The sequence below is a fragment of the Melozone crissalis genome, unplaced genomic scaffold, assembly GCF_028551555.1.
Source record: "Melozone crissalis strain CALT ecotype California unplaced genomic scaffold, PUWL_Pcris_2 ptg000006l_1, whole genome shotgun sequence".
In the NCBI taxonomy this organism is placed as follows: Eukaryota; Metazoa; Chordata; class Aves; order Passeriformes; family Passerellidae; genus Melozone; species Melozone crissalis.
The window spans coordinates 16,925,145-16,995,431 of NW_026535784.1; the positions used below are offsets into that span (position 1 = coordinate 16,925,145).

A 70,287-nucleotide genomic window follows, 5' to 3' on the forward strand; every position below is an offset into this window, starting at 1 on the left:
AACAGTAAATTTTTTCTCAAGCCCCTGAGAAGATCACTTCCATAAATAGAGACACATGTGGAATATTACTGTTTCAGTTTTGCTATTCTTGATAGAGGAGGAAACCACAAATCCTTGCTTGCTCTGTACTCAGACAGACAGAAGGTAAAACACTAAGTGACCACTTGCTGTGCAAGCACAGCCTGAGATGTATGTAAAAGCTACTAAGAAATAAAACCCTGTTTCATTCTCAGTGAGACCAAAGCTCTAAAGCTCCTCACACACAGTGTCCCCGGTCAGCAAGATCCACACAGGCTGGTGAACGTGGCAGAAACTGTTCTGTGTTAGTGCTCACTCACTCTCTTGTGTGCTCACCATTGAAAGTAACTCCCCTAGGTGCTGCACAGAGCCAAAAAGGTCATTATTCAGACAAGAAAGGAACACTCAAAAGTATCTTGCAACTGCCTTTAGAAGGGCAGTGACATTGCAGAAACCCAGCAAAATTATCATGTGACACTCAACATGATATTGTGGGTTTTGTCCTTATCATTGTCCACATTTCTGTTTGCCAAATTATCCTGTGCATGTGTGAAATTGTGCATCCAGCCTGGTTGCAGTTGTTCTGTACTGTTTTGCATACTCTGTGCAAAGCTTTGGCACACATGGACCAAGTGCAGGTTCCATAAGATCCACACAGGGCAGTGATGGTTGTGCTGCAGAAACACTCAGGGGTAAGAGCAGGGCCATGCATGGAAAGGGAGCCCAGACTATGTGCCAGAGAAGCCTAATAGGATAAAGTTTGAAATTGTAGGATGGTTGTAAAACCCAGCTAAGACTTGCATGGGACTGCTGTGAACAGCAGACTCTCATAAAAAAAAGAAGAAATCCTAGCAGTGTTAAAAAACTTTGTGAAAAGGAGAAAGTAAAAGCAGTAGCTACAGAAGAAATTGAGATCAAAGATGGAGATTTTTTTTAGGGGGAAAAGTTAAAGACTTGTTTGCATTATGCAGTAAAAAATCCCAGAACAAAGAGAAATGAATGTGGTAAGCAGAAGAGAGCAGAGATGGAGGGGTGCAGCCAGAGATCAGCCTCCAGCAGGGGTACATTCCCTGCTTCTCAAGGCACAGACTGCTACTACCAGCCATAGGGTGCCTGTACTTGAACAGCATCACCATTTTCTCTAGAGAGCTGCTTAACTGATCATATTCTTCTTTGACCATTCTGGAATGTATTTTTAGGGCCTTTTGGTTGATCATTGCAGTGGACCAAGGAGCAATAATGACAAATCTGACCTGAGATCTTGCACCTGGGAGTGTGGGCACATGCAGACTCTGGGCACAGCCTGTGCTCAAAGTACAATCAGCTTTTTAAAGTCTCTTTTCCCCAGATTGATGGCATAGTCTGGGAAATGAAATCTTGTCTCTGGAGCATTACACTGGGACCCACAGTGCATTTTTAATTCCATGCCTCATACAAAGCAATTTGTTGATGACTACTCACATAGTGAACTGAACAGTTACCCACGCAGCAATTGCTGGGAAGTATCTTCCAAGTTAAAACATTAATAATTTTTGACACATATGGAAAAAGTTAAATTAAGATGAAGCTTTCTTGGTTTCCTTTTCCTTTTTGTGAGACATTCAACATTTGTCTCAGCCCCAACAGTATTTAAGTGTACTTGGTGCTCACACAAGAGTTTGGGGCTGTTGAGCATCCCAGAGGGCTGGGGACACAAGTCCAAGGCTAAACTTTCCTTAAGAAAACATTTCAGGTCACCTTTAAAATGATAGGCCAAATGGCAACAATAAACCAGGTAATAAATTACTATCACAACCAGAGCCCTGTATCTCCTTTGCAAGCAAACATCTGAACAAGACCAAACTACCGGTAGTGCAATAAAACACAAAGGGTGTGGAGTTTGTGTAACATGGAGACATAATTTCTGCTTCATGAACCTACTTATAGAAAGAGGAATGAATTTCTGGGAAGTAAGCAAGTTCATTTAAACAGAAAATAAACTTCAAAGAGAATCATAAAAAGGGGAGGGCAAACACAGAGATCACTTTGTTTTGGACTCTGTACAATTGCTCAATAAAAATGTCTGCTATTCAAATTTAATTTTTGGTTTAAACATTGCAGTTTCTTTTGCTGCTCTTGGCAAAATTATGTTCTTATCCTGGAGGCACTTCTGTCATTACTCTCTTTCTTAGCCTCTGAGCTTAGGGCTTCACAGAGACACTAGAGTTCATTCCCACAGACTGGCCTCCAGGATTGTGGGCTGGTTATAGCTTATCCAAAAGTGTGGAGTGATATTTTCAGATATGGGCACCATATCTGCAAAAACAATACAAGTTAGCTCAAAGTTTGAGAAACTGGATGTGTCACTACTGCAGAAAAAAAAAAGTCTTCATTCTTTCTTTTCAAGCTACAATATAGATTTCAACTATAAGGAATCTATTTCTGATTTTTAACTTAAAAAGGTGTATCTTTAGAGCAGCAGAGGGTTAGCTGGCAAGTCACCTTCTGCTTTTCCCCTGTCTCTGATTGTAATTCCTCTTTTAAAAGACTATTTGTGATCCTCTTCAGCAAGGCATATCAAACATTCACTGACAAAAGAAAGATTTTCATTCTTATCAAATGTTATAGCTATATTTTACCCACAATTTCCCTATTCTCCAGAGTGCCGAACCAGCTGACATTTATGGATTTAACTATCAGCATACTATACATGATGTATCTTAACTTACATATGCAGTCTTTGTACGGTGGCAAGGATTGCTGGTTTTAATAGTTAAATTTCCCATGGCATTTAGTGGACCTAGCTACCTATGGGGACCTACCTCATTTTCCTGCCTTTGAAATTCCAAACTAATATTAATATAAGACAGTTTTTATAGCAACTCTTTTAATATCCAAAAGAAGACAATTGGTATTTGCATACAACAGAACCCAGAGGTCCAAGAAGATAAAGAAAACCAAAATCACAACACAAAGTCCACTGCAGGCAGAGCAAAGACATGGTATGATCCTAGGGACATCAGGATAATTTTGGTTATCTGCTACACTGAAAGCTGGGGGGAAAAAATAAAATGAAGTTCCTTATTTACCCATAGGCAAGTCCTTCTCTTGTGAACATCAGACTCACCTGGAGCATGAAATGTTTCTGGAGATTATGGCATTGTTTTGGTCTGGTTAATACTTCTTTTTGTAAAGCTTTTTATCTTGTTTTTCAAACAGCGCTAGCACCAAAATGACCTGCCAGCTTTTCTTTTTAAAGAGCTATGACTGGTCAGATTCCTAGGAATAACTATTTAAGCCAGGGGGCATGTGGTAGCCAAAGATCCTCCTCACATATAAACAAGTAGTTCTATAAAACTTTGCTGCAGGCAGAGAAATGTGGCAGATAAGGCACTGCTGGATGACAGCTACATTTTCCTCAAAGCAGGAAAAACAATGTCACAGGTCCCAAAGGCCCCATCTCTGTAGGCTTGAAATAGAGCAAAAAAATAAAAAGAATGAAAAAGAAAGCAAGCACTGTTTTCCATTTCTCAAGAACTGCCAGTAATAAAAAGACAATGGATAAGCCTTTCTCGCACTGTATGTAATATTTTTGCATCTTCATTAATGTTATATATACACAGCATACACAGAGATGTCAAGAAAAATGCTACCATCAGTGGAACCAGAGAGTTGAGAAAACAAGCATTCAAAGGCAGCGAAACACAGTCTTAAAATAAAATGCTATCCCTGAACTTTACCCTTCTATATTTATTCTAAAATATTGGATTTGTTATAGAAATAAAGAGAAATATTGGTGATTCCAAGAGGACAAAAACCATAAAATCATTTTAAACTCAGCATACTATCCTTCACCAAAAGTAATGTTTGGACCTTGAACATCCGTAGGCTGTAGAACTTCACCTCAGCTAGTTTTGTGCAAGCCTGTAATATTTGAATTGCAAAAGTGTATTAATTAAGCTAACTTTGGTTAAACTGTCTTATTGCTCAGTTATCTTTGCACAATGAAGGGATGGTTTCATCAGGGGAAAAGTTATTTAATGTGTTTGTGATGCCTGAATAGGCTACCTGGAGCAGAGGCTAGACAGTGCTAAAGGAATAAAGTAGGCATTTATTAAAAGGCCTTCAAAGGATACACCTTGGGCAGTGCAAGAGCCTGGCCAGGGCTCTACCCAAGATGGACACAGGATGGACCCAAGATGGACAACCAGTCACAAGTTTCCACACTTTTATAAATTTTGGACATATTGGGGTTAATTGTCCAATTACAGCTTCAGGTTATGAAGTCCCATCCTCCCAGATTGCTCTCCTCAGTTCACTGTTGTTTATACTCTTTGGGCCTGAAGCTGCAAAGGTGTCCTTGGTTCTCAGGCTAGAAAAGGATTGTTCTGTCTAACTAAACTGTGAAGAGAACTTGCTAAATTCATAATGAACAATGCCGTAGATACATTCTCCTTGCTGCAAAGGGACAAACTATAGAACTCAAATTTAGTAAAACTGTACACCTTTGGTATAAGGATTTAGAAATTTAAACTAAAGATGTCCCTTTAGTACTCAATATTAATACTGCTATCCTTTTTTAACCCACCCTTATGTTAATGGTCTCATAAATTAGGCAAAACACACTCTGAGTACATCCTTTTTTTTTTTTTTGTTTGCTTGTTTGTTTTTGTTTGTGTGAAATAAAAACAATAATGAATTAATTAACTGTCTGCATTGATATCAGTCAGAGACAGTTAATTAAGTACTTTATAAATGCACCATTGAACAAAGTGTTCCTGTAGGTTAAAAATAAATGAAATGTAATATTAATTCCTGTGTTAAGGGATTAGAACCAAGGATTCCTGCAGCATGGTGGAGGTTATCAACTAAAACCACAGAAGAGAAAACAGAGGGTACCAAGACCACAGGAAATCCATTAGACCCAAATGTAATTATGAGCTAAGTAATGTGGTCCTGGGGCATTTCAGATAAAATGTTTCCTCTAGAAATGGAACAATATTCATGGAAATGTGCATTGCTTCACCTAAATCTGAAGTATTTTGTGTACAATTTTGGTGACTCATTGTTCAGAAGGGATGAATTCAGGATGCAAAAGCAGTGCAGATGACTGGCATGAGCCAAAGAATGGATAGGCTACCATACATGAAAATACAATAGACTCATTTGTTTAGCCTAGAGAAGTGAAGGTCGTTAGTGAAAATGGAATCAAGCATAACACCAAAAAGCTAAAATAACTTTTTCAGCTATTGCATGATGCTGACACTCGATGGAAATTGGGATTCTGACATTTTTACAATAATGTAGATAGTTAACCAGCAAAGAAATACATTTCTGAAACACACTATGTGAAAATAGAAACCTAATTGCTATACAGAGAGACACAACTTCTGAGGGATTGCATGCTACAACTGGAGAAACACAGACTTGATAATCCAAAATGTCTTTTTGAATTGCATCATCCTATCTAATAGGTATTAATCCTATAGGTATGGTATAGCTCATAGGTTTAATGGGGTTCAGCCATCCATAGGAGACTGGGCATGACCAAAGTTTCAAGGCCTGCACAGCTGGCAGGTGCTACCACCTCAAAATCACTTTTAAATTCAAATGGAGAGCTCTCAGGCAATTCTGTTAATTCACGTTTACCATTTTCCTGAAATCCCTCTTGTTTGCTATGGCTACAAAGGTGCTGCCAGTGGCTGTCCCTGCTAAAAGCAGCTTCCAGAGCCCAGGTTACCCAGACTGTGCTGCGTGGGGTCTGCTCCCTGCCCAGGCTCCTCTGCCCAGGGATACAGCCCTGCTGCAAACTGCCTTGCACTGAGCACAGGCACTCAGGGAGCTGGAAACCCTGCATGGAGCACACAGTAAACCTAGAGGACTGTGGGAGGGACTGGCAGTGTTGAAGCAGCCAGGATTTGGAAATTTTGGCTTTCAGGAAGAGGACAGTTTGTTAACATGAACTGTGGATCCTGGAGCGTTCCAAGCCTGGCTTTTTGACTTCAGCCTGTTTTTATCAAAGACCATTCTTCTGTTGAATGGGGTGGTCCCACCCAGGGGTCACTTTCTGGTGTATTTGCAACCTTGTCACCACAAGGTGAAACTGCAGCTATTGTTTAACTGAAAAGAAGTTTTGCCCACCTACAGCCATCGCCTGCCATTCCTCCTGCAATCTCATTAAGCTGTTTTGCTTTGCTGACACCAACACTGCCAAAAAGCTCAGCTGGCGAAGGAGTCTGTGTTAGTAATGTGGCTGGCATTCTGCCTGCTGCAGCTGAGGTCACTGCTGAGCACTTCTGAGTCTCTACTGGTCTACTTGGATGGATGGCCTAAAACTCTCTCCCTCTGTTCAGCTTCCCAATGGTGTAGCAGGCTTGCAATTGACTATTGCACTGGCCTTGCTCTCTAGCAGTGATAACGTCTATAACTGCTATTTTTCTTGCCTTGTATCTTCCCTAGACAGCCACCAGAGTTGTTGAAATACTTCATGATCCTGTGTTCCCATTCTACTCAAAAGCCCCAAGCAGCCCTGCAGACCATTCCCCCAAATTCATGGAAACAACTTAGCTTTGCCTGAAGATTTTACTTAAATTGTTTCAAATTTGCGCTAGAATGATTCTTTTCCATTTCCCTTGTGAAACACTCATCGCTCTCATTCATGCAGGTCTTTTGATTTCAGAGGCCAGAGATGTGAAGCACAAACTCTGCCTTCTTTGCACAGTTTATAAACAATATTAACTTCTAGGATGGAGTCCATTTCACTTCACCTCAGCCATTGAAAAGTCAGCCTAAGTCAATAATTTAGATTATCTCTATAATGGCTGGAAAGGAGAAATTTCTTTTAGAAGGAAAACGTCTCCTACACTGACACATGGGGAGGTCTTACACTTTGGAAAGGTCTCTCTCCATTAAATACATGTCTAGGACACCTAACACTCAGAAACAAAAGGTAGATAAGTCTGATGATTGATGGTTTATGTCTTGACAGTATTTTGTGACAGAAACTAATTATTTCTGGCTCTTAAAAGCTAAGTAAAACTTTGTAGCCCATTTCAAAGAAGGTAAATAGAAGCACATAAAGAACATCTGACCTGTCAAAAGACAGACTGGCAATTACTGTCAAAGTCACAAGAAGACAGGAGATCCTCAATCACAATCCTGTGCTAAGACCATTAAACCATGCCTCTTTCAACAAACACCTTTCTACTTGCTGCCTGCAAACATCAACAGCAGTTTTACATGGGTTATTAATCGTTTCTGGTGCCTTGCCTAGAATAGTGTGGTCACACCTAAAGGATTTTCTGTAACTGGCTGGCCAGTCCCCATGCCCCTTAACCCCTTCAAGCCAGCTTGTAGAGAGCAGTAATGTCCCACATCCAGAGCCATTCTAAGTGATACTTCTCTGCTTCAGATTCAGTAAAATTCCAGTGGAGACACAGTTGTACCAGAAAAATGTTTCCAAACATATTTCTAGAGTAGAGAAGACCTCAAGCCTTCACAAGTACAATGTCACCTTCTATACATAAAAGTGAGGCCAAGGAACCTTCAAGTTCTTAGGTTATCCAAGCCACTGTGTGTGCATCTGTAATAATATACACATTTATGTATATTTGAGTGCACCCACTCTAAAGTGGGTACACTCAAATATACTCACTGTCGAGAAGTGTTTGGATGAGCACACACATAATTTTATCATTTTTGGGAGTAACTCTTAATTCTGAAATACTTGTTCTCACTAATGAAGTATACAGCTCACCAGTAATTTGTATGCACCTGAAGGGGAACTCCAAAGAGATATCTTTCACTTTATCATGCTGGACTTAGCCTTCTGAAAAGACTGACCAGATCAGGAAGGGAGAGGTATGGCTATAAAGCCAGGGTGAATAATTTGTGGTGCAATGCAGTTGTAAAATCTCTGGGCAAATACCTACTGTATCTCTAACCCATTGAGCTGCTGGATGGGGAGTGCATGCTGTGGAGAAGCTCAGCTGTGTCATACATGGAGTCCTGAATTTTTATTGCCAGCTTATCAGAAAGAGTCATAAGAGAAAGGAATTGCTCTTTTTTCAAACAGTTCAGTAGCTGAGAGTAGAAAATAGTAGGTTTGTTTGTGATAAGGACAGCACTACACCCTGCACTCACTCTGCTACTGTACAGAAAGAGAAAATATAAGAATGCAAAGCAATAGCATTTTAATTTCAGGTTGTAAATGCTACACTCTGCTCTTCATGCCCATGCTTCATTCTGAGGAAAAGCTGCAGAATGCCAGACGGGAGCTCTTTTCAAACAAAACTGAGGAAAACAACACTGTTTCTCTGCATTTAAACTCCCTTCTCATGGTAAGCAACAGCCACACCAGCAAGCCACAAAGCAAGAGACACCTTAATGGTCCAGGAAGTTCAGAGATCTTTGAGTTAAATATTGAGCAATGCAGGTGCAGGCTGCAGATGGGAGGTTGGGGTGTGAAAGCATGCCAAGTGCATAACAAAACTCGATTGAAAGAAGCCAGTATTAAGATCTCAGTCTGAATTCATTGCACACAGATGGCAGGAATTCCACAGATAGCCTGTGTGAAACAAGAGTTTTCAAGGTTCCTCAGTGTGCAAGCCACTGCCATAAAAAGGGACCAGCATTGCTTTTCTCCCTCTCAATTGCAATTATCACTACACACACCCAAGGATTTCTTCTGCTGAATACGCAGGGGCAAATAACTTCTTGATGCAACACAGCTCAGGTGACTGTATTCACAGAATCACTGTTTTTCAAGATTTGTGTGTAATTATTTCAGAATTAAGAACTGAATATTTTGCTGGTCGTCATGCTATTTCATCTGTAAACTATAGGAGGTAATAACATTTAACACAGGCATATCTCTTACACATAAAGCTTAGTGAAGAGAAATCCTATCAAAGTAGCCCCTTGCATTTCCTTGGAACCATTGACGTACTGGCATTTAGAATCTAGGCCATTGTTCATACAATGGTTTTGATATATAGAGCCTTGAGCCTACACTAACTACTCCATTACTGTTGACACATACTTAAAAGACAGGCTTTATGATTTATTCTTCATGTCTTACGTTTCTTTGCTTAGGTTCCAATTCTTCCTAACCTTTACAGCCAGCATTTTAAGTTTACACATTATCAATTATTAGACCAGAAATATATGCAGTAAATTACGTTAGACTGTACAAGCCTTTGTAGAATGTTGACTTCACAAAGACTGAAGTTCTATTTCCTCAAGTGTCTTTGAAATCATGCCTAAACTTCTATTCCAGCTTAAGGATGTAAATAGGATTTATGCATGAATTGGGCTGTTGCTGGCTATTAGCACATGGGTGAATTTGGTCCAGTGGGTGTGTATGTTGATTTTCCACTCTAGAATTTCTGATCCTCCCAATTGTTCATTACTACCTGCCAAGATTGCTATTGTTAGGTTTGGTTTTTTTGTACACATGAAGAAAGATTTATAACCTTTATGGTCAAAGTATTCCACAACTGATCCTTTTTCCATTTGCCTTTAACTCTCTTCCCCAGCCCTGATCATAGCTGCTTTAAAAAGTTTAGATGGACTGATGATGTTTTTATTAATTATTTATGTAACTAAAAGCTAGTTTATTAACTGAGTAGGTCTTGGTTGTTGGAGTACTGGGGAAAAAGCATGTCACTGAGGAGTTCTCTGAGCTGATGGTGTCTATATAAGAGGTTCTAACTTTCTAAAGTGCATATTTCTGAGAACTTCTACCTCCAAAGGACTGGTGTTTGAAACAATTTTCTTTGGAAGATTTGAGAGTTTAAACATTTCAGACTTAGTGGCAAATTTTAAAACATTTTTTTCTTTTTGAGAGAGATGTTAATTTGTATTTTGAGTTATATAATTATTTCCCTAAGGTAATAAAACTCAGCTACTTTTGAAAATGAATGTTATTTTACCTCTCTTATTTTTTAAAATAGTATTTCCTTAAGCTTGATAGCTTGATTCTTAAATTAAAATACCTTTTCTATTTTCACATTGCATCTTAAATAACTGACGCATTTTATGATCCTCTCTGGAACCCAATAACTAAAGCTCTGATTTGAGACTTCTGCATTATGAATTTATAGTTCTTGCCTGGAACAAGCACATTTCAAAAAGAGATGAAACTTTGTGCCAGAATATAATGCTATTCAAGCACAGAAGAACAAAACCCCAAAAAGTTGAAAATTGCATTAGAAGAGCCATTAGTATTACCCAAGAAAAATACATATATTCTGTACAAAACCGGAGATTCCGCAGACCCTAAAATCTAAGTTTTCAGCTATTCATTGAATACCTGTAGCAGATTGTCCAGGCCTTTTATTAGAAGTATGCACAATATATTGCTCTCTCCAGATGTATTCTGCAACTGCTTCATAAAGAAATGGCACAATGGAAGAGGCTAAAGGAAGACCTTGGGCATTGTTTGCCCTGAAGAGATGACAGAACAGATTTGATGCCTGCAGAAATAAATACAGCATATTTATTGATAAAGTATTTTATTTGTAAATACAACTTTTATTTATTTTTAAAAATAAGCTTCAGGATTTCTACAGCAAATTTTTATGATGGTATTTCTAAGTAACTGTTCAACTGTTCAAAGGCTGAATTTCTTCACTGATGTGAATGTGCTTTTGCTATGCCTCACTGGTGAGGTTTTGCTGAAGCAGTTCCTTTGAGAAGAAAGGAACTCAATACAGGAATAACTGAGTTATTCCTCACTACAGGAATTACTTTGCTGTTCACAAGGGAAGAAGCCTGAGGAGAGCATGCCTTCAGTGTAGACAGAGGAGAGTAAACTGAAAAGCCATCTTCATGTTCTCCTAATCTTGTTCATGTTAGTCCCATGTCATTCAGACATCCCAGACAAACTCTTCAATATGCACATGAGCATCAGTGCTCTCCCAGCACCAACACACTTCAAAAGGCAGCCATTATTAACATTCCCATGACTCTTCCCACACCCATCCCTACTAAAACCCTCTTACCAAGTTTCTGAAAGCATTTTTGGAGCTTTGGAAAGTGCCACTTGGCTATGCCTGTTCCAGGGCAACTGTCTCCTCTCTAAAGAAAGACCTCTTCCATCTCTCTTGCATACGGTCAAAGGACACAGTAAGGAGAAGGTTTTAATCTACAGTTTGTATAGATCCAACAACCCATGTTTTGATGTGACCCAGGAGAGGTAAAATCTAATTTCTGGATAATTTTTAGTAATTTTTTCCTGGTTTGGGAACTGTTTTATTTCTGTTTAAATGTTACTATAGATACTGGAACTTAGCCTTACAATGTTACACAACCAGCCTCTGCAAGGGTGTCTGGTGGGACATAACACCCTCCTGTGCAAATCTGACACAGAGAGCGTTCGGCACAAAAGTGCTGGGAGGGGAAGGTACCCTTCACACCTCTCTCCAGGTCTGGGAGGCTGTGTGCCTGCCCTGAGGCCCAAAAGCATCTGAGAACAACTGGGTGAAATCAGTCACAGCACAATCATAAAAAATATTGAAAGGGTAACAGCAGATACTGTTCAGACAGAGAGAGACAGCAACACATTCCAGTAGACACTCTGCAGCTCGGAAATGGGAATGAAAGTACATTGCATTTGTCTGGACTATTCAGGACAGTGATGTATACAGAAACCAACCTAGGAAGAAGCCAAGTCCAGGCCCAGAGTGTCAGAGTGGCCAAGCACACCAGCTAATTGCCCAAAAAGCAGTGCTGGTCAGTTGTGTCACTGCTGTCTCTGTGCCCAAGATCTGCGGTGATGGCTGGATAAACACAGTTCAAAAATCAGCAGTTTCCTGAAAGCAAACTGAGCAATGTTGCCATGGCAGTATGCTCATGGCCTCAGGCATTTTCTCTATTACTCATTAATATTTCTTTGTCATATGGTAGGGGGAAAGAAGTCTCTAAACCAACTTATACATTAGTTTGGCTTTTTCATCCTGTTCATAATGTAGGAAATTGCTTAGGAAAAGTCTACTATCCTCAAAGCCCAGAAAATCTCTATTGCTCCACCAAATACAACTGAACTCCAAGTGGACACCTGCATGTTAGAGTGGAAGGTTGGTGCACTCCTTTCCCAATGTTTTCAACAAAGCCAGGCTCAGCTCTTGACCTCTTGAAACATTGAAGCCTAAATCCACAATTTTAAGCTGAGATAGAAATTTGAACATTTAACAGAATTTCTACTAATTCAGACACTGTAATTTTCACACTTCCCTGCTCACACTACCAGTTTCCTGAAAATGGGGATCATGCTTCCCTATTTCACAGAGCTACAGCAAAGAAATTCCCTTAGCAAGTAGGTGATGCTTGTCATCAAAGTCTAAAGAAAAGGACAGAAGAAGAGCTGAAATAGAAACTCCCTGTATCCCAGGCATATAAAATGCTCAAATGCTTTTTATTTAAATTAGTATCCACTGTAATCTTGCCTTTCTTGGCAATTGCTACAAATGCTCCCTTCACAACCAGTGAAGATGCTGCTGCTTCTTTAGTGAAACAAGGAGAGAGCTCAACCAGACAGAGATATCAGGCACAGCCATTTAGGACCAGAAGTAAGAATTAATCAACATCACATGGCAATAATATAGGCAAGCAGATTTTGTGAACAGAAGCCTTGTTTCACCTTCCCTGCACATACCTGCTACCCCCTTTTTACATCTCACAGCTCTATCTCACTGCCAATTAGATCCCAGAGCTTTTAACCCATATGTAGCTTTTAATTAAATAAAGGCCATTTAGATACTCTTCACAAGCTATGAGCATAGTGCTGTACTTGAAAGTCTCCAACACCATTTGAAATAAGTACACACTTAAGTTAGCAGATTTTTCCCAAAGCATGGAAAACAGGTCAGACACAGGTCCACTGCATCTGTACATTTGAAAAACAGGGTTTATGTAAACACAAAGAGGGAGAGGAAATGGTCCAGCACTGAGAAGGCAAGCAGGAGGTCCTGACTCCAGTGCTTGTAGTGCATAGATATATATAGATATAGACAGATATATATTTTAATATAAATATAAATATAAATACATACACTGATATTTCAATTCTATTTCCACCTTTTGTTACTAACAATGAAATGAAATGAAATGAAATGAAATTAAATTAAATTAAATTAAACCCCTCACAAAAAAAACCCTACAAAACAAACAAAAAAATTTTAAAAGCTCAATTTGCCTTTAGAAATGCCAATAAAGAACAATTTCTATGATGTACTCCCCTACTGCCCAGGATTTGGCTGAGATAGAGTTGTTTTTCCCTAGCAGCTGGTACAGGGCTGGAGTTTGGATTTAGAATGATAATAATGTTGATAGCACACTGATATTTTAGCTGTTGCTGAGCAGTGCATAATCCAAGTCGAGGACTTTTCAGCTGCTCATCCTCTGCCAGCAAGGTGTTCCACAAAAAGCATGGAGGAAGCATGGCCAGGACAGTTGGCCCAAGGAGGCCAAAGAGATGTTCCATACCATAGAGTGCCACACTCAGTATAGAAACTGGGTGGGGGAGAGGTCAGTCACTGCTCAGGGATAGGCCTGGCATTTGTCAGCAGGTGAACAATTACAGTGCTCATCACTTGTGTTTCTTGGGGTTTATTTTGCTATCTCTTCTTTTTGTTGCATCCCTTTTCATTTAAATTATTATAGTATTATTATTATATTTTATTTCTGTGATTAAGCCATTCTTATCTCAGCCCACAGGTTTTATCTCAGCCCTCTTTTTCCCCCAGTTCTTCTCCAATCACTCTGGGGGACAGATTGCAGCAAGCAGCTGTGTCATACTTAGTTACCAGCTGGGGTTAAACCATGACTCCCACTTTTTAACAACCTGGTTCCTTCAAAACTGTTTCAAGATGCACTCTGAAAACCTGAGGACTTAAAAAGGACCTGGTATTTTTTGAAAATGTACTACTGGTATGAAGTGAGGTAGATTAAGGAACAGAAATGGTGCGTTTTCTCTCAAAGCTTAGACTGGAGGATGTTTTTCTGGTGATGGCTCTATCTGATTCATGAAAAATTTTGAAGCTGTTTGGCAAAACATACTGTACAAATGCTTTCCTATTGCACGGGAGAAGCTATGAGCACAACTGAAAGACTTGCACATATTGTGAAACAGTTTCTTTACTTTCAGATCATTTAATGTCACTCACTTTCTGGGTGAAATCCTGAACCATAAACTGAGCTGTAAGCAGGATACCCATGTAGTAACCCCCCATGTTCTGAATGGATGTTCTGAATGCCACATCCCCTTCTATCTGAGTACTTTTGCTTTTACAATTCCATAGGGCTTTGCTTGAATTATAACTACTGCTGGAGTATTTCAAATAAATTCAGGCCACTTTAACCGATCAGTTCAGTGTCATTCTTTGCTCAGAAATGCCAGTGTGACCTTACTATTTGCTGACTCTGTAAATAAGTAATTATTTGGCTTACTTATTAAGGTAACACACCCTAGCTAGTTCGAAAAACCAGACCTACAAGATAATCCTCATCTCAAGTTTCTGCTGGCTGTACTGTCCCAAAGAATATGCCCATACTGAATAAGTGAAATTTCATCTAGCCTTCATGCTGCACTTGGACGTGTGAGGCACAGTGGTGAAAGCAATAGTCATCAAACAGGCGTTTTCTCCCATTAATTTATGAGTACAGAATATTGCTCTGCAGATAGAGAGATATATTTTCTTACTGCAGGAACTGTATTGCTAAGCATGCAATTAAAATTTTCAGTCAAGTCACTTTTCATTAAAATATGTGGATCAATAATGACATTATTAGATATCTGTGTAGAAGGCAAAGAAATGAAATTTCATAGAAGAGGTCTATATTTCACACTACAGCTGAAATCGCCCCATTAATAATTTTTTAATATACACTAAAATTCTAAATATCATTGCTTTACAAAAGTAGTTTGGAAGTATCATGAAAACAGCAAATATGTTTTTAAAAAGAGACATACTGATATAAGTTTTAAAAGTTTTCAAATTATGTATTTTACTAGATTTCTTTTTTCTTTTTTTGCTTTTAATACTTAGAATATGCAGCAAATTTTAAAAAAAAATTATTGCTGGTTAAAATAGGGAACAGCACTTGTTCTCTGTTTTTAACCAACAGATGCCATTCTTGCTGGAGCATGTAGTACTACATAGGTAGCCACTGGCTATTCCTTTACTTTGTTCTTAATGCCTGCATTATGATAATTTTAACCTGCAATTTGTTCTCATTCAGGTTTTGTTTTTAACAAGTACAGCATTTTATAGCTAGAAGTTGCCATGAACAGCCTGATTTTAAAGTATATAATGATCTTTATCTTCCCCAACAGTGGTACTTAATGCAGAAGCAAAGAAATCACAGGGTTGGTCAGGAAGGGACCTCAGGAGGTCAAACTCCTGCTCAGAACAGGTTCTGAGTTTAGAATGGATTTGTCTAGACTTTGTCCAGTCAGACCCCGAAAACCTTTTGAAAACATTTCAGAGCTTCTCTGGGCAACTTGTTCCAAAACTTCAAAACAAAACAACGTTTATCCTTGTTTTGGCTAGAATTCCTCTCCCCCATTTCCTCATTTTTAGGAAACCACTATCTCCCCTTTCCACTCTGTGCTCCTCAGTAACTTCCAGTGCTCAGGAGGCTGCTCTGAGATCTCCTGACACCATTTCTTCTCCAGGCTGTCACAGCCTTTACTGAAATACTTTTTTCATATAGTGATATTTTTAATTTATGAAAATCAGCTAAAGATGACAGCTAGTTCAAACTGTTCAGAGTCTGCAAAGCTTTTTCAAACAGCAAGAGAAGGAACCATTATCTTACCAATTTCAGTACATTCTTCAGTCAAAAGTATGAAATTCTACATTTTGTCTGATAAGTCTTTTCAGGGCCTCACAACTCAGCAAAGAAATGTGGTAACTTTTCAGTAAGTATGCAATAACATTAAAGAGATACAACATTCTTTAGTTCTATATTAACTTTTCAGTTTCTTGTAGTGTATCTTTTTCATACAATACCAGTTTGCAAGGGAAGAAAACCCAAAACAACAAACCAAACCAAACATTGTTTCCCAAAATTGCATGCTTTTGGAGTTTGTTTTTGAGTATTGAGCATTATGAGTCATTTGTGACTGTGGAAATTCCAGTAAGTCAATGGAGTTACGTCAGACCTGAATTGGACTCTTTAATTTCTGACAGTACATCCTAAACTACACAAGCAAACAATGTCCCCAAATGTGAAAGGAGTGTTAACATCCTCCATATTTTAAGACAGCTCTCAATCACCCAAATTAGACCCAAAACCTCCATTCTTGCAGGACACATAAAAACCTGTGATCTCTGGATATATGAAACCTCCAACGATCAATCTGTCTCCTGCTCAAGTTATATAAAGCCATACATAATAAAACACATCAAAATGGGGAAATAAATTCTTAAATTAAACAAAAAAAACCAAAAACAAAACCACAAAGCAACCCAGTGAAACCAAAACCCAAAAATCTCAACAAAATTCTTGAAATTTATCTATTTTCCCATAAGTCAAGCAAGTAAATAATAACTGAAGGTCTAGCAGCTTTAACTACAGGCTACTATAGTTAGATAGCCTTAACTATCTCCTGGAAGATCCAAGACCTGGTTTTCCCCTAGGAGTAACCTGGCATTACTCCACTGAGTTGCTTAACTGAGCAAAGTCAAATGAATTTTACATTATATGGACCCTAAATAGACATAAACTGACACATCTAAATTACTTTTTTGCGTAGCAAAGACAACTTCCATCTGTTAACAATTCCACTTTTCATCTAACTGGTGCACTACAAGATTTTCTGAGCATAGCAAAGAGCAGAATTACTTCTCTCGATTTCCCACCTACCACAGGTTGACCCTGGCTGGATGCCAGGCACCATCAAAGCTCTTCTATCACTCCCCTCCACAGCTGGACAGGGGAGAGAAAATACCATGAAGGGCTCATGAGTTAAGGACAGAGAGATTGCTCACCAAATACTGTCATGGACAAAACAGGCTTGAATTAGAGATGTTAACTGAATTTATTGTTAACAAAACCAGAGCAGGATAATGAGAAGTAAAGTAAGACCTTTAAAACACATCCCCTCACCCCTGCCTCCTTCCCAGCTCTACCTCCTCCCGCCGTAGCACAGACAGGGAATGGGGGATTAGGGTCAGTTCATCTCATGTTGTTTCACCACTGCTCAGAGAGAGCCATCCTTCCCCTGCTCCCTCCCTCCCACAGGAGACAGTTCTCCAATGTCCATACCACAGGCAACAGTTCTCCACAAACTGCTCCGACATCGGTCACTCTTCCACAGAGTGCAGTCCTTCAAGGACAGGTTGTTCCCCAAGGGCTCACAAGCCCTACCAGCAAACCTGATCTGGCATGGACTCCTCTCTCCATGGGTCTGCAGATCCCTGCCAGGACCCTGCTCCATGACAGGTCTCCCATGGGATCACAGCTTCATCTCAGGCATCCCCCTGCTCCAATGTGGGACTCTTCCACAGGCTGCAGGTGGATCTCAGCATTCCCGTGGTCCTCCAGGGGCTACAGGGGCACAGCTGCCTCACCTCACAGCTGCAGGAGAATCTCAGCTCCAGTGCCTGGAGCTCCTCCTGCCCCTCCTTCTCCACTGACCTGGGTGTTCACAGAGTTGTTCCTTTCACATATTCTTGTTCCACTCTTCTCTGGCCACACTTACATCTGCACAGTAACTTTCTTTCTTCCTCCTCAGATATGTTATCACAGAGTCATTGCCACCATTTCTAACTGGCCCAGGCTTGGCCAGCAGCACGGCTGTCCTGGAGCCATCTGGCATTGGCTCTGCCTGACACAGGGGAAGCTTCTGGCAGCTTCTCACAGAAGCCACAGCTTTAACCCCCTGCTACTAAAACCTGGCCATGCAAACCCAACACACCATCACTTCCAGGCTTTCAGAGCACAGAACAAATCCTTATACAGTAAAAGTCAACAGAATAACTCACTTTTTATCCATGTGTTTTCCATTGCTTTCTGTTGGAACAGTGAATATAGACTGAAAGCAATAGACCTTTTATAACAAAACCACTGACTGCATATATTTTTGCATGAGAGAACCATGTCATCTTTCTATTTTCTGTTGTACACTCTGGAGAGAAATTCCAGCCCCAGTACTGAAGAAAACATAATTATAGAAATAAAGCTCAAGAACAGTATTAAGGGACAGGGCACCTACACAAGGTCATTCTCAATTATAACATCATCCACACATTGTCTTGAGTTCACATCAGCATATATTTGATGAAGATTTGGTCTCAAACCCATCAATCTTCACACATACATATCTGCCCTTCCTTCCAAAATTGTTGTTATTCTACCAACTATGGAAACTTCAAGTGTCCCTTGACAACATCTTGGGCATCACTACTAAATTCAACCATCATTCTACAATTCAAATAATGAAATTTAAGCTTAGCAGCCTTCAGTAGTCATTACACCTGCAAAAAAAAAAAAAAATCCTGCCTGTTCTTAAAAACATCAACATATGACAAGAAATTCAACACACACACACACCTCCCCCTCCCCCCAAGTCCCCACACGTTGACTCTGTAATTCTGATTGCTGCAGTGGGCTTGAGGGCTGGCCCTCAGAGAGCTGATTTTTGCTAAAAGCAGTAATGTGTGATTTGTTGCTTTTAACTAGAAAGAGCAGCCATCCATCCTTTCCTTGTGTGAGGCCGTGAACAGAAGAACCTTGTGTTGTGATGTTTGAAATTTGTTTCTGCACAAAATGTAAATTCATTTCAGGGGTGAGGAACTACAGTAATTGTGTTGGTCCATGGGCCACAGGGAGGGACAGGCAGAAGGAGGAACCCGGGCCAGGTCAGGCAGCAGGACTCGTCATCCCTGTGTGGGCAGGAGAGAGGCAGGGAGGGGTGCACACAGCAGCCTCTGCCCTAGGCCCCGTGCACCTCAACAGCAGCTCTGCCCAAGCTCCTCCAGTGGTTTCCTCTTGTCCACACCTGTATGACAGAGGCAGGAAGCCTGGCTACTCACCTCGCCTTGCCCTTCCTCCAAGCAAACAAGAAGGACCCAATTATGCAAACACACAGACTGACTCAGAGCTGCCATGTGGCCACGAGAGCCCACCGTTACAACACAGGACGTTTCAATGCTGTAAAGGTGCATCTTAGGCTGTGTTGTCTGTGTTGTGAGCTTTTTAATACCTGCAAAGGCCTTTCCCATGGACCACTGAATTGATACTGGCTGCAGAACTCCCAGAAGAGCTTGGGAATCATTGCCAGAAGACAAGGCTGAGTCACAGAATTCACAGAAGGTAATGTCTGTGCTACAGCCACAAGTGATGTGACTGCAATGCTGTGGACACACTGCCAGGCAAGCTTTAAATTACTTGTCTAGGGCACTGGTAGTAGTCTGGCCATTGAGTTCGGGCCAGCCTAACCACTCAAGTATTTTCCCAGCTTTTTGGGCATGTTTTCCAGATAGCTACAGGGTCCACACTGCCACAGCCAGATTGCTACCAGTTCCCTAGCTGACTTTAAACCAGATCAGGTATGTGCATCACTGCAGCGTAAACATACCTAAGCTTTTAAGTAATGTAAGCTTCAATTCAAATTCTTACTGCCTCAACTACTGTATTTTTAACAACTTGGACTTATAGCATGTATCATCACTATACTGTGGAGATTAAACATTTGGGGTGCAATAAATTAATAGCATTTTAAGTGTAAAATTTATGGTTCTTCAAAAATGTTAACTGTGTTTAACAAAAGTAATGAGTATTGCTGGCTAGGTGATGATCTCTCCCTCATTCCTTCCAGCAGCTGTTCAGTGAGATGTATGAGGTGACTATCTGACCTGAAACTGCAGAACACAGTAAGTTTATACACAGATATCCAAATCCCTCAAACATGTATCTGTAGACTAAGGAAAAAACCCACTGGTTGCAGTGAACATTTTCCCTGCATAAGTATCACTCACTGACTATATATAAAGCACATTTTGTAACACAGAACAACTTGGAAGAAATGCCAGCTTAACAATTGTACTGCTTGGATCCAGCAAATTACTTCCAATTCACCTCATAACCCGAAGTTGAATTAAGGACTGAAAAAGTACACAGAACTCTTAAGTATTTCCTTTATTTTTTAACTGATTTTTGGGAAGTAGAATTTGTCATAAATATGACAGAACAGTCACATTTATCACAATGTCAGTTTGGCTGAATGTAGCAAAGGTTCATTTCAACAAATGGCTGGATATGGTCTTTCAGCAGACATCTGAACATATTATACCCATTCATTTAACATTTTAATACTGATTTGTTCACACCAGATTTCCATACCTTCCCCTCAACACGCTCTAGGTAACACCTCCTGTCTGCTTACATCAGAAACTTGTAACATGTTGCCAACACTCTTCCTAATGCTTGGGATTAAGGATCCTCAAGGCCCCATCATGTTAGATGCTCCATCTTGTTGCAAGGGCTCATGGCAGGTGATACAAACCAAAGGACATCCAAGCAGCACTCTTTCTCTTTTTCAATACCAAGGACTTGCACAGCACTTCTCTTCCTTCCGTTTTGAGACAGAAGTCATTCTGTGGGGATGATGGGTAGAGCAGAGATGGAAGAGGTGTTGGGCTGGAAGATGTTAAGGGCTGCCATCAACCCATCCTTTGATCTAGAAACACTTCCAGGCATGGTTGAAACTGCTGGGTCTGCTAACCAGATGGCAAGGACTCTCTCTGCTCCCAGCTTCTCCCTTCTGGATTTTCAATTCCCACTAAAATCAGTAAGATTCTGCTACCTTCAGAACTTGGACTTACCAAAAACAAACACAGGAAGGCAACAAAATGCTGAAAGGTATACAGTCTTGACAGTGCAAAAGCATCATTCTCAATCCTCCCTCTCCTCTACCACTTCACAAGAAGACAGTAAAATTACAGCAGATTAAACAGGTTCATCTGAGGCCAGAGCTAGATGATAGCAAGAAAAGCCAGTGACTTCACCAGGAGCAGCATGCTGGCTACTACTAAATATTTTGGCATTTCTCACAATTTGACATCAGAACAGCTCTGCCTCTGACCTAAGGGTTTCAGTTGCTGTTTAACCTCTGCTAGTTCCCAGAATAAAAGAATGCAAACTGGGACATACCTACTTTATCTTGAGCATGTTCCTGCAAGAAAACTACACCAGCACCTTTTCACAGCCCTAATGGAATATTTTGCACCCATGTGTGTAACACAGCATTCTGTTTATTTTATAGGCTTATAATAAAAAAATGACACTTTATGAGCTACATGATAGTATTTCAACAATACCTTGTTGTGACATGATATGGCGTAATTACTTAGCAGGAGATACTACAATTTATTGTTATGTCACTGAGTCATACCCTTCAGGGCTTCAGATTGGTGTCTTAATTTGCTTTTTTAAAGCCATACAGACTAGCAAGCTAAGTAAAGGGATTTATTAAAACATCCTAGGAATAAAGACATGCATGCACAGCCCTGTGTTAGAAAATACTTTCCCCATTCTTTCCCCTTCCTTCTTTGCTTTGTTTTTACAGCATTATCGACTGGGTCAATTAGACTCAAAATGAACAGAAATTTCAACCCAAACATACAAACAGGTATGTTACACTAGGGTCTTATTAAGACAGTTATATACATAGACTGGTTCTGCAGAGCCAGAAATACTCAGCCCCTTCCACTGACTTTACCCACAAAACAAAGCATAAATGAAGACCTGCCGGGTAACCTGTCTATCCACAGGATGTATAACTGGCTTTTCATCTGTCCATGCCATTAGCACTGGACAGGGCCTTGCCAAACACAGCATTTACCTCTTCCTTGGTCTCATGGTTAGGTACATCAGTAAGGAGAGAACATGATTTCATATGGCACACTACAATCGTTGTAAGCGCACTATATTTCAGTAAATAAGTGGAAGCACTTTTCCTTAACCAGTAGAATCGATACAGTCAGCCAAGATACATTTTTTAAAAAGTACTACTGCTAGTGAAGTCCCTCGGTCTTCTTCTGTGGCTGTGAGTGCCTCGCATTTTACAGAGAGTGCGTGCAGGGCGCTCCGCTGCAAGCTGTCTCTAGCAGCAAGCGCAGTCCCGGGGCAGAGCCGGCGCCCCGCCGTACCCCGCACCCCGCATCCCGCATCCCCGCGCCGGGAGCGGCCCCGCACCCCGCATCTCCGCGCCGGGAGCGGCCCCCGGGGCAGCGCGGCTCCTCCCGCGGCGAGCGGAGCCCGGAACAGGGGCGGGCCGGGTCACGCACACACACCTGCCCCGGGCCGGTGCCAGACGCAAGGCTGGGCAGGCAGGGGCGGCACGGGTGGGGGAGGGAGGGGATCGCCGCCTCTGGCGACGGGGGTCGTGTCGAGGCAAGCTAGCAGCGCCTCTCCCCGCCGGCCCCTTTTCGCTCCGGCGGGAGCGCACCCGAGGCACGACGGGCTCAGCGCAGCCATAAAATCCACCCCGGCACGGGCCTCAGCAGCCGGCGGTCCCGGCGGGCCGGCCGCCAAGACGGGGCGGAGTCGGGCCGACACCTCTGCCCCACGCCCGCCGCGCTCCAGCCCTCGCCCCGCCCGGCCCCGCCACCTCCCCCGGCGCGCCGGGGCGCGGCGCGGGCAGCCCGCGGCGGCAGGGCCGGGAGCCGCCGCCCGGCTCCGCGCCGCCCCGCGCCCTTTCCCAGCCCCCGCCGGCGAAGCCAGCTCGGCGGCAGCGGCCCAGCGTGAGCACCTCCCTTCCTTCCCCCCGGGCGCTGGGTGTTGCTGTTGTTTTGCTGCCGCCGCAGGTCGGCCGGGGTGGACGCGGAGGGAGGGGAGCAGGGAGGGGTGCGCCCTGCCGCAGGGCCGCTGCCAGGTGCACGCCTCTGCCTGACACACGGGCGGGGAGGAGGAGCTGGACCGGCAGGTTTGTCGGTGGGGCGGCCCCACTCCCCTCCCCTCTCCTTCCCGGGCTGCTGGGGATAATTAGTGTCTGTGCGAGGCTGTCTGCCCCCGGGAGGCAGGGCGGGCGCGCAGTCAGTGCGTGCCCGGCTGTTTGTGAGCGGTGACTCGCCCCGGCCCCTCGGCGGAGCCTCCACCCCGCGGGCGGGGACCCGCCCGGCCGCGCTCCCTGCCGTGACCCTCCCACCGCCACTCACCCCGCCGGCCCGGGGAGCCTGGCAGGGCGAGCGGCGCCGGCGTCATGTGACAGCGCGGCCCGGTGCCAGGAGCCCGTGGGGAAGGCGAGCGGGCGGAGGGCGGGAGCGGGCAGCTCCTCCTCGCACACAGACCCCGAGACACCGCCGAGGCTCCTTAGCCGCGGGGACGCGGGACACGCCGGCCTCGCGCCTCGGTCCCACCGGAGCGCCCCTGCTGCCCATCGCGACCCCCGGCGCTGCGGGAGCCGACGGAAAATCGCGGCGCGTTCCGCACCGCCTGCCGAGCGTAAGTGTGAGGGCGGGGGTAATGCGGGGGCCGGGCTGTGCTGCTGACTGCGGGATGGAGGTGCCGGAGGAGGAAAGTTTTCCCGGCGCTGCGAGCAGCGCGGAGCCCCAGGCGGCAAGGTGATGCCGCGGGAGCCGCAGCCAAGCCGGGGGTGGCGGGAACTGGGTCTCCGTGAGGCCGCGGTTGCGGGGAAGGGGGAGCAGAGCTCGCCGCGGGGGTTCCCCGAGACTCTCGCTGTGCGGCCGGCGGGAGCCGGAGGCCGAGGGCCGCCGCTGTCCACCCGGCGGGCAGCGCACCTGTGTGGCCGGCGGGGCCGCTCGGGGGGCGCCGTCCCCGGCCCTCCCCCCGCCTGTCCCCGGCGGGAGGGCCCGCGGGCCGCCCGCCCCTCGGGGCCGCTCTCCCGCCCTGCGCGGCCGCGGCCCCTGGCCTCTCGCCGGGGCGGGACGGGTGCGACTTCGGGCAGAGACTGAAGTGCCATCGGATCCCGGCGGGATACAGTGCCCGACCAAGCCGAGGTGGAAAGTATAGCGGGCTCGCTCGGTAGTTGGCAGGGCAGGAGCTGGCGGCCGGGCCGTGCTCCTCCCGGAGCGGATCGGCAAGCGCCACGGCCCCCGTTTAACTCCTGGTGAAGTCTAGGATGAAATCGGCTCCTGAAGCCTGCCCCTCGCATTGTCACGTCACCTTAGCACCGCTTGGCCGCCATGCAGGCGAAGGTAAAACGTGGGACAGCACGGCAGCGAAGTGTGGAGTTAGAAATAACCTTTCCTTTGCTAGATGTCTTTTGTTGGTGTTCTTTTTTTTTTGTTTAGGGTTTTTGTTTGGTTGGTTTTTAATTTTTTTGTTAATTTATTTTTTTAACCGAAATGGGAGTAGGAGTTACTTGCCTCGGACGGCTGTCAGGTGAGTGCCTGGCACAGCGAGGGGGGCCCTGGCAAAGGAAGGCTCAGCAAGGCGAGCCTGCGCTGGGAGAGCACAGCACCTGTCTGGAGCTCGGGAGAAAGACCTAGTGCAGAATAGCTTAAGTGGTCATTCAGGAGTTACATTAAAAAATACCTTAAAGATGTTCTGTGCACTTCCCTTTTGCTTCAGGTACTGTACATGCGTGGTCCACTGTTTTATTCACTTCCTCGCCTTTGAGAATTCAGGAAGTGTCGCTGTTTGTGGAACTGAACTCTGAAGGTTTAATTGTTGGGAAAAGCTGAATTTGAGTAGCCCATAGGAGAGCTCTGAAGACTTGACTTCCTTTAAACTAATATTCATAAATATGCATTACCTGCATTGAAAAGAAGGACTTGCATGTCTTCTGACTAGTGACTTTCCATCAAATACTTTTAAGATACCGGTGTGATAATCGTATGAGCAGCTGGTGCTTGTGGGAGATGACTTATATCTGGATTTGATAATCTCACCTGACCCAGAAGACACTTATTTCAGATTAGCTTTTTTCACCTTGTATTTTTAGGAATTTATTGTTACTACCTAGTATTGAAATATAAAAAACCCAAAGCTGACTTGAGTAGCCTTTTTTTCACAAGGGCAAATGTTTCTGTTTTTTTTTTTTTTTTTCTACACATGCTGTTATAGCTGTGGTACAGATCACAAGAGAGACTGGGGGTAAGGGTGAGGGGTGGAGGCAGGCAAGAATGCTAAATGGTCTTTCCCTGTCCTAAGAATCCAAGCAAAACTTCCTCCAAGTTGCAGAGCTGCGAGGGAGCCCTTAGGTACTGTGAACGTTTGACCCAGTCACCATCTGTGTAGCCAAAAGAGAAGCCTTCATATAAATAAAGATGTGTGAGTGAGATGAGTTGAAGACTCAGTGATAATAAAGATGTTATACAATCACCAAATTACCTGTATTTGCACTTATTCAGTATGAAGAAGTAAGGAACTGATAATATCGGCATAAAACTCGCACCTTGCTGTGTAGGTGCTGTACTAGCCAGTTTTTACCCCGTGTTCATTATTAAACTCCAGCCTTGGAACCCCACAGCATTCATTGGTGTTGCTGTGGTACTCATCCCCTAATTTGCTGTAACATTCTCACATTTGATAATATTAGATGTCCCACCCATGGTGTATAAATTACTGATGCAAGGTATCTAAGACAAGAAAGAGTATTTGAACCCACAGCTTTGAAGGAAAACAAGTGTTGAAGTTATTCTACTGCATGAAATCTAGACAAGTTGTGCTATTCCTCTGCTTCAGCATCACTTACTCAGCTTTTTATGTGGGCGCTTCAAAAATAAAAGTAGTAAATTCATGGGAAATCAGATTCTGAAGTGAAGTCTGAGTGCAATGAAAACAGGGATGTGTTAGGCTAAGCACGTAATGGCTTAGAAAAATATTCTTGGGTGCTGTGAGTGACGTTGGTGCTCAGCTATGGAGCAGTATTGAGTGTGAGTGACCCACTGTCCAGGAGCAGCCCCAAGCTTTAGAAATCCTTCCTGCAATTCTCATCCCCCAGCTCTCTGGGAAGAAGGTGCTTCTGCCAGGCTGAGTGCTGCGTCTGATGTCATGAGGCCAGAACTCTGTTTAGCTACTGGCATAAATACAGTAATAAACCACCTGGTCTAAGGGAAGGTTTCAGCAAATCCTCCTGACCTGTGGTGTCTTAAAATCTCCTGCTCCCTCATGTTAAGGGAGCCTGTTTGTAAATAGGGCAGGTCCCCTGCATCAGGACAGTGTTTTTATTCACACCCAATGAACAAACACCTCCACCCACTGTTGTTGTTTTAAAGGACTCCAGCTGCTCATGAATATAGGGTCAGGGAGGGCCGCCTAAATGTTTCTCTGTGCTTTCTCCCCAGCGCAGCCAGCAGAGCTGTTTCCTGTTCTTTGTTTCAAGGCTGGGGTTTGCGTCACACATTCCAAGTGGCATATGTGGTGCTCTTTCCTGTTTCAGGCTGTTTTCTGGCAGTTCGGTAGCCTGCCCAGGCCCCTTGTCACTGCCCCTCAACTCCCAATCCCCACCCGATGAGTTATCACGTCTCTACACACTCGGGATTGCTTAAGATGCCTGTGTTATGTCATAACGAGGGTTCCAAGTTAACCTTTAACACGCCCCTTCCACTCCAATGCGCTTCTGGGGGTGAGCTGGAGTTCTGAGCTCTGTTCGCTGAAAACTTGAACTCAGGTCTCCAGAAAGTTGTGAGCCAGTTTTCTGCTCTCACTTGCTCATCAGCTGATCTGGAATAGCTCCATTAAAGTCACAGAGTAGCACTGATGTATAAAGAGTGTATGTGAGAAAAAAGACCACTTCTGTAGGCTTGTAGTTATGAGAGGGTTTTGACTTCAGCCCTTGCTCAACCTGAACGGCTCACTATGAGCACTTTGTATTTCCAAATCTCAAAAGAAGTTAGTATTTTCCCCTTATGCAGGCTAGAAGGTTCATTGTCTTCCAGATGTAATACAGAAAATGAGGCACTGCTGTCTAACTTTTCTTTGACATTAACAAGTACTGCTGTCCCACATTTTACATTTTGAAGGCATAAAAGTAATTGTTTTACTCCTGTTTTTATATTTATCTTTCCCCCTCACCCTGTTGCAGGCAGACATAGTGAGAAATTGAGAGGAAATTGAGAAAAACATAAATATTTCTGTTACTTTGACCGAAGAGCTAAAGGGCCAGAGCTCACTGAAATAGAGAGAAAAACTTGCATTAACTTCAGTGTGCCCTGGATGAAAATGCATGATATTTATTCTTCTGTGTTTCTTATGGCCTGGAATATATGCATGGTTACTGTACACACAGAATTACTTCCACCCTTTCATTTTCCTCTTTTTTTTTCCCCTCCAGTCATTTTTAAAGTAGTCTTTTAGTTCCTGCTCTTGCTCTTCTGGATGCTACAAGTTAGCTATTTGAGATCACTGAAGGTATCTTTAGGAAGTATCTAAGTACACACTTTAAACTTCTTTCAGAGCTTAATTGTATGTGGAAAAAAATAATTATTGGACTGTGTGCACATAATTAACAGCAAACTCTTTTTTGTCTGTTCAGAAATCCAGATAAAAAGAAGTATTTGGCTGCACCGTTTTGGTAAGTTGTTTATTGATTATTTTAATGTGTTGCTCCCAGCTGTTTTTATTTTGTTGTTATTTCTGTTTGTTTTAGAACACCATGGACGAGTTTACCCATTAGAACACAATTATATATTTTAATTCTTGTACTGTTAATTTGCCCAAGATTTCAAACAGTTAATCTTTTTTTCCCAGTGACAGAGGAAAAGAGTTGCATTTAACTGTGTTTAATATTGGAAACTGCTGTATAATAAATGCAGTAAATTTTGTGGTTCACACCTTTTTGTAGCCAGAAGTTCTGTAAAATAGGGAACTGAGGTTAAAATTACAATAATTTTTGTAAACCAACTTTTAAATATTAATTAACACCGCTAACAGGAGGTCTTTTAGAGTTCTTTTATGCTGTCAGCATTCAATCTTTGTGTTTTCATTCCGAGGCTAGTTGCTTCCAATCCAGAATATGAAGTTTGGCAGAGCTGGTTTTAGGAGAGCTTTAACTCTTCCCTGTGAAGCAGTCACTTGATGCCAAAGCTTCCTTTGAGGGTTTTGTAGCTGTAGGTGATATCTCCCAGGGGAAGAAAGTGTAAGTGTAGATCAGCCAAATGGAAAGACAAAGCTCCAACAGGTTTTAAATAGTAAACTAACTCAGAAGGGAAAAACCCTCCCACCAAACGCATGGTCTGTCTGTCATGCAGTCCGTGTGTGTTACCACCCAACCAGCTTGATCCATGAAGACATGACAGAGTTTCCACTTTTTCTTTTAAGAGTCTAAGTTACTTTGATCACTGTCACGTTTGTGCTCACTACACTGTCCAGCTCTTTTTCCTGCTTGTTTTGGGGTTTTTTTAATTCCCATAGGTTCATAGAGGTTCATCACCATTTGCCCTGTATTTGGATTCTTGTTCAAATCTATAATTTAGGCTGTTATTCTTAAATGTATACTTCCTTTTTTTAGGATTAGATTTTCTTTTCTTTGCCATGCTATTAAAATGTTGAATCTCTTTTTCATGTTTCCTGAAATAGCAGAACCCTTCTCATAAGAGAACAGTATTTTCTGTCATTTTCCCCTCACAATTAAAAGGTTTAATATTTCTCTTTTCAAATTATCTTAAAAATTAACCTCTTAAGAAAAACACAACAAGAAAAGCGAAGCTCAGTTTGGAAGGGAAAGATTATCATACCATTCCACATACTTCATTTGTTTTCAGAAGTCTGATCTTTTATCCTTACTAGACTGTTTCTCCTTCTAAGAAGTAGCTTGAGACAGGAAACCAGACAGCAGTCTGCCCTGATAAGGGAGAATATTGTCTAATGGAGGTTCCTCAAGAGGTTCTCCTCTTAGGTTCAGTGAGTGTAGAACTGAAGGTTGAACAGGGTTTACATGGGCTCAATTTTTCCTTGGTAAAGAAGATATTTCCTTAACGAGCACTTCAAGAACATTTTTTCCCGAGATTTTTACATACAAGAATGCCATTTCCAGACACATGGCTTCAAAAAGCCTGCAACAGTATTAGCAGAAATTTAATTGAAGTACTAGTTGGTCAGCTACATGTCAAAGCAGTTCCAGGTCAAAAAAGGTGGCATCAACAAAGTTATGATGCACAAGTTGTACAAACCACAGGTTTTTCAGCCTCCTTGCAGTCCTGAAAGGAGGAAGATGAAAGATTTTCAAGTCTTTGCTAAGAAACAAATGGAGTTTGAAATACTCAATACCAGAATTCTGTAGAAATGCTCTTTTTCTTAATGCCTATCAATAAAACTTTGAGGAGAAAATTTTTGCCTAGGTACCATTTTCTTTTACAAAATACTCTAACTTTTTCAACAATTATTATTGTTACCCAGTGGAAATCCAGCAAATAAACACAGAAAGCTGTTGATCAGTAGAACATTTTCTTGGCATGCTCGTTCTTCCTGATTCTCCTTCTGCTCTGTTCCTCATGGTCTGGCTGCTCTGGTCTCTCCCCACAGCACCACGTCTGGACCTTTGGTGCTTTGGCTGAGTCTGACTGCTGGGCTGAGCTGGAGAGCTTCTTTGTCTGTGCTATTTTAGGGTCAAGTGCAGTTAAGCACTTGCTTACTTCCCATTAAAATTAATGGAACATTAGAAACACTTCTTTGCTGACTCAGGTCTTGATGAGCAACTGGTACAGTAAAGTGCAAATACCTTATGAGCTCTGGAAATCAGCTTTTTTACCTTCTCCAGGGAATGTTTGTCTCAGAAACTGGTTCCTCTCTGTCAAACTCTTTGGAGGTTCCACTGAAGACAGCTTTTCACCTGGGTTCAGAAAACCTCCCTTCCCTTTTGGATTTCATCAGTGGAGAATCCTCTGGTACTATTGATTCTCCCTTGTATCAGAGGAAGTTTGGCTTGAGGTTCACAGAAATCATAGGTTCAGAGCAACAGGTCTGAGTCCCAGAGTGCTTGGACTGAAGAGCTTTAGCAGTGTGATAATGTTTGCTGCTGGATTCAAACAGTGCTGCAGGAGCTGCAGTTCCTTGCAGAGGGCACTCATGCAGTGCTAATTTAGCAGATACCATTACATTTTTCTGTAATTATACTGACAATAACAATCATACCTTGAAGCTTCTAGACAAAAACTTGCTGTGCATGGGGCAGCATTTCTTTGTTTCCTCCGGGCACAAAGATTGAGGAAATAACCCGGTATATGTTCTCAGGCAGAGTGAAGAGGGGCAGAGTGTATGGTCACCACCCCTGTCTGCAGCAAAAGTCAGTCATGGGCTGCTCTTCCAGGTATTTCATGAGAGCACAGGCTTTATATTAGAACAAACCTTTGTTGTTGGACGTGCACAGTCAAAACTGGTCCTCCACCCCACCCTTTCCTTTCATAACAGGTCTGCAGTTGGTGGACCTTGAAGGTAGATGTGCAGGGCTGCTGGGAGTAGCTGCACTGCAGTTGCCCTTTTCCAGCTGCTCTGCAGTGCAGATGTGAAGTCTGAGTGCATTCTTTAACCACTTTGCACATTTCATCCAGGGTAAATAATCCATATTGTCAGAATACACGTTTGAGTACCTTTCAGCTTTCATTTAATCTTAATTATGTCTCTGAAACAATAAACCATACACCTGTCAGGAAGTTAATATTGACAAGTGTTCAATCCTGACAAGGTGATGAGCTCTAATGATAATTAACTTCCCTCCTGGAATGGATGCCTTGCTGTATACTGGATCACAAAGACAGAATTTGTGTTGTTTCTGGCTTGCTGTCCTCACTGGACTTCAGATAGGGGAATACTGAGGGACTTTGCCTGGACTTTACCTTGCACCTGTCCCTATTTGCATACAAAACCCAGTTTCTTCATTTGTCTTTCTGAAGTACAGGGTGTGAGCAAAATCTTATCAAAAGCCAGGTCCTGTTTGGACAAGTTGGACTGACTTGGCAGAGATCCACTGGGTGGAGTGAAAGGGAGGAGGCAAGAAAGTAAAACTGGGTGGCTTGTTAGCAGAAAAAAAGAGGGAGAGCAAAAAAAAAAAAGAGGGTGGAATGTTTGCTTACTGGATTGCAGTTAATTATTTAGTTTCAGATTACATTCATATTAAATTCTTTTAACTCGCATGAGAAAACCCTTTAATGCAAAGTAGTTTACCTAATAAAGTCAAAGACAGAAGTTCTTATTTTTAATACATTTAACATGAATATGTTGTTGTCACCTCACCAGTTTTTCCTGAGCACCTCAGGAATGAGGGATGGTATTTTGATTTTCCAGAAATTATTTGTATATACTAAACAGTTTGCAGACCTTCATACAAGTAGATTCTGAAATCACTCTGTAAAGTAGAACCCAACTGTTTTTTCATTCCTCTGTAATAGAAACAGATAAGACTATTGACCTTCCCTATTGCCCCCTTCTCAAATGTTTAGGAGAGAAAGACTGAGAAGTTTTGAGTTAATAGGCATGATTTTACAAATATACTGGGGAAAACTACCTGCTTCTTAGTAGTACCATGCTTTATTTGTGTGTGAGTGTACATGCACATATTTACTCACGAGTGTGGTCCAAGCTATCAATTTGGAGCATTGTTTTTAAATACAAAGAGGAGTCTTTTGTGAGTTTATACACAGCCTTAGAAATACATCATTTTGAGCTAAATTTTAAATGCCAGATCCAAAGCTGACTTGTATTGACACTGTAGCAGTCCTACAGGACCAAGTGTTGCATCTTAATTAATTTTCTGTTCTTGAAAATTGGTTTCCAGTGACTATAAAATGGGAAAAAGAAACCTGCTTAAGAGTAATATGATAAAGTGATATGTAATGAAAGTAATATGATATGATTCCTGTAGTCTGGTTCAGCATAGTAAATTTACATAAAAGTAAAGTTTTCCTCTGCTGTTCTTAGATGACTGCACTTGGGAAAGATTGAGAATTACTTTTCACTTTTGTTCAGGGTAGTGCACTTCCTGTTGTCTGTGTCAATTTAATTCCTGCACAGTGATTTAGAGCTATCACAGGAAACACTGAAATCTGTAGCATGACACGTGAAATGTGTATCAAGTGTCTTTTCACACACTTTCTTGGAGCAAAAGATTAGAATGAGTAATTCTTGAACTGAAGAAAATACAGTTTTAGAGTTACAAAAATTACACAAAGGATGAGCATCATTGCATTCACTTAGAACAACCAAACTTCCTTCCTTCCTTCCTTCCTTCCTTCCTTCCTTCCTTCCTTCCTTCCTTCCTTCCTTCCTTCCTTCCGACACTTCCTTCCGACACTTCCTTCCGACACTTCCTTCCGACACTTCCTTCCTTCCTTCCGACACTTCCTTCCTTCCTTCCTTCCTCCCTCCCTCCCTCCCTCCCTTCCTTCCTCCCTCCCTCCCTCCCTTCCTCCCTCCCTTCCTTCCTTCCGACACTTCCTTCCGACACTTCCTTCCTTCTTCCCTCCCTCCCTCCCTCCCTCTATTTCTCTTCTTTCTTTCCTTTCTTCCTTCACCAAAGTACAAACTGGTGTGTTACTTTATCTATGCACATAGAAGCTAAAAATCAAAAGTTTCTGGAAAGCTGAAAGGGATTAGTTCCAAATTCCTATATAGGAGCTCTGAGTGGCTCCATTTTACTGTAAGCTTTTTTCATGTCTAAAAGCACAACTTCTCTGTTTCCACAGTGCAGATGAATGTGTGAGAATATGGGTGATGCAGAGATATGTGGACATATTTCTGGGAAGTCAGTATTCTGAAACATTAGTTCTAGCTGTGTGACTTGTTGAAACCTGAGAAAGATAACTAGGTAACAGTTATCTAAATGATAACCATTCAAAGAAAATAGTATAATTAAGAATCTTCTCACGAACATGCTTAAGGTATTTACGGAATTACCACAACTTTCAGCACATAGTGCTATCTTACACCACTGCTCCCAAACTAAAACTACATACTAAACTGGAAATTTCATTTAGCTGCATCATTTGTTTCACTTTAGTTTTGCAATTTGTTTTTGTCAGGCCTTCAACTTTTATAAGGTAAATTATGAAGATACTATAATTTACTCTGAGACTTGTTTGTTTCCATTATTCAAAGCTCACACTGTTGTAATATATTTCCAGAAGTCTTTAAACTTTATTTATGTACCTGAATAACTAATGGTAGACTTGTAACAACTCCTGCTGTCTCTCTTAACAAATTTTGATCTATAAACACTTGTTAACTGCAGAATTGTTCATTAGCATAGGCCTATTAGAATTGTTTTAATTTGAGCAGGTCCATCTTTAAATATTCATTTACATTTCTGGGAGAATTTCCCAGCCACAGGTACAAATGTGTTGGTGAGCCTTCAGCCTGTGCTGCTGAAGGGGGTGAATTGCCGGTGCTGGAGTCCGGCTGTATTCGCTCCTTTCCAGTGCCATCTACCGGCCACATTGAATTTGTGTCATTTGCTTCTGTCCTCGCTCTTGAGCCAGGTCGTGCCGCCCCCAGGCAGGGCTGTGGAGTCTGCGGGGTAGGGTCAGAGCTTGCTCCTTGGACATCAGTCATATAATGTATAACCTCGAGTGATTTATAAACAGCCTGGCAACATCTCAATGTCATTGTGAGCAAATTCCCTTTGCTCCCACTTAGTTTCATTGTGTGCCCTTATGGCTTTACCCAGAATGGGTATCTCCTTTCCCTCCCAGTATCTTTCCAAGATGACCATGGCAAATGTGCAGTATGAGAGCTATGACATGCTTTATGCTAAATACTTTTATTTCAGGCATTTAGGGATTGGCCAAGTAAGGTTGAACACTACAGGAAAAAAATCCTGAAACTGCACAGAATGCAAGCAGATTTTTTAAAGTGCTTTTATTTTGTGCTGTTAGCACAAAAAGTTGTTGAATTGTCAGTAAATCTATTATATTAATAATAACTATTATCTTTATTATTATTATTATTATTATTATTATTATTATTATTATTATTATTTAATAACTGATCTATTATCTTGATAATAACTAATATCTAGTAACTGGTGCATTTTCTCTGTTAAGTCATTGTAGCACGTTGAATGTAGTCCGAGTTAGTCTTGAATTTTAATCCTTTTTTTTGGCATTGATAACAGTGTCACTGTATGTGATCTATTGAGTGTTTCTGTTAGGACTCTTAGGAAAGAAAGATCCTTTCCAGAATCAGTTCACTTGTATAAACAAGATTATTCTGAGGTTGTAATGCTGATGAGAAATGTGTGGTCTAAACTCTGATGTGTTAAAACACTTGACAGCTAATGAAAGTGAAAATTCTGTGGTCTTGGTGTGCTGACATGCACAACAAAATTCAATTTGCCTTTCATTTAAAGTGAACAGATGTCCCTTTGTTTCAATAGTAATTTGGAAAGAAAAATCTTGCAATAAATTCAAAGATTTAAAAATCTCTGTTAGAGATGGATAAATATTCACATTAATCTGACAAACTAGTAAATTCTCTACAATTCAGAAAGTTGATTTGGGTATTTCCCATGGCTTTCTAATACCTTGTCTTTCCCCAGCAGGACAGAAACTCAGAGGCATCAGAACAGGTGAATAAAAAAGATGCTAATGTTTGACCCAGTCCCTATCAAGCAAGAAGCCATGGAACCTGTTTCAGTGGTAAGACTTTTCAAATATATTAGCCCTAAAGATGACTCTCTAGTTTTTCCACCTTTAAATTCATAATGAGATGTAATTAAGATTTGGACTAGGTTAGGAAAGCATGTGAAGCTCTATTTTGCTCTTAGTGCAATCAGATTCACGTTCTGGGAGAACTTTCTGTAGTTTATGAATTTATTGCCTTAACCTGAGCAGTTGCCTATGAGAGGAGGGAGCATCCCTGTGTTCCTGAGCCACTGCTCTGTAAATATCATCTCTGTGGCTCATGCTACTCATGGAGGTGGGCTCAAATTAAGTTGCCACGCTTCATGGTGAAGTGGCAATGGCCTGTGGTTTCAGTGTTACACCCTTGAACTAAGTGAACAGCTTCTTGCTGTGCCTTTTTTTGTTTTTCTCTTGGTTGTGGTAACAGGTGCCTGTGGCTAGCTCTGCTCTAAACAGCAGGAAATTAATCCTACAAAAACCCAAACCAACCCAGCTTTTTTGGGTAAACTGGTTGCACTGCTTTACCAAGTGAACAAATGAGAACTAGGACGGGGGCGGGGGGAAAGGGGAAGAGGAGACATTCCTCTTACTTACACTTTTTACTTCTTTAAAAATGGGTTAATTTTCCATGAACTCAGAGAATAGGGTCATCTCAGAGAAAAGTCTAATAAGCAACAGCAGTGGGACATGTAGGTGGGAGCAGTACAGTGAGAATTGTGATGATATAGGCTGAAAGGAAAGGCTTTGACCTTGCTCCCTCCTCACCAGCTTTGTGTCTCCTTTGCGTGACTGAAGAGCTGTGTGGTCCTAGAATGATTTGGAACCTTTGGATCAGCTCACTGAATAGTCAGAATTGCTAACCCACCAAAAATACTCATTTTTGGTCAGATCAGGAAGCTGATCTGACTCATTCTGTGCAGCTGCTCAATGTTAGAGCAAGGGGAGAGAGAGGAGCATGAGAGAACCTCCCCTCTCAGCTTTTAGCCTGCAATAACAGATTAAGTGTAACATGAAGCCACACCCCTAGAAAGTCCAGTCCATTAAAAGGGTGAAGTCAGTGTACATAACTCAGAGTGCATTAAACTTGTGCTTTGAATGGCATCTTTCAGTGAAAATATTGTTTCCTGTTTTATTTAAAATAAAGAGTAATTTTCATAAATTTAAATGCATCTCTAAGCCGTCTGATTTCTTCAGGGCTATTAACAGCACTTCTGGAAGTTAAGTTTATATCCATTTCAAAATTACAGTTTGACTTTTGTGGGCTGTATTTGCTGAAGAGTAATGATAGAAAAATAACTGTCACTGAAAGTATGACAAATTCCAATATTTGGGTCAAGAAAGAATTTTAGTATTGGCCAGCCTGTCACTTTAATTACAGTTACAGTGTAACTGTATTAAGATTAGTGGTGATTATCTGCTATAATCTAAGATTATTAATGGTGTCTGTTGAAATCAGAAAAGAGGCCAGTTTTACAGAAGTGTCATTGCTGTCTTTTGGGTCACCTTTTGTGCACATCTGCCTTCATCTCCCAAAGAAGGTTCTGCAATGGTTTGGGGTTCTGCACAAGACACACAAGTGCCCCAAGCAGTTGTGTGCTTCTGCCAGATGGGCAAGGTCAGTCCCTCAAAAAGCTCACCAGCAGAGGAGTGAGCAGTCTTTCCCAGATCAACAGATGAAGGAAAAACTGCTGTGGGAAAAACAAGGGAGTGTTTCTGAGCCAAGTGCATTTCAAGGCTGGAGTTCCAGATATTGGTTATTCTGTACCATATCCTTCTCCCAGTGATGTGGTGCCTTCCATGGCATGTGGCGTTGGACCTTTGGAGTCTTCTCATAAGTCAGTGTAATCACTCTGACCAGCTGTTAAAGACTACTCAGAGCATTTTACCACATCTGTATGTTTTTCTTTTTGCCATTGCATGAGGGGAAAAAAAGCAGAAAAGAAAAAGCAGAAAGTCCAGAGGAAAGTATGGTTTCTGAGTGAAGTTTCCATCACTGGACACTACTTTGTTTTCCCTCAGGCTGAGGACCATGTGTGTTTCAGCTTCTGTGCACACAGAGGCTGCTTAGCCCCAAACCCTTGAGCTCCCCAGCCCTTCTTGGTCTTGTGGCTTCCTTGGAACCCTGGTGCCACAACAGAAACTGCTCTGGAGACACCTCTAAAGGGAGGTATTGTGATGTGGAGAGAAAATGAGAAAGTGAGTTAGTTTTCTTGAACACCTTTTGAGGAGGCGGAATGAGAGAGAAACTGTCATGTTGACATTGCGAGATGCTAAGCAGAGCAGACTGGGCTAACATAACTAGGAAATCTGCAATCACGATTATTTGTGTTGCATCTTTCATTCTGGTAGAATCATTAGAGGCCAAATTAAATTAAGCCTCTTGGGAATATCTCACTCTTCTCTCTGAATGTAGGTGTACTCTTTACACTGTAGGTGTGAAGTCTTTGTGTCTCTAAAACATCACAGTAGTTGGAGGGGTAGGAGGAAATTAGTAATGGTTTTGACACCACTGTATTTCAGGGTGTGTGGCTGAAAGGATTAACTATATTCTCAGGTGACTGAAGCTTGCACCCACACTATTTCATCACTCTACCAACAGCTCATGCCATTTATTGAAATGAATTATTGAACATATATTATGATAGTTCCTAATGAACCACTGACAAAGTCACCCATGTCTTACCTACAGGACTCCCTATTTGCTGTGAGGACTTTTTAAAGGACTTTTAAAACATTTGGACCAGTTACCATTTGATGAAACAAGTGCCTTTTTTGTTTGAATTGGAATAAACAGTTTTTGTCCAGTCTCCAGCATCATTTCTACCCTTTTGCAGGCTGTGCACCAGAATCAATCACAATCGTCATCACTCCCCATCGAAGAATACAGAAGCTCTGTGAGCATCCAGACACTTATTCCTTGAATTCCCACCAGGGGTTTTCAGGATAAGGATACAGCTAGGGATGCTTGTTCTTTAATAGACTCATTGGCCAAAAGCATTCCTGGAGATTTACATTTGACAAGCTTTTTCCTTTTTAGCATTCTTGCAATGGAAGAGAAGTTCGTAGGCAGTGACATTGTGATCATCCCTGACAAACCTGCAGCACTGTAAATGCACTGATGCTTAGTGGTGGAATGTTTACGGTTCGTTAAAGCTGGGTGAACTCTACTGTAAACCAATAACAGGAGTTTTAACAGAAGTATTTAATGTTCCTTACCTGTTAAATTTTTTTGGGTATGCCCATAATTTGATCCAATTTAATAGATACCAAATGCTGTTAAATATTAAATTATATCAATATTTAATGGTCTCCATCACTTAGAATGCTGATAATTTCATAGCTTGGCTCAGCAGTTCTGGCAAGTCTACAGACAGTACTTCTTGCAATAATGGCATTTAATAAAATTCTGATGAACCAATTACCATCAAAGATGAATGTTTCTATAGATGGAATTTGTAAGAATAGTCATAAAGAGAATATATAACTTGCAGAGATTTTAATGTAATATTTACTGTCGAAGATTAATCACCATTTTGTGTGCTGCTTTATTTGAATGTTTTATGGACTGAGGGACTCAGCTTTGTTGTTCTATCACAGTGCTACGAATGCAGGAGGAAAATTTAATATTTTTTAAACTCAGTGTTTCAAACAGTAACTGAAAAGAAGAAAATTATATTTGTGTCATTTTGCAAAAATACCTCCCATTACCATTGACATTTAAAATGAAGTGTTTCCTCACAGGGAAGACAGAGGTAGGAAACCAGGAAGATGTATTGACAGAAGTGTTCACCCCAGGAAGAAAAAGAATTGAAACGTTATGGAAATAATTTTATAAAAATACAATGGTTTTATGCTTCTGATGTTTCACTTTATACCATTTTGAACATTTTTTTAATCCCACTCATCAAAATACTTTTGGTGCCAAAGAAGTAATTAGTTTCTTAATATTAGTTTACCCACCTGAAATCCAAAGATAACATTTTATTTCAAAAAGCTGACAACACAGCTAAAAAATTGTGTCCATTGCATTTTCTTTGTCTCACTGCTGTGCTAGAGCATCACATCAGTTTCCATTGTGAGTTAGCAGTTAGTAAACAACATCAGTTTTTAAATACAGTATTGGTCTGGATATTTGTTTAATAATACTGCACTCTAATGTTAATACTTCTGGGTTTACAAAAATCACTAGATATGTGTGTTTTACTTTTGTAATACATATGTACATACATACGTATCTATATTTAAATATATAAATTATAACTAAATTGTGGAGATCGTCACATAGCCAAGATTCGCTTTGGGGTTTATATTGTAATGGGAACTGCTAGCTACCACTAACAGGATTATTCTTCCAGCACACCAAATGTTTATCCTTGTACTCATTTTCCAAAATTACACTGGCTTGTTAACGGCTTTATATCTCAAAAAATCATTTAGAAAGGTTTAGATTTTACCTTTTGCACTTTTGAGTTACTCACCCATTACTTATATAGTTCAGCTGAGTATTTTGTATTGATTGTAGGGTTCAAATTCATAATTTTCTTCTTTAGTGGTGATTGTTTTTCAATTACTTTAGCAGTTGATTGGGACCCATTACTTGCAGTTCTAAGCCCAGCTGAGCTCCCCTGTTTCCAGAATTGATGATCCTCAGCACACAGTTATATGCTTGGCATAGCAGATTATCTCCCAGGTCAGTTAAGAAATGTGCAGGCATGAATACATGACAGGCAATTTTAAAGGGAAAAAGTAGTTGAATAAGCCTTGAAGATTTGTTTTCATAATCTGTCTTACTTGCTTCTGAAACAGTTAGTGAATCAGAACTGAACTTCCTGTGTGGGGAATCTGAGGCTTTATTTAATTCCATTTTATTTAGAAACTGCATCAAAAGTGCTTTCTTGAAACTTTTTCATTTTGCCTGTTTTATTGGCTGCCTTTCTTTTTCAGCAGTAGCTGCTTCTATGTGTTGATGTATTATTTGATTTTCTGTATTTCTTTTCCACTCCTTCTGACAGTCATACCCATCCAATTACATGGACCAAATGAAGCCAAACAAATACGGCGTCATTTATTCTACACCAAGTATGTTGCACAATAAATTCTACTCCAGCTCTGAAGGACTATCAAATGGGATCCAGATGGAGCCAGTGGACCTTACAGTAAATAAACGGAGCTCGCCGCCTTCAACTGGAAGTTCTCCTTCCCCACTGAAATTTCAGACTGTGCACAGGAGAAGTTCACCTGGATTGACTCTGTCCTCCCCCAGCTCACCTCTCAGTAAATTCACACCGTCACCCCCAGGAGTGCAGCCTCTTTCCATGCCAATAACAATCCCTCCTGTAATGGCCGCTGCTCTCTCACGCCATGGACTCAGGAGCCCTGGGATACTCCCGGTCATACAGCCTGTTGTGGTCCAGCCAGTTCCTTTCATGTATGCTCCCCATCTCCAGCAGCCCATCATGGTGTCCACAGTTCTCCCAGATGATATGGAAACTCCAAGTAGCATGCAAGGTCAGTGTTGTCAGAATTGCTTTTTATGCTACCTCATCTCCACAAAATAAGATAAATATCCAAGCACTTGGTTTCTGTGGGTTGTTGATATTTTAGGAAGTGGAAAGTAATTTCTGTTCTTCCAGAATAAACAGGCATAGAATTTGTTGTGTAAATATTTTACCAGACTTACCAAGGTCATAGGATCACAGAATCAATTAGGTTGAAAAGACCTCTGAGATCGTAGAGTCCAAGCTGTGACCCAACACCACCTTTCCAACCAGACCATGGCACTGAGTGACACAGCCAGTCTTTCCTTGAGCACCTCCAGGGACAGTGACTCCACCACCTCCCTGGGCTGCCCATTCCAATGTCTAATCACCCTTTCTGGGAAGAAATTCTTCCTCATGTCCAAACTAAACCTCCGCTGGTGCACCTTGAAGCCATTTCCTCTTGTCCTTTCAGGCAGTTGCAGAGAGTGATGAGGTCTCCTCTGAGCCTCATTCTCTCCAGGATAAACAATCCCAGCTCTCTCAGCTGCTCCTCACAGGCCTTGTTCTCCAGACCCTTCACCAGCTCCATTACTCTTGTTTGGATCTACATAAACTATTGATCTACTGAGATTTGGACTGATAATAACATCAGACTGATGAAAATTAATAGAAATGTTTTGAGTCATAGTTATCAGGAGATAACTAAAACTGAAAAATTTTGTATTGTCACAGTAAATGTAGAACTGATGGATTTGTTTTAACTATAGGGGTTTTCTGTATATTATTTATTTCCATAACTCTTCATAATTTTTATGTGTTGCCTTCCCTCTCCTCCCTTCTGCCATACAGTGCCTGTCATTGAGTCTTACGAGAAGCCCACACTGAAGAAAACAATCAAAGTAGAGCCAGGAAGTGAACCATCAAAGACTGACTTCTATCCTGAACAAATGTCACCTCCAATGATGACCTCATTGTCTCCTCAGCAAGTAATGTTGCAAGAGTAAGTAGCTAACAGTGCTCCCAAGATCAGCAGAGCAATGGAAAGCAGCTCACTACAGCAGGTAGCAGTTCTGAGGAGTGGGAAAGATTGTTGCTGTGCTTTAGAGTGTGTAATAAAACACACATTCATCCCTCCCACCACTGCCACTGTGAAACGTGATTTCAACTTTCTTTTCCCCCTTCTTCAGCAGTACAGGAGTTGATACATATTTATACCTTGCAATAGATATGCTATTTCTGTCCTGCATTTCTAAAATGATGATAGGTTACAATTCCACAATTTACTGAAAGGAGGACTCCCAATTAGCCAGTGATAACCTACTTATGTAAAACCAGCAGCAAAATTGAAAGAAACTTAAGAGACAGTTCATACTGGTATCTCTATTCATGTTACTTGAAATACCTTTCTTTAAAATGAGTGTTGTGACTTTCTTTTCTTGGAGGACCTCTTTGTCTTATTAAAAATTTTGCCTGCTTGGTGGGAAGAACCTCTTCAGCCTTACAAGTCCTGTGTATATCAGTGAAATTGCATTTTTACCTGAGGCCATTGTTCTGTAGGTGATTTTTTGGCACCTCAAGTAGTTTCTGAAGCTTTCTTCCCTCACAGCCACTTTTTCCATCCCAGTATTAACTCATTGTGCTGGCATAGCTGTTACTGGGGCCCCTGCATGAACTGGGTCACAGATCTAATGGGTTTTAAAACAGTGCTGTTTGCAGAAGAAATGTCAAGGGCTAGAAGAAGAAATTAGGTCTGGAGCATAAACCTTTTAATTGAAAACATTAAAAAATTCTCAGTTCTCCTCTCGTGAGGAGCCATGGGCACCCTTCCATTTCCTGTTTTTCTGGGGAAAATCCTGTCAGCTTACTAAAACCATGGAATGACCTAGAGCCAGGCTCATCCTTCAGCAGGCAGTGCCCTGGGTAGGCAGGCAGGCTGCCAGCGTGGCTCTGGCAGGAGCTGAAGGTGGGAGCTGAGCAGGGCTCACAGCATAGAACCTCACACTCCATTTCTGCACTTCCCTCTTGCTCACTGTCATCCTTGAGGTGGTTGTGTTTGACCTCACCTCACAGAGTAAGGGAAAGAGGGCTTCAAGTCAGACACTCAAAACCCAGTGGGAGTTGGTTCAGAGAGAGAAAGAAAAGCATGGGATGGATGGGTGGTCTCGTGTAGTTCCTCCAGAATGCTGCCTCTTCCTCCTGCAGAGGGCCCTGAGGTTCAAAAGCACACCACAGCACCAGGGCTGGCTGCATTCCACAGCAGCCTTCTTGTGGGCACCCCTCCTTGTCTTCAAACAGTCTGGATGCACCTCCTAGACTGCAGGCTCTTGGCAATTGGCTGCCAGCAAGCTGTTATAAATGATATGCTGTTTCTTTTAAATCACCTTATACATGTTTATTACACAAAATAGTAAACATGCATGTTTACTAGTTAGTAACTTACCTTCCATAATGGACACACAAGGGAGTCAGGTCCTTATGTAGCTGGAACTAACTGCTGCTAGGTCAGGACTATCAAATGGTTCAGTTTATTTTTTGTCTTTGTTAAGTCTCTTTAACAAGAGCAAACCAGTAAGTGCTGTTCCTGGCTGGTACCACACCCTTCCTCCAGGGCTGAGACTTATGCAGGCTTGTCACCTGCATTAGTGATTTGCATTATTTATTTCCCAATGGGTGTAGTTTCCCCAGCAAACCCATCCACTGAGCAAAGAATATAAAATTTGGTATCATATGTAGATAGCTTGTAACAGAAAACATTTGTATGTCCATGTTTCCTAAGCATCAGCTCTGCTTGCCCATGTAGAGTGTGATGTTCATGGAGATTCTGTCCTTGCACTGTAACAGCTTAAATTGCCTGGAAGCTGTCTTGTGGAGCTCTAGTTCTTGCTCCTGGAGCCAGCCCTTTCAAGTTCACATTCTGCTGTGTCCAAAACAAATTTATAAACTGCATTTATCATTAAAAAAATTACATAGACAACTCACACAAGTTATAAGATGAGATACTTAAACCTTTATTTTTAAAGAATGTTTTTGTCTCACAGCTTTATGAGCTATAGTTAGGCATTGAATTTTTTATCACTATTCTTTGGTTCCAGTTGCCCAGAGTGTACTGTTCAGACACCTAAGTCACATTAAATGGGCATAGAAAACCTTTAGTCTCACTGAAGTGACTTATTTAAGACTTTTTAAGTGACTCATTTTGGTTTAGTATTAGCTTTTGGCAGTATATCTGTCTATATCTGGGTATCTATATCTGTCTATCTATCTATAAAAATAATGTTGGTGACATTTCTGGGGGGATGGTGGGACTTTCTAGTATGTCTGATTGTCGAAGTAACTGCAGTTATTTCTGAAATCAAATTTGAGGTAATAGTATAAGGAGCCTCATAAACATATCTTAATGCAAGTTTCAAAGTCTAACTCACGCTGTCAGCATAGTGTGGTCTGTGGTAAAGAAGAAAAAGCTGTTGAAGTTTTAATATAATTTTTAGAAGGTACTCTTACCTATTGAATAGTGCCAAATGGTACATACATGAACTTACATCCAGTTGTGGAAGAGGGAACGAAAGAATTAGGGCTGTGCTTTTATTATTGGCACTTACTTAATATTTACCTCTGAATTTGACACCACCCTGACCATTTTTTAAAACTGCCACACCCTATGTGACTATTGATAACATTCTGTTGTCTTGCCAGCCTCCTCTCCCATAAGGGGAAAAGGAGACATTCTCAGTGCTTTTTCCAGATACTTGCAGATTGAAAACCTAAATCACAAATGGTGTATGGCCAATATCCTTTTTCTCCCTTTTCCCAGATGTTACCATGTCCAGGACTAGCCTCTGCACATAATAATTTAGACCAAGTCTGTTCTCTGTCCTAAGCCTGAGCTTCTCCAAAAAGACTGGTATGCAACTGCATTGAAACTGAGCATTGCTTTGGAGAGCTGTTTCTTTGGAAGCTAGAACCCTGCCTTCTTATTTAAGAGTGTGTGTGTCTCTGTCTAACATCACCATCTGGGGTTTCCTGCCATTATAATATTTTTAGCTAGACTTAATGTGTACTTGAAGAGTACATCACCCAACAGTCACAGAACCACCCAAGAAAGATAATTTGGTTCCCAGTTTCCAGCTTCTAGCTCTTAAGAAAAGAATCAGTAACAGAATTCAAGTTTTCACACATCGGTTATCCGCATCCTGCTGCTGTGGGGTCATAGAGAAATCTTTTCTTCTTAAGCCATGCACAAGATTCTCTGTCTTCAGCACATGCCCTTTATTTTGCTGAGGGAAGTAGGAATTCAATGTTTCTGAAAATTAGGCCCTCAAGGAACTTGGAGTAAGTAACCAATAGAACCCAGTATTACAAAACATGAGTTGATTGGTAAAAACACGTGAAATACATTAACTTAGAGCAGACAAGAGTTCTAGAAAGTTCTGTTGCATGGAGGAGCTGGCTTTGCAACAAGGAATGCTAATATCTGCACATTATAATCTACACGTACCTTTTTGACAAACATGAGTTTTTTAAGATTGATGTGGAAGAAAGAATCAAGGTTGTCCTCGTTCTACAGTAGGGGTGTCATTCAACAGTCAAAGACTGCTTTTAAGAAGCCTGTATGTTTTCGCACACATGAACATTTATGGGTTGGTTTACAGCAGAAGTCCACATTTAGTTCATATATGTCTTACCTGCACTGTACCTGTGGGCTTCTAAAGTGAAAAATTATGTTTAAGAAGGTGGAGGGACAACTTCAGACATCCTGTGGGTGTGCCACACAGGCTAAGCTCTACTTTTAGGAATTGACGTCAGTGGTACAGGGAGGCCGCACCCTGCTGCCAGCACCAAACAGGAAATTCTTAATTACATTCTAAAGGAGTGGCTGGAACAATAAAGATTGAGTTCTGCTTTGAAACCCTAAAGATACAATTTCTTTAATAATATGGAATAGCTGTTTCCAATTACAATCAAATTAGTTGTATTTGAAGGGGAAAAAGTAGTGAACAAATGCAAGAAAAGTTCACTCAGGGTTAAGAAATTGGGTTTGACTGAAAAACACAAAGTTGAATGGGGTTTTTCCTCTGAAAGCTTTAAAAAGGAGCTAGGAAGTAGTAAAAATGGCTACATCATGCCACAAAGTGAGTAAACATTTAAAAATATTACTGCTAAAATACACAAAATTTGCTAAACACTGTTGAATTTTTCGACATGCATGTAATGTTGTTCTTTCTGCCAAGAGACAGAGTGGTAGTGAATAAAAGGCTCTGTTATGAATCATATTAGCTGAGGTTTGCTGTGCTAAATGTTTTTGATTTTAACATTAATTTAACTTTGCAGGAATCACCCTTCAGTTATAGTTCAGCCAGGAAAGAGACCTTTACCTGTGGAATCCCCAGACACACAACGAAAACGCAGAATACATCGATGTGATTATGAAGGCTGCAACAAGGTCTACACTAAAAGCTCCCACCTGAAAGCTCACCGAAGAACCCATACAGGTCAGAGCATAGCTGTGCTTCTCTTTCATCAAGTCTGTGGTAAAATAGGCTGAGCTTGTAACTTCTGCTAATGGCCAGGTGACCTCAGGTGTAAATAACAAAATGACAGAAGGTAGATCTGGCATTGTTGTGAAAATAATTATAGGCTGAGAAAAAGACAGAGGATATAGTAGGAAAAACCTACAACAAGAGACTGTAAGCCAGAACAGGTTCAGAGTGCACGCTGATGTGTGTTACATTCACTGGCTCTTCACTCATTTTGTGTCCAGTTGCTTGCAGTTTACTCAATCTGCACACCCTGCAAACACCAAATCAGTTCAAATTGCACTGGCTCACCTATGACATCACTGTTAAATTTGACTGTAATTTCTATGGGAGTAGCCCATTTACAGAAGTTTGGACTGTGTGCCAAATGCAAACACATCTGCTCTGTGGAGATGCTAACCACTGGTGCAGTGATGCTTTTTATCTGAATGAGTGTTCAGTAAACATATCCCCATCTTTGCTCTCCACAGAAATGTTCATCTTTGCATGCTGAATGACTGTATATACATCCAAGGTTTTTACAAGGGTACCTCTTTTAGGAAAACTGGAGCCCAGTTCATCTCTGTTGTGCATCAAGCCAGCCATTTACCTGTTGGGCAATACAGAGGTGTTAAAGGAGGAGGATGACATTAGTAATGATAGAGAAAGAGTTTAAGTTGAGGTACTTGCAACCATGATGCCAGTCATTTACACTGCAATAAATTTTAGAAATCATAAGATTTCTGCCTGTTGTGCTTTATGGTAGCACAGTCCTTTCCCCCAGCAAACTAGAAAATGAGATCCCATTTTTGAAAATACTTGGAGAAATGCTTAAACCTTCATCCTTCTGGGTGTCATAATATAAAACAAGTGCTAATATGGCAGAGAGAGGAACAATAAAAAAATAAGTTGTGGCAGGTAGCAATTTTTTGGTCAGTTAACTTCAACTACACAGTTTCTAGCACAGAGTACTCTTCAGCTTTGAGCTGTTTGGAGGCTTTTTGAGTAAGCATTGAAGTACTTACTGAAATTTAGCAAGGCAGTAGAATGAATCTCTCAGATTTATGTGTGAATTTAGCGTGATCAGAACCGATGTGTTCACATCTTAAATCCTCACTTCTGTGTTTCCTTTTCCAGGAGAAAAACCGTACAAATGCACTTGGGAGGGGTGCACGTGGAAGTTTGCTCGTTCTGATGAACTGACGCGGCATTTCCGCAAGCACACAGGAATCAAACCCTTCCAGTGTCCAGACTGTGACCGCAGCTTTTCTCGCTCGGACCATCTCGCTCTTCACAGGAAACGCCACATGCTAGTCTGAATGTCTTCTCTCCCTGACTCCTGCCACACTTTTTTGTTTTTTACACATGCATTTTAATTTGGATTCAGCTGGTCTGGATCTCTGAGTTTATACCATTAAAAGCTTACGTATGGTCAGTAACAGATGTTATCTAACCCTTCTATGTCCTTGCCACGGGTCAGACCTAAAGAATGTGAACACTTCTTTTTTTTCTTCTGGGGATGCTAAGCAAACCCTTTCTGCATTCAGTATGTTTATTGTATTTCATTTGTGAATAAGGGAATTTTTAAACTAACAGCTTTTGTTGTTTTCTTCATATAATCAACCCAGCATATACTGATAAAATAGTAAATGTTATTGAATATCCGAAATGCTAGTCCTTGCCAGAGACTATTATTTATGTGCCCCGTAAGGGATACACTCTCATTTTATGCTCAACAATGCAATGAATGGACTTTACCAGCTGTGTTGATTTCTGCAGTGTGGTTCATACAACAGTTTTAGGAAGACACCTGATTTAGAAATCCCCTCTGCCCAAACAGTGAGTAATACTGAGGAAATAAATCTAAACAGTGTAATTGCTTTACAGAAGGATTGAGTCATAGTATCATTTACCCCAGTCAAGAAGAAAAATGGGCAGGAATTGGTCCGTACACAATACTGTGCATCTAAACCAATGCCATCTGTCATCTGTATAATAGTGTAGTATATATCCTTGTTTTTCTTGCATAATGCCCCAGTGGATTTGTTAAAGGAAGACTTTGTGTGACTCTGTATGTCTGGTTTCTGTGCAAGTGTATGGATGGAACGGCTTGAAGCTGAGTCAGGGGTTTACCATCAGGAAGTTCTTCACCCAGAGAGTGGTTGGGCACTGGAACAGGCTTCCCAGGGAAGTGGTCACAGCACCAAGCCTGTCTGAGTTAAGCATCTGGACAATGCTCTCAGGCACATGGTGTGACTTTTGGGCTCTCAGGCACATGGTGTGTCCTGTGCAGGGCCAGGAGTTGGACTCGATGATCCTGATGGGTCCCTTCCAATTCAGCATATTCTATGATTCTGTGAGTCTATGGTACCTCCCCTGTGATTTGGCATTAAATGACATTCATGGAAACGTGCTGCACCTCATTTCAGGGATATAGATTATCCCCCTGCAATCATGCCCCTGCATTTCTTCTAAATAATTTTTTTGTCTTTGCTGTATTTCAGAAAATAGCAATCATTAAGTCAAAAATGCTCTGAACTGTACTGTCTGAGTACCACTGTAATACACTATAGTATTTAAAATTATTGATCCACAATATTTTTATGAGAAGATGGCATCAGAAATGAAGTACTTCTGATGATAAATTGAGTCATGTATCTGTTTTGGATAAAAGCACATACCAAATCATCCAATTCTGGTTTGTGACTCTGGTAGTCTCTCCATGGAAGGTACAACTGCTTCCCTGTGGATGTGTCTATTGCATTAAAACCATGCCCATTAGCAAACAGAACTACATAGCTAAAAGAAACTGAATTCAAGCAACCTGCAGTTGCCCCTAGAAATGTTCCTGTCTTGGATCCTCTGAAAGGAAGGTTTCTGGCTGGCAGACTTTGTGGCACTGCAAGAAACAGGATGTATTTCTCTACACACACACACAAGCACATTCCCCTTCCTTGCATTATGTAAGGCAACCACCATTCTCTGTACGTTAAACATACTGAAGTCAGCTTTTCCTTTCTTTTGGAAAAACCCAGCCAACAATGGAGGTGTGGGGGGAGGAAGAGTTTGGTAGAACCCTGCAGGAGACAGGTGGAGTGTCCATCTGCAGATGGGAAGTTTGAGCTTGTGGAGCAGGTAGGCTGTGCTTCTATAAGCAATGGAGCCCAATCCCAAACAGTCTTGGAGATGCAAGAGTGTGAGTGCAAAGAGCCTTTATTTGGTGATAGGACTTCACCAGCTGTTCTGCTGACATCCACATGCCTGTGGAATCAGAGAAGGAGAGGTTTGTACTTGCTGTAGAAAAATGCTCTGACAGCAATTGCTCTGTTCCAGCTCCACACATCCTCCCCACCTCGGCAGGGCTGCATCTCGTGTCCTACAGCTCTCCCTCATCTGCTCACGTGTGGCGCTGAAACACCCGGCACATGAATTGGCCTTTTTTCTTTCTTGGTAGGGCAGATGGTTAGTGACATTGAGAAACTTGTAGGAAAGAGACTGATATTAATGAGCAGCTGTTCCAGAATGTGGACTTCCTACTTTTCATTTTTTTGGTAGCAGAATTTGCTCTTGGTTTTACTGGCAATTTTGTGAATCCAGGCCCGTCACTGGCTGGGAGGTTGTGTGGAGGGAGCCCTGTAGCATCAGTCACAAGTCTACAGACATTTAGTACCCTGGGATGAAAACAATTCTCTGTTCTGTTGATGAGGGGCAAAACAGATACTAGAAAATAAGCACCTTAATGGCAACTGGTCCCATTTCTACCTTAAAAATGCAAATTTATAAAATACAGGATGTTTAAGGAACATTTCTTTCTAATGCTCTGTTTCTCTTTTGAGATTTACATAAAATGTTTTCATTAGTATGTTTTTTAATATTTTTTTAAATCAGTACCTTGAAAGCAGAACTTTTTTGTAACTAAGAGTTACTTCAGATGATTTAGTCTGGGTTATTTGCCGTGTTAATTCATTAGCTTATGTACCTTTTTCCTGAAAGTATTTCTACACTAATGATGGGGTCTAATACAGTGGAGATTGAGCAGAACTTTCAAATTTCATCCATGTGTCTTGTGAATTAGGACAACTGAAAATTCAAGATTAAATATAAGTATTTGAGATTATTACATGATAATGCTTTCCTTATAGGATTTTTCGGTTGTGTCTGTGGTGTCTTTGTGGGATGTCTAAAAGGTCACAAACAAATACACTTCTAGCTGAATGTGAATTCACATCTTAACCAGCTCATTGTGTAATTTTAGCAAACTTTGATTTGAAGGATACCTTGCAACTTTGAAATGTACTCAATTAAACACTTTGCAAAACCAGTCATTCCATCTATGCCCTAAAGAAAAGCCAGTTTAGACAAAATCCTAATCCTGGAGAATGAGTATATTTAAACCCCCCCCCCTTTCTCTGTAACAGTATTGCACTGTGCAGTGTGTAACAGGTAATACTGTTTTACTAAAATGTGTCTGTTTAAGCTATTTGATTATAATAAATTACTAGTTTGTAGTACAATTGCAAGAAACTAAGCAGGTATGAATGTGTGGGGTTTATTTAAATGTACACATGGCATTCTGCAGTGATACTTCTAATGCCACATCTTGTTCAAATATGTTGTCTCTGCCAAGGTTAGCAACATGATGAATACAAATCCTTCCTAAATTTTTACAAAGCATTTTACATCTCTTAAGTGGGCTAGACCATTTTTCATTATATTTTACAGATATTAGCACTTAATGTACTTTGGAGGTCAAAATAATCTTTTTGCTTAGCATCTCTCACCTGCAAATAGAGCAAGGACTTTTATTTACTTTGATACTTCTATAAACTATGCAGAATTTTTAAAATAAAATGTAATATATTTTATAAGCTAATAAGACAAAATGGCTAATTAAAGGTTTCTAGCGTGCATTACTATAACTTGCAAATATGGAGACATTTTGGTAATCTTTTCTTACTAAAGATGTGAATGTTTAATGTACTTTCACTGTTTCTACTTTGGTAGTCCAATGGGAAGTCAGTAATGACATTTTGTCATGTCAAACTGTGAACATAAAAAATTTGTACTGTACAGTCCTCATACTATATTTAGTATATTTAGTATATTTAGTGCACAGTGCATATGTACTATACTTGTTAATAAAACACTCAGAATGTTGTTTGTGGTCATGTTGTCACATGCTGGATGACAAAGAGCAGTGATGCTGTGCTGGGGTCAGAGGCAGGCCGGGAGGGTCCCCAGTGGCTCTGGGTGTTTGGGTGGCCCTTCTGCCACCTCCCCTGTGTGCCTGCCCCACACAGGGCCCAGGGCACAGCACATGGAACTTGTGCTGGAGGAGCTGTGTCCTGCAGCACACTCAGTGGCAAGCTCATAAAAATGTTTTACTCACCTCTAATTAGGTCATTCTAATTAGGGCATTCTAATTAGCCCATAGGCAGGTGTGGAGCACCAAACACGTGAGTTTGCCTTTTTTCATCACTCACAGGATGGCTGACTGGGCCTGCTCCCCACAGCCTCTCCCAGAGCCAGAGGCTGCTGACACATCACCACGAGTCCTGCACACCTCCAGACACACCTGCAGGCTGTGCTGAGGTAACAGTGATGATGACGATGATGATGATGATGAATAGAGTTTTATTTCTTCACACCTTATCAGATGCCTAAGAAGAGGGAGCCTGGCTGAACTCACAATGTATTTCTAACACTTCCCGTTTCTGCTGGAGCATTTGCATCAGGATGTTGATCTCTCTCTGCCTGGGGTCCTGCAGATCAGCCTGGTGAGCACCTGTGCCATGCCATGGTGATGTACAGAAGGGAAAGCAGGTACAGCAGAAATGAGGCACAAAAATAAAAGCCTGCAAACAGCAATCAGAAAATGAGTAAATGACTGGCTGGTATTTCTTGGCCTCCTGCACATTGCACAGCCAGACACAGCTCATTATCGTCCTGTTGATTTCTCAGATTCAGGCAGAGGGAGCAATGGCAGGGGCAGTCACGGCCACTGACCAGCGTGGCAGCTGCCACGGGCAGAGCTCGTCCTGACCTGCCCTCCTGAGCTAGAAGGGGCTGCTCCAGCTGCTGGCTGATGAGATTCATCTCTGTTTTCCAGTGAGCCAAAAAGCATTACATACGTTCTAGTCTGACTGAGTGATCACTTTCAGGAAGCAGTGATAATTTCATCGGCCACTGGGTGTCCCTCTTAGTCTGAGAAAAAGGCACAATTGAAGTTCATGAGATTGTAATTTAAGATAATATTCATTTTCTCGTACTTGAGAAATTAAGCTGTTTCCTCTGTCTTATTTGCTATCACTGAGCTCAATCCTGTCATACACAGAAATCTGCTCAAGGATTTAAAACTGATCTCTGTGTCTTTACTGCGATTTTTAGTGACAAAAATGCTTTAAATGTATCCTTTACAATTCAAACTCTGGCCTGGCTGTACACTAACTAAGCCAACACAATGTTGCTTGATGAGAAATACTGTCAAATACTTACTTAGAAAAGAAAACCAACCAACAGACCAAACCATGGCAAAATGAGTGTACTTTATCAAAGGAACTCAGTAGTGTATTTTAAGAAGTTGTAGTGTATGGTATATACATAACCAAAATATTTGGCATCTGCATGAAAGATCTGTGAGGTGGGAAGGACAGAGTATAAAGAGCTCTTATAGCATTAATATTCCAAAACAATATATATGGCAGACTTGAGAAACTATTTCTTTCACACCCACCTAAAACTTACATTTCAGAACAGTCTTAAAGGTGAGGGACTCCTCCACAGTCCAGTCTGTACATTATTCAGGACATAAACCCCCAGTTTGCTGATGCATTAAATTTACAGAGACCAGAAAGCCTGAATTAAGACATTTTACTTCCTCTTTTCTTGTCCAGTAAACAGGATAGACTACTTGTCTTTTAGCCCACTAGCAGTAAGTGTGACTGCTACTCATGCTAGGCTGTAATGCCTGGAAGGGGCAGAAGGCTTTCAGGAAGAAGGGTCACAGGATTTCTTGATAGCATTGCCCACTTGAAAGTGTCAAGAAGTTCTAGAGAGGTAAAATTGTAAAGTCGTAAAATCATAGAATCACAAAATAGTTTGGGTTGGAAGGGACTTCTAAAGGTCATCTAGTCCAACTCCATGCAATGAGCAGGGACATCTTCAACCAGATCAGAGCCCTTCCCAACCTGACTTTCAATGTTTCCAGGGATGCAACATCCACAACTTCTTTGGGCCATCTCTTCCAGTGTTTCACCACCCTCATTATAAAAAATTATTGCTTATATCCGACCTAAATCAGCCCTCTTTTAGTTTATAACCAGTACCCCTTGCCTTACCACAACAGATCCTACTGAAAAGTCTATTCCCATCTTTCCTATAAGCCCTATTTAACAACTGAAAATCCTCAACGAGATCTCCATGGAGCCTTCTCTTCTCCAGGCTGAACAACCCCAGCTCTCTCAGTCTGTCCCAACAGGAGAGGTGCTCTGCCCTTTTGATCATCTTTGGGGCCTCCTCTGGACTCACTCCAACAGGTCCCCATTCCTCTTACGCTGGGAATCAGAGCTGGCTGCAGCCCTGCAGGTGGGGTCTCACCAGAGCAGAGCAGAGCAGAGGGGCAGAATCCCCTCCCTGCCCTGCTGCCCACGGGGCTCTGGGTGCAGCCCAGGACACCTTTGGCTCTCTGGGCTGTGAGTGCCCATGGCTGGGTCATGTCCAGCCTCTCACCCACCAGCATCCCTAATCCCTAGCAAATCTTGATTTCTGGGTAAGGCTTTGACATGGTCCCCCACAACATCCTCCTCTAAATTGGAGAGATACAAATTTAATCAGTGTGGAAATAACTGAGTGATAATTAAGATTTAGTAGGGATTTTGAGCTCTTCTTTCCAAAGCTCAGGAGCCAGGCATCTGGCATCCTACTGCAATCCTACCCAGTTAACCTGAACTGGTAGGTGGGTGCCAGCAGGACACCAGGAAGCTCTCCCACAGCTTCAATTTCACTGTTTCATCTAGCTACCACACCTGGTGTGTGCTTGGTGAGCCACCTCAGTGAGTGCTAAGGAACTCTTACCAGTTTGATCACCTCCTGTGCTGCCCACAGTTGTGATCTCAGGACTTTACATTTCCACAAAGCTGTAAGTACAATGGCACAACTCCACATTGCTGTTGAAATGACACATGAAATTTAAAAACACATAAAGAATTAGATGTTTATTAGACTCAAATCCAAGCACAGCAAGTTACTAGATGTCTCCTACTAACAAACACCATTAGTTTAATCAGTAAGATTTTAGCAGAGAAGTTATTTCCTAGGCAAAATTACTCTTTTTTTCACCTGTGTGATGACCCTCAGCACCTGCTCATTAAATGAGCAAGGTAACAGAGTTCAGTGGAAGCCTGGAGATGAAAGTGTTTCACCTCCAAACATCAAGTTTCTAAGTACTAGGAAAGAGAAAAATATGCAATCCAGTATATACAGCTTGATAGCAGAAAGCAGCAATTTACAATACTATAAAAAATAATAACTACAGGTATTAACTGTGAATTTGAAGACAGTGAATAGCAAATTCTATGAACTCATGACTTGGCAGGTATCTACCTCTAGGCAATTGGTAATGTTTAATACAGCAAAGGAAGAAGAACATCAAACAAGAATTAATGGATTCAACTTTTCAGCACATACCCAAGAAAGTCTCTCTGTGATGAAAGGAAAGATTTCCAGGAAGGGAAAACAGGCTAAAAGGGTGTGGATACTGTACTCTTAACACCTACTGTACCAACGTACTGGATAGGATTCAAACAAGAGTTTTCTTCTTTGTGGATGGCTTGAAAAAGCAATAGCAATTTCTATATTTGCCACATTTCTCAACAAACTTGGATTATTGTAAGAAAACAGAAAAAATATTAGCTGAGTTTAATGAAAATAAGTCAAGTCAGTTATTTACACTCTTACATTACTAGTAGGTGTAACATCACTGTCCTACTCATTTGCTTCACTGGATATTGGCAGGTTAATGCTAATGGCTGCCCTGAGGTTGGCCCAGAATAGGGCGCGCTTGCTCCTCTCCTTCGGCCACTCCATGTAGGTGCGCTTTGCCATGAGAGCTTTCAGCTTGTGATACCTGGCAGGGATAAGGTACGGAGGGATGGGCTCCAGTAAAATGAGGATTAGGCTGTTGGAATTCTCACTGAATAACTTGTGATGGGCAAAGTACAGCTCATAGTGGCACCACTCACTCTGCACAAAGTTGGGAGACAACACAAAGATGGACCTGTAGCTCTTCTCAATGCAGTTAATGATGTTCTCCACAATGCTCTTGCCGGGGATAAAGTTTCTCTCGTGCTGGCACAGCTGCACGCTGCCCTCCCCCCTCTCCAGGTTCGGGATCAGCTCGTTCTTCACCCACAGCGAATCGCGCTCGCTGTAGGAAATGAACGCGTGGAATTGCAGAATGGCCTCCTGATCTGCGGGGGGGTTGTGCCAAGCTCTGCGCTTCGTCTGCGTCCACTGCCACGTCATCCGCACGTACCACGGCACATCCAGGCAGATGCACAGGAAGGCCACCGCAGCCACCAGCAGCAGCGTCAGCAGCAGAGCTGTCACCAGCAGCAGCGTCGTGTTGCAAGCCAGCGGGCTCAGGTGGAAGTCCTTGAGCTCCGTCCCTCGCAAGCCCTCTGGGTACTCGCACACGTAGGCCGCCGGCCAGCCAAACAGCTTCCCCCCGGAGCGCCTCTCCAGCCGGATAAAGGCCTGCAGCTCACAGGAACACTGGAACGGGTTGTGCCCGGCCTGCAGCTCCCTGACCCTCGGGCAGCTCTGGAAGAAGTCAGCAGATGGGGTGAGGATCGAATTCATCTCCACGTTCAGGAACTGCAGGGACTTGAAGCCGCCGCAGCCCGGCAGGTCGGCCAGCCTGTTCGATGCCAGGTTCAGCTCCTCCAAGGATTTCAGCTCCGCCACCCCGCTGGGGACATTGCTGATCTGATTGTTTCGTAGGCTGAGTTTTTGGACGTTGGCTGGCAAGCACTCAAACACAGCATCCACCAACTGATTGGAGGACAGGTCCAGCTCTGCCAGAGACTCGGCCCACTGGCACTGCACGCCAGCTCCATCGTGGCGCAGCAGGTTGTTGCTCATGTCCAGGTATGTCAGGGATTTCATACGGCTCGTCATGAAGCTTACTTTGCGAAGGCTCTCAAATTTATTCTTCTGCAAAATAAGTAATTTAAGGTCTGCGAGAGTGCTGCAATTCTGGAACAACTCATCTGTCAGGGCATTGTGAGAAAAATTTAAGTACTGAAATGAGCTTGTTCTATTGGGGCAAAGCATGTGTGGCATATATGCATCGGCTATTGTCAAATTGGCGATATTCATCTCTGAAAACTGTCTGTATAGAATCTCCTGGTTGAAATAATAAACCTTATTACGAACATGCTCCAAAGTTAATGCTTTCATGGAGCCATCCAAAGAGATTAATTGTTCCACAGAGCTTAATAAGGGTTGAAATGCATATTCAGTCAGCTCCTCCAGTGGTCCCCTAAAAGTCAAATTTCTCACAGTCAAATGTTCCACTGGTGAATACCAAATAAGCATGAAAATTTGCAGGATGATAGCCCATTGTAAATCCACAGCCTCAAGTGTGAGAGTTGTTGTCTTGATCTTCTTCAGAAGAATTAAAGATGGAGAGGGGAAATCTTTGTAACTCAAGGTATATCTTAAGTTAACTATTTTTAAGTTTTCTGAAGTGCACATTCCATCATACAGGAGGGAAAAAATGAAGTTTTGGTTTGCTGCAAAAACAATGTGGAGGTTCCTTGTAGTCAAGACTGTCAGACTCTGAGGCTCATACAGTGAAAAGTTTCCCAAGTTCAGGAAGACAGTGTGCAGCTGCAAATGTTTGATATACCTGAAGTCTGACGTTCGTATCATCGTAGCACTTAATCCAAGGTACTCCAAATGAAACATGTTCCCAAATTCCTGACAGATGGGCAGGGCAGTAAACTTATTGAAAGACAGATCTAAATGTCTAAGAAATGCAAGAGTTAGACAGGAAACTTTTGAAATGTTATTATGAGATAAATCTAAGTATTCTAAATTTTCATTAAAAATGAAGACACTAAAGTCAAGGACTGTTAGTAGATTATGAGAAAGATTTAATACTTGAAGGTCAGAAAGATGAATAAATTCTGAGATACTAAGTCCAGAGATCCTATTATGTGATAAATCTAATACTTGAGTACAGACTGGAGTGGTTTTTGGAACATTAGTCAGCAAACTGCTTGAATAATTTGCAATAAATTCATCTTCTACAGTTGGCTGAATATTATTCCATAGTGTGAATGTAAAGGCACAAGTTAAGACATAGATATTTGTGAGGTATCTCATTATGCTATCCAGCTTTATCTTGGTTTTTTACAGAAACACAGAAGCATATCTTTGTTTTCTGTTCAATATGTCCCACTGATGAGTCCAGCCCTATGGAAAAAAATACATTAAATTTAATGAAGCTGTTGAATGGTTGAAGTTGCTTTTTTATTGTGAAAATAAACTTCAGTATAAAATCTATGTTATAAAAAAATATTTTTACATACTCCTGTTTTCAGTTCTTACCAATCATCCTCACTCCCATTCTTTAACTCTAATATTGACTCAGTCAAATATAAATTAATTCTCTTATAGTGGGCGGGATGCCACTGGTATGTTACAAACACATAGATGTTAAAAAACACAAATTTCTTAACAATCATGAAAAAATACAGACCTGGTACAAACCAACACCAATACATTTATGAGAAGAAAAATAAAGGAGAGCAAACATCAAAATAAAGGAGAACATCCATCTGCTGTTTCTGTACATCCCAGGTTCACACAAATTTGGGAACAAAACTCCAATAAAACCACCCTCACAGGAACTGGTGCAAAAACAATCTCTTCACTCAAAGGATATTCTTCACACCCCAAAGACCTGGACATTGCCATGCACCCTCTCAGAGTCAGATTATCAGCTTTGTCCTTGCTATAGCACAAAGACATGAGTCCATTTTTCCAATAAGCCAAGAATTCTGAGGAATTATACAGTCCATTTTATTGCATTTGCATGGCAAGGTTTTGGTAGCAGGGGAATACAGGTCTGGTTTCTGTGAGAAGCTGCCAAAGGCTTCCTCTGTGCTCCATAGAGCCAGTAGCAGCTGGATCCAAGGCCAAGCCCATCCACAACCTTAGTAGTGCCTCTGGGATAACATGGTGAAGAAGGGGAGAAAAGCCCTGGGAACAGCAACTGCGTGAAGTATAAACAACTCATAAACAGTTTGAGGAGACAAACATCCCCGGTTTTATTTTCTGTTCTGATTTTTTTCTGTTAAAAAGATCTAAAACCCCAAAGTTTTAAAAATCTGTCCCTGTGTAATCTTTTGTTAAATAAAAACAAAGAACCCTTTTTTTCAGTTCTAGGTTTTAACATGTGCTATTCCCTAATAATTTGACTAACTGATGGTTAGTCAAAACTCAACCCTTCCCATCCAAGTTTCCTATCAGGCTTAATCAATTTTTTTCTTAATTAAGTAAAGCAAAAATGCATGCAATAAACATCACCAAAAGCATTAAAAGATTAAATCACTAAAGTATTTCTACCTCTATTGAATGCCAAAGAGAGGTCAAATTATGCCTTCAGAAAGTTGTGCTAGAGTATCTGAGGACACAAAAGAAGTGAAGCTGGGATGGTTGGTCAGAGTAGAGTATCAATTGCAAGGCAAAACAAGACAAGGAAATCTGACCCAGCTCCTCCAAAGTGCAGTTGGCTCTGTGCTTCAGAGCCCAGGCTGATAAACAATCTAACTCTTGAATCAAACAAACTTTGATCTAGAACTACCTGGAGGAACTTCCTCCTGGGCAAAAGGGATGTCAGTAATAAAGCAAGAAATTCTCTGAAGGGAGGAAAAACCAGAAATATATTCTCTGTATGTGTTCCAGAGCCAAATGAGTTTTAATTTACTGTACATGCTATGCTAGATACTGCAACAAGGGACAAGCCACACTCTATAGCCCTGCAGAGTGCCACAGTCAAAGAGAAAAGCAAATATATCTAGAAAAGCAATAATAAGGATCAAGGGTTACCCCTCCAATGCTGTTTCAGAAAGGTGTTAAATTAGAGTTGGCTAAAAACTAAAACTCCCATACCAAATTATCTTTCTCCCTTTCGTCTTTGCTGAAATTCAGATGAGTGTTTTCACTGAAACTTCAAAATGCAACAGTACCTTCAAACATCAAAGAAACACCAGCACCTGAGATTTGATGAAGTCCAAGATATACATATATCAAAGAGAAAATTATTATAAATAATGAAGCAAATATAACCCACCTTTTGTGCATGGAATTCATCTTCAAGCTGAAGAACCAGCAAAAGTCCTCTGCATACTTGGTTAGCAGCCTCAAAATAGAATTTCAAACATATGTAATCTTCAGGATGGGGAATCTCACATGAGATGCTAATTCCTCAATAATTGCCTACCTGAGGAAGCAAAAAGACAGGTCTTTTTTAAACAAGATACACAATTCTAAGAATTAATGAAACCTCCTTACAATGTGGGTATTAAGAGCACAATGAAAGGAAACTTTTAACAGTTCAGACTAAAAATACATTTACTCCTGTAATATTTACATAACCGGCTGCTTTAGGAGGAAATAAACTTATCTGTAGTATATAATATTTCCCTTGGCAAGACTGTTCAATTAATTCTGCATTTCTAATTTCAAGTGCTTCTGCTTCTGATGTTACACAGATGTTCTAGAAATCCATCAACTGTATCTCCTCTTTGCACACAAGAGGAAGCAGAACCCTCACTGCCAACTTTTGTTCATATCAACATCTCTTGCAGTGCTCTACCCTACCAAAATTTTTTAGTCATCAAGGAGAGTAATTAGTGTAATCCACTGAAGGATGACAGAAGTTTATATCTCCAAAGCTAGTAACAGGGGCAAACTGGCACAGTTAAAAACCTTTACAGGCCAATCATCTTTACACTAGAATGGTTATCAACGATACCTCACATCGTGGCTTCCTCCAAAAAATTATAAAAATTAACAGGGAATATTCCCTATGACAAGAGAGCTGTAATTAAGCCACAAAGAGTATGACACAATATAGGGCAGTCTGGATGTCACCGTTGAGCCAGAAATGACACAAATTCACTTGAAGGCAGGAGAAGCGCGTTTAATACGAAAAATCCTCTCTTTTATAGACAGATTTGACACATTCTACTTGATTGGCTAGCTAACAAAAACATCATTTTCAAAAACATCATTTTCAACACTCCTTGAGAAGAACAGCAAAACAGAGTAGAAAAACACCACCTGCAGGTTGTTTATACTAACAAGTTACCATCATTTCTATGACTCCCTAAAAAGTCTCACAAGTCCACTGTGAGAAAATGAAACCCATTTGCTCGCTCTCTAACCACGCTGTTGCACCCACAGAAGGAATCCAAGAAAGCAGCATTCAACTAATATTGTGAACAGGGACATGAGCCTGGGAGACAATCAGCATCTGTGACCCAAGATAAGACCAGGGATCATGAATGTTTCTCAATAAAGCAGCAAGAGTGTTGGCCAGCTGATACCATCTAGACTCCAAGTTAAAAGAGACACTTTTTTGGTAGGCATTAATCCATGATACTGAATAGAGTAAGGCACTTGTTGACTCAACAATGATATCACAATTAGCTAAAACAGTGGCAACTTTACTTTGAACATAATTCCTAGAAAAAAAATTTGCTGCATGGATAAAATCAAATACACCACCAGCTTTCATCAGAACTGACTGTAGTGCACACACAACTCTTAAAACCACCTTTTAGTTACAGCATGTTTAATTTTTTTACCACCTTTCTTTATGAAGCTTTAAAACACATTCAAATAAACAGTTTGCTCAAAAGAAAAATTTGCAGATAGTTAAAATAAATCTCATACTCCTGAATACCTCTGTTAAACCATTTGGAACCTTACATAATTTATTTTTACTAACCCATTCACTGAAGTCTTGTCTGGGGCTGGTTTCAGTTTACTGATTCAGTCATTTTGCATGACAGGCAAAACCTAAAAGCAATGTATTTCTGTTCATGCATCTTGAAATGTACCAGCTACATACCATCTTTTCCATAGTCAGCTCACACATGTTCATGCAGATACCTTGTTCCATTTCTGAATTTTAAACTGCTGGGTTTTTTGCAGTTTTTGCATCAGTCTTCCCAAAAAGACCTTTCACACTTCTGCCTGTATGTCATCATTATTTACCCAGAGAGGAACCAGAACCCTTGGCCAGGTATGAAAAGTTATTCAGGACCAGCACCATGCCAAAAGACTGAAGAATCTCTCTGACAAGAACTGCAGAAGGGAACTTAACCTGTGCAAGACATAGGGTTAAAGCACAGTCACAGCAGATGAACTCATCGAAGCACTCATGACAAGTTAATACAATAATTAAAGGTTTGCAACATTGACGTTTGGTCACATCAAGGATTTTAACTGTAATTGTCATTGTCACCTGTATGTCAAGTCGGTGAACAAAAAGGCTAAATTCCACCACAAGTCAAAGTGGGCGGATACTGCATCACATTTATGCTCAAGCCAATTTTGCTTTGGTATAAATAGACACAAGGATCAAAGCTGTGGAAATCAAACTGGTAACCCAGAGCCACCTTGCAGAACACACAATTTTCTCATTTATTGATTATAAATACTGTTTTCTCTTGACAAAACAGTGACTACAAATGAGCATTATAGTCAATCTCAGCAAATATTTCCAAGAGAAAACAGACTAACCAAAGCCTTGAGTAAAAACATGGGTTTCACAGAGGTTTTGAACCTTCCTCTCAGCAGAATCTCCCAGAGTCCCATTATTTTCCCCTGGGTGCCTTTCCTTCCTCTAACTCTTTGCAGCTAGTGAAGATGTTTTGTAACATTTCTAAAGCTAAAGAAGCGCTGAGCTCTCAGCAGGCAACTCACACTGTGTCAAGTCTGCCTGTCTGCCAGTTTCCTTTATACTATACACACTTAAATACACATAAAAACATTTCCGCTTTTACTCTTGAATTTCATTCTGCATATTTTTTATGTTTCAGAGGGTGTTTAACTCCCATGTTATCAGTTTTGTATGTTGATATTTTTATGTATGTAAAAATAGCATTCCTGCTAGTCACCAAGGTGACTAATCAAATGCCAGGAATCTGCTCTGATACAGTATCTGATATCAGAACACATTTACACACTCCTTTTCCTGATAACTGGAATGCAGCAGCAGTTATACATTTCAGTGCAGTACCAGATGCAGGCACACATCACCAGGCTGCACAGAACAGGTCAGACCCTTTCCAAACTCTGCAGATAAACTGGTTCACGTGCTGTGAGATAAGTTTTCCATGAACACGGAAAAATTTCTTCATGGATTAAAGCTGATTTTATAGAAATAGTTGAGAGTATGACAGAGACTGAGATAATTGTTTGAAATATTCTAATAACACTTGAGAAACTCATTCTCTCTTGTGGAATCAGAGAAATTAGCTCTAATAATTCATTCCACGTTTAGCTGTTTAATCAATTATTTGGCACATATGGAAAAAAAAAAGATAATAGTATGTGGGCTTCTGGCTCCAAAGTACAAGTTTTAATTGATGCCCATGCTCATTAAAAGCCACCCTTTCCAATTTATTCACTCAAGAATTTTGGAATCCAGAAACTGTAATACCATAGAACTGTAATTATATACTTCTGCTTATCATAACATCAGCCACATTCCCTGAGGTCACATAGTTGCAGGTTCTTTCCAAAGTGGCAAACAAACCTTGCTTGCCTTGTTAAAACCTTCCACTCCTTAATTTCTGATAATGGCTATGGCTCCCACATGAGCAACAGGAAGGTTTCTTGGAAACTCTGACTTTCAGAGCGTTTCTCTGTCTTCCAGCCAACAGAAGAAGCCAGATGAGTTCTAAAGGTTACACACAAGGGGATGTTAATTGCATCACAGAGGTTTCAAGAGTTACTAAAACTCCTGGCCTTAAACTCTGAGGCTTTTGAAGAACATTTTCAAGCAAGGTACCACATAATTCAGCTGTCCATGGTTGTGAGAAAGGGATAGGCAAAACAAGCAGTATGATCATCTTCAGTTTTCACACTGAAGCAGCAGTGGGAGGGGAAGGACGAAGCAGAGAAAACATTTATTTCCACAGTTCTGAATGAAATGTCTGCAATTTGATGACAGGTGTGCTATATTGATTTTGAGGGAAAGTGGGATGAGAGCTAAATGTGTTAACTTTGACCTTTCTTCTACAGGTCATAAACAGTCACTCACAGTTCAAGGCTTCAGGTCAAGAAATCTCAGCCTGCTTAAACCTCAGGCAAAAAGAAGCATCAAAATTAAAACCTTTTGCTAGTAATGGAAGACAGAAATAAGATAAAATGTAGACATCCTATACTGCATGAGGATTTCATCATAACATCCCTTTTTCTCTCATATACATGTTGAAAAACATTTTTGAAGGGAAACTTCCTGCTTGATGGTGATCCAGCTCTGGTATTTCAAACAAACTTCCCTTGTTGGGGCAAACAGGAAGTTTGCTGTCATCATCTTCAGCAGTTGTGAAAGTTTGCCTGAGCCCAGCCATGCTTTCTTCAAGCTAAAACAGCATAAGTACAGAGAGAGGGGGCTGCTATGTTTCTGTAAAGGAAAAGCAAATATTGCAAATGTAGTTTGTTTTTCTAACTCAGTGAATAAACCATTAAATTACCTTCTGTCTCAAGACCTAGGAAATTTTTTCAGGCTTTGGTTGGTTATTGACTTTCTGGCCAGAAGTCATAGCCATGCTACAAGAGATACTGTTTCAGCAGAAAAGGACAGATTCTTTTAATAATAAACACAAAGTAGGATATATGGATGAGAAGACAAAAAGTAGAAAGCTAGGGGAAGAAAAGCATGATTTAGACATGTCAGGAGTTTCTCAAAACATAGACAATATGGTGAAGGCAGCTCTGTTACTGCAGATGCCCTCCCACCCCCTCTGGTCAAGGTATCTCTCAGATCAAAATGGTACCAGGACCATGGTACCAGGACCATGATCTTAGAGCTCTGTGCTTCTCCCGTGCTGCAATCCCAAGCTAAGAAGTGAAGTACCTCACCTTTTTTTTCTTTAAGAAAATAAAACCCAAAACTTTTCTTCCTTGCTCAATCCTTGTTGTTGGCAAGTTCAAAGTTCACAAACTTCTGTGTCTGGGTCCTATCCTTTTATACACTGAACACGAGAAATTACTATTTGGCAACCATTTTGAGCTCTGGACTTCAGGCACCTTCTCAGGATCCTTAATTTTCTTTCACATGAACCAATTTTAGAGAAAATCTCCTTTGAAAAAACTGTATAAATTATGTGATTAAAGCAGCTCTGCAAACTATCCAGCAGCTGAAGCACTCTTCCACATGACTATACTAAACTGCTCCAGATTTTATTCTGCTGAGAAAAACTCACTATAATATTTCAAGTTGTATTTCAAAATCCATTCAAATTCATTTGCAATTTGCTATTTCAAGAGATTTGCAATAAGATAAATTGAATTTTGACTACAGTTAGGAAGCAACACAGATAAGCTGGAAACAAGATTGTGTAACAAAAATTAAACACACAATGAATGGAAATTGTATTTATTATCTCACTAAGAAAAAAAAGATGAAACTCCATTAGAAAGATGCTTAATCTGTTTCCTCATACAAGTTTTCATCAGCTTTTGGCAGGTTAATGCTAATGGCTGCCCTGAGGTTGGCCCAGAATAGGGCGCGCTTGCTCCTCTCCTTCGGCCACTCCATGTAGGTGCGCTTTGCCATGAGAGCTTTCAGCTTGTGATACCTGGCAGGGATAAGGTACGGAGGGATGGGCTCCAGTAAAATGAGGATTAGGCTGTTGGAATTCTCACTGAATAACTTGTGATGGGCAAAGTACAGCTCATAGTGGCACCACTCACTCTGCACAAAGTTGGGAGACAACACAAAGATGGACCTGTAGCTCTTCTCAATGCAGTTAATGATGTTCTCCACAATGCTCTTGCCGGGGATAAAGTTTCTCTCGTGCTGGCACAGCTGCACGCTGCCCTCCCCCCTCTCCAGGTTCGGGATCAGCTCGTTCTTCACCCACAGCGAATCGCGCTCGCTGTAGGAAATGAACGCGTGGAATTGCAGAATGGCCTCCTGATCTGCGGGGGGGTTGTGCCAAGCTCTGCGCTTCGTCTGCGTCCACTGCCACGTCATCCGCACGTACCACGGCACATCCAGGCAGATGCACAGGAAGGCCACCGCAGCCACCAGCAGCAGCGTCAGCAGCAGAGCTGTCACCAGCAGCAGCGTCGTGTTGCAAGCCAGCGGGCTCAGGTGGAAGTCCTTGAGCTCCGTCCCTCGCAAGCCCTCTGGGTACTCGCACACGTAGGCCGCCGGCCAGCCAAACAGCTTCCCCCCGGAGCGCCTCTCCAGCCGGATAAAGGCCTGCAGCTCACAGGAACACTGGAACGGGTTGTGCCCGGCCTGCAGCTCCCTGACCCTCGGGCAGCTCTGGAAGAAGTCAGCAGATGGGGTGAGGATCGAATTCATCTCCACGTTCAGGAACTGCAGGGACTTGAAGCCGCCGCAGCCCGGCAGGTCGGCCAGCCTGTTCGATGCCAGGTTCAGCTCCTCCAAGGATTTCAGCTCCGCCACCCCGCTGGGGACATTGCTGATCTGATTGTTTCGTAGGCTGAGTTTTTGGACGTTGGCTGGCAAGCACTCAAACACAGCATCCACCAACTGATTGGAGGACAGGTCCAGCTCTGCCAGAGACTCGGCCCACTGGCACTGCACGCCAGCTCCATCGTGGCGCAGCAGGTTGTTGCTCATGTCCAGGTATGTCAGGGATTTCATACGGCTCGTCATGAAGCTTACTTTGCGAAGGCTCTCAAATTTATTCTTCTGCAAGATTAATGTCTCCAGCTGAGCTAGGTTGTCACATTTTTGAAAAAGAAAATCTGTTAAATCATTCTTTAAAAAATTTAGGTATCTAAAGGAACTCTTACGTGAAGGACAAAGCATATGAATCATCTCTGAATCAGCTATTGTCATGTCTCTAATATTCATGTCTGCAAATATTTCGTATAGGTCATCCTGTGAAAAGTACATGTCTGTGATTTTAATTTTCTTCATTGTCAATGCTTTCATGGAAGTACCTGAATAATCAAAGTTATAATGTTCAATGTCTGACATCTGTGTTACATTGTTAATATTGAAGTATTCAACGGATGAGTGCCATACAGTCTGAAACATTTCCATGAGATCATTCCAGTTCACTGACACATTTGTCAGTGTTAGATTTTGTAACTTGGATCCTTGTCTGAAATTAGATAATAAAGCTATCAACCTTTTTACATTTTCTTGTTTGATTTCTGACAGGGACAGGCTTTCTGTAGTATTTTGTATCACAACCCAATCACCATCAGTTTCGGACTGATGACTCTTTGTATACAGGAGTGGCAGGCTCGTGATTTTTTGGTTAGAAACATCTTCTGGAAAATTGTTAGAAACAGATGTAAAGAGTTCATCTTCCACAGACAGGCTGACATGGTTCCAAAAAGTTAATGCAAACAGACACTTGTACAGAAAAACGTTTCTGAGAAAGCTCGTATTTAGTGTCATACTGTTTTCTCTTTCCTTGCAGGCGCTCAATACTTAACTGTCCATTTTTGTTCCAATCCTGTGGAAATTAAAGAAACACAAGCAAAAAACAGATTGTATTATTAAGTAGCTGTGCAGGAACCATCAGAGAGAGAGATTTTTCTAAGGTTCCAATTTCTCGTTTTTCCATTTGATTCAAAAAGCAATTATTTTCTACAATCATTCAGGAGAGACATTCTTTATTAACAGACCACTGAAATTTTTATTTGGCAAATAAGGTATATTTAACAAATAATGAATCAGGTTTTTACAAACCATGTCTGATTTCATAGGTGTCCAAAATTTGCTGCTTTCTTACAGAATTTCTGTTGTGATACAGTGCATTATGAATGCTTCCTAAACTGTGTATTAGAAAGTACAATAATTGGCATCAACACATCATCCTCTCCTCAGGTTCCCTCTTAAGTGATGTGAACTGGGCTCAGAGACATTATTTTAAAATGGACTTTTGACAGTAACACTTGAGCTGAAACATAGCATGGAGGTTTAAGAGCCTGAATCAAAAGCTGAGTGTCTTTAGATAGCTGAGACTGGATCATCAGTGCTTCTTTTAACTAGGGAAATGATGGTGAGGGTAGAATGATCTATATTTATGCCTTGGGAAAGCCCACAGAAGGGTTCACTTCTTGTCTGAGCTTAAACATTTCCTGAATTTAGACTCTGAAAGTGGGGTGGTCACATTTGGTCTGACAAGTGTACAAAGAGAACACCAGACACACACTGGGAATATTTGCAGGCTACACAAAAATATACACGAAAATAGATGTAGAACCTCTGTACACAAAATCCAGCCCTGATCTAAGGACACTGACCTCAAACATCTCTGTTGTGAAAGAGAGGTTTATTTAAACAGACTTTAAAGGGAAAAATCATAACTGTGTCCTTGCTTTGGTTTTCCTGATAAGGAGTCACTTTTTCTTTCTGAATGTAGGAATTTAGGAGAGCCAGCCTCCCTTTGTTTAAATCAGCCATTGAGAATATTGTCTTAAATCTCCTTTTCGCTATTGCATAAATCCATTATACTGCTCCTCTAAAAGAGGAACTGGTAAGAACTTGGTTAACAATTTTACATGTGTAAATCTTATTTAAAGCTGTTTTCCAGATTTCTAATATCTTTTTATTTCCTCTTCTTTCCCCTTCCCTCCCATTAATTTTAAATCATAATGTTGCCTGAGGTTTCCCACAGTACTTTTTAATGACTGCAGTGGCCTTTAACTTTCCCTTGATATTGAAGGGGTTAACTTGTGATTTTATTTTCTAATGACTCTACAATGAGACAGTAGCTACCACCTGAGAGACTGATTTACAACTTCAAGGACTACATTCACTGTGCCATTAACTATTCCATAAGCTTTCTCAGAATTACCAGGGCAAAATACATGTTCTACTTCATCTAACAAAAAAACAAACTAACAAATAAACAAAAAACAAACAAAAACCACACAAAAAAAAATCCACTGAGTTCTTTAGTAAAGAATGCATGAAACTAAGCTTGGAAATCATCTAGAAATAGTGGGGCAATATGGCAAAACCTTTCCAGCCTTTTTCCAAATTCTCATTTGGAAAAATTATACGCATCACAGCCCCGAAAATGCATTTGGGCATATTCAGTTCTGTTCTTCTGATTGTTTGGGCAACTTTACTAATGTGTTTATAATTAACCAAAATACATAGCTTCAAGAGAAAACTGAAAAAAATCTATCTTTAAATCATTATTCCTTCTTCAGATAAAATTTCAGTAATATCCATGGACCAGATGAAAAAAGGATAGGATTCTTCTAACGTGTTTTATTTTCTTTCTCTTTCATATATGCTAGCATTCAGTCAAATTATTTATGAGTACCTTCGAAATTTCTTTGGAATATAATATGAAGCAACAAAAGTAAAAACTTTTATAACATATAACCTGTGATTTGGAGGCTAATACTGTAGAAATTATCCTTCATAGTCATATCACTTTTAATTCATAAGTATCCTCATGTCTTCAAACGTGATAAAAAAAGCTTAATCAAGAAAAGCAATCCAGAAGGCTAGGCAAGCCAAGAGCATGGCAAGAAAGTGTCTGTTGTTTAAAGAGCAGGGGGAGAGAAAAAAAATGAGGTTTTAAGAGTTTTTCCAACATAAAACTGGTAGAAACTGACTAAACTTCCATATAAGAAATAAAGAGAATACATATAGCCGAGACAATTCAGTATTAAGACATGCACTTCACAGGTTACCAACATAGCAAAAAACTAATGCTACAAAAATGCCTTTCACAAGGATGAAACACACGCTCAGGTTAGACCCAGTTCCTGAACTGTAGAAAACTCAGGAAAAACTACTGCCATCACTCTGCCCCCCTTAACTATAGGTGTAGTGCTAATAATGAGAGACTGCTGCTTGGACAGGTTTTTTGGATAAGTATTCCGAACACAAGCAACCTCACCATCGTTCCTTACCCATACACTTGGAAAGAACATCGTACACTTGCTACAAAAAACAAGGCTCATTTTCAAATAAGATACAGAATATAAAACAATTACAGCTAACTAGCAACAGCACAAAGTCAACAAAATTGAAACTTTTCTCACCAGAAATCCCTGCTGTCCGAAAAAGCAGAAAATGTTCTCAGGAAAACTATAAAAAAAAAGAAACTTCCTGTAACTCTATCCTACTGAGTAACAATACTTAGGAACACCCAAATTTTTATATACATGTTTGTGCCATCTACTGACAGCTTGTGAAATGGCATTTGCTTTTCTCTGGATGTATTTTTCACATACAACATTATTGTAATATCTCCACTATTCTATTATTATTGAACTTTGTTTTTATGCTTTGCAATATATTAAACAGGAGAAATATGAATCTTTTTACTACTTTCTACCTTCATTAAATTAATATGAAAATAAGTACTTCTTTTGAATAAGTCTCTATGCATTACTGTAATTTTTTGTCCATTTTGCTGCACCAATTTAGTTGCCAGACTCTTATCAAGGCTGGTTTATAAAAGTACCATTTGTCTTATTTTAATTTCCATTTAATAGGAATGGAATAATAATCTCTCTCCTACTCCAGCAGTGTTGTCATTGGGTTAAACAGTGAACATGGAAACACTTGAGTGGAATTTGGTTTGGATTTTTTTCTTTAATTAAAACAGAGTGGTGACTTTGGCACTGAAAGCCCAAACATAGGGTTATTGTCCTGGCAAAGATATAAACCAGTCTCTCTTTATTTCTGTATAATGTTGGTCAGAAATTCCATCATAGCTGAGATCTAAATACAGAACTGCCACACTGTAACCTACCTTTCTGGGTTAGCATATCATTACACATTCATTATTTAATATTTCAATGATTCAGGAAGCAGAGGAAATAATCTAAGAAATTACTTTTTCACTTTAAGTCTTATTCTGTAGATTATATTTAATTTCTCAGCCTCAGGTGAAAAGAGGTCATCCAAAAATGAAATTGAAAGATAGGACAGGTAGTAAGCAACAGAATATGGAAAATTCATTGCTATACTGCTGATGAGCCTTACAGTAGTACTGTATGATTTCATGTGACCTCTTGGAGTAGCTCTCCTGAGTGGCTCACAATGTGCTGGGTTTGCCTCCTGTGTCAAAAGTAACTTATCTCGCTGGCAGACTAGTGATAGAAATGGTGCTGTGTTGCCTTTCACCACTGTAAAGGCCATGCTTCGCTTTAAAATGAGGTCGCAAAAAGAGGAACGGGTATGAGGAATTACAGAGAAACAAGAACCACAGGCTGTTGGGAACAGCCTGCAACCCCTTTGCTCAACCAAGTGTTTCACCGACTGGAAATGTGTGCACGCACCGCCGGCTTCTGTCAGGGGATTTCCCGCAAACACAGCGATGGGAGGTGCCGAGCGGTGTCTGAAACGCTGCATCTCCGTTCAGTTCCGCAACCCCACGGGTCAGTAAGTGCTCACTTTGAGGAAGGATTACTTTCTTAAAAAAAAAAAAAAAAAAAAAAAAAAAAGTTTTATGCCAGCTCAGCAACTAGATTAATTTGGACTTTTTCTCTCAGAGGACG

The 70,287-nt window shown here is 41.2% G+C and overlaps 3 protein-coding genes across 4 annotated transcripts; 1 reads left to right on the top strand and 2 right to left on the bottom strand.

Annotated features, from left to right (window-relative positions):
- The first annotated feature begins 23,340 nt into the window (after positions 1-23,340).
- KLF3 (KLF transcription factor 3) lies at positions 23,341-47,779 on the top strand. 2 transcript variants are annotated; one of them, XM_054293663.1, is made up of 7 exons: positions 23,341-23,448; positions 27,446-27,484; positions 34,442-34,538; positions 39,536-40,031; positions 40,853-41,003; positions 45,332-45,492; positions 46,654-47,779. In XM_054293663.1, the coding sequence occupies exons 3-7, from the start codon at positions 34,482-34,484 to the stop codon at positions 46,833-46,835; spliced, it is 1,047 nt and encodes a 348-aa protein (XP_054149638.1). In that variant the 5' UTR covers positions 23,341-23,448; positions 27,446-27,484; positions 34,442-34,481; the 3' UTR covers positions 46,836-47,779. The 2 variants fall into 2 exon arrangements, with proteins under 2 accessions (XP_054149638.1, XP_054149646.1); XM_054293671.1 differs by lacking the exon at positions 23,341-23,448 and adding an exon at positions 23,530-23,567.
- A 6,719-nt stretch (positions 47,780-54,498) lies between these two features.
- Positions 54,499-56,919, bottom strand: LOC128950674 (toll-like receptor 6). The gene has a single exon (XM_054295571.1). It carries the CDS (start codon positions 56,902-56,904, stop codon positions 54,499-54,501), a length of 2,406 nt encoding a protein of 801 aa, XP_054151546.1. The 5' UTR covers positions 56,905-56,919.
- Positions 56,920-64,249: 7,330 nt separating this feature from the next.
- LOC128949185 (toll-like receptor 1) lies at positions 64,250-68,856 on the bottom strand. Its single transcript, XM_054294035.1, has 2 exons — positions 68,824-68,856; positions 64,250-66,269 (listed from the first exon to the last, which is right to left on the bottom strand). Exon 2 carries the CDS (start codon positions 66,209-66,211, stop codon positions 64,250-64,252), a length of 1,962 nt encoding a protein of 653 aa, XP_054150010.1. The 5' UTR covers positions 66,212-66,269; positions 68,824-68,856.
- Positions 68,857-70,287: the final 1,431 nt, after the last annotated feature.

Excerpts from the sequence above, each read along its gene's own strand:
- LOC128949185 (XM_054294035.1), bottom strand. The coding sequence starts at position 66,211 with ATGACACTAAATACGAGCTTTCTCAGAAACGTTTTTCTGTACAAGTGT.
- KLF3 (XM_054293663.1), top strand. The coding sequence starts at position 34,482 with ATGCTAATGTTTGACCCAGTCCCTATCAAGCAAGAAGCCATGGAACCT. Across the intron at positions 34,539-39,535 it reads CCATGGAACCTGTTTCAGTG|TCATACCCATCCAATTACAT; the intron begins GTAAGACTTTTC and ends TCCTTCTGACAG. Across the intron at positions 45,493-46,653 it reads TCACCGAAGAACCCATACAG|GAGAAAAACCGTACAAATGC; the intron begins GTCAGAGCATAG and ends TTCCTTTTCCAG.
- LOC128950674 (XM_054295571.1), bottom strand. The coding sequence starts at position 56,904 with ATGAGATACCTCACAAATATCTATGTCTTAACTTGTGCCTTTACATTC.